General features: G+C 45.6%; 3 protein-coding genes across 3 annotated transcripts in view; 2 read left to right on the top strand and 1 right to left on the bottom strand.

Moving 5' to 3' along the window:
* The window catches only part of LOC143805975 (galectin-4-like), a 25,201-nt gene extending 4,789 nt beyond the window's left edge, over positions 1–20,412 (top strand). Inside the window, exons 3-10 of the mRNA XM_077285767.1 lie at positions 14,396–14,591; positions 16,298–16,417; positions 16,819–16,854; positions 16,953–16,991; positions 17,084–17,110; positions 17,992–18,080; positions 19,842–20,004; positions 20,113–20,412. Of these exons, the coding sequence (XP_077141882.1) occupies positions 14,396–14,591; positions 16,298–16,417; positions 16,819–16,854; positions 16,953–16,991; positions 17,084–17,110; positions 17,992–18,080; positions 19,842–20,004; positions 20,113–20,259 (817 nt within the window). The 3' untranslated portion in view covers positions 20,260–20,412. The remainder of the gene's footprint in view (positions 1–14,395; positions 14,592–16,297; positions 16,418–16,818; positions 16,855–16,952; positions 16,992–17,083; positions 17,111–17,991; positions 18,081–19,841; positions 20,005–20,112) is intronic.
* A 22,972-nt stretch (positions 20,413–43,384) lies between these two features.
* On the top strand, positions 43,385–57,906 carry LOC143805973 (galectin-4-like). The gene is made up of 10 exons (XM_077285766.1): positions 43,385–43,514; positions 44,351–44,439; positions 47,133–47,328; positions 47,658–47,786; positions 48,569–48,604; positions 48,685–48,723; positions 48,817–48,843; positions 50,045–50,133; positions 57,388–57,550; positions 57,684–57,906. The coding sequence occupies exons 1-10, from the start codon at positions 43,470–43,472 to the stop codon at positions 57,828–57,830; spliced, it is 960 nt and encodes a 319-aa protein (XP_077141881.1). The 5' UTR covers positions 43,385–43,469; the 3' UTR covers positions 57,831–57,906.
* Positions 57,907–60,168: 2,262 nt separating this feature from the next.
* Positions 60,169–71,184, bottom strand: LOC143805972 (nesprin-2-like). The gene is made up of 11 exons (XM_077285765.1): positions 70,571–71,184; positions 70,146–70,296; positions 69,886–70,071; positions 69,664–69,801; positions 67,611–67,805; positions 67,031–67,253; positions 66,736–66,941; positions 66,067–66,130; positions 62,954–63,150; positions 61,636–61,694; positions 60,169–61,284 (listed from the first exon to the last, which is right to left on the bottom strand). Exons 1-11 carry the CDS (start codon positions 70,753–70,755, stop codon positions 61,074–61,076), a joined length of 1,815 nt encoding a protein of 604 aa, XP_077141880.1. The 5' UTR covers positions 70,756–71,184; the 3' UTR covers positions 60,169–61,073.
* Positions 71,185–72,089: the final 905 nt, after the last annotated feature.

The following is a 72,089-nucleotide window of genomic DNA, read 5'->3' as shown; positions in this document are numbered from 1 at the left end:
GTATATATTTTTTATATTCTGGGGGCACAGTATATATTTTTTATATTCTGGGGGCACAGTATATATTTTTTATATTCTGGGGGCACAGTATATATTTTTTATATTCTGGGGGCACAGTATATATTTATATATTTTTTATATTCTGGGAGCACAGTATATATTTTTTATATTCTGGGGGCACAGTATATATTTATATATTTTTTATATTCTGGGAGCACAGTATATATTTTTTATATTCTGGGCACAGTATATATTTTTTTAAATTCTGGGGGCACAGTATATATTTTTTATATTCTGGGGGCACATTATATATATTTTTTATATTCTGGGGGCACAGTATATATATTTTTTATATTCTGGGAGCACAGTATATATTTTTTATATTCTGGGCAAAGTATATATTTTTTATATTCTGGGGGAACAGTATATATTTGTTATATTCTGGGGGCACAGTATATATTTTTTATATTCTGGGGGCACAGTATATATTTTTTTTATATTCTGGGGCACAGTATATATTTTTTATATTCTGGGCACAGTATATATTTTTTTATATTCTGGGGCACAGTATATATTTCTTATATTCTGGGCACAGTATATATTTTTTTATATTCTGGGGGCACATTATATATTTTTTATATTCTGGGGGCACAGTATATATTTATATATTTTTTATATTCTGGGGCACAGTATATATTTTTTATATTCTGGGGGCACAGTATATATTTATATATTTTTTATATTCTGGGGGCACAGTATATATTTTTTATATTCTGGGGCACAGTATATATTTATATTTTTTATATTCTGGGGCACAGTATATATTTATATATTTTTTATATTCTGGGGGCACAGTATATATTTTTTATATTCTGGGGCACAGTATATAGTTTTTATATTCTGGGGCACAGTATATATTTATATTTTTTATATTCTGGGGCACAGTATATATATATATTATATTCTGGGCACAGTATATATTTTTTATATTCTGGGGGCACAGTTTAAATTTTTTATATTCTGGGGGCACAGTATATATTTTTTATATTCTGGGGGCACAGTATATATTTTTTATAATCTGGGAGCACAGTATATATTTTTTATATTCTGGGGGCACAGTTTACATTTTTTATATTCTGGGGGCACAGTATATATTTTTTATATTCTGGGGGCACAGTATATATTTTTTATAATCTGGGAGCACAGTATACATTTTTTATATTCTGGGGGCACCGTATATATTTTTTTATATTCTGGGGGCACAGTATATATTTCTTATATTCTGGGCACAGTATATATTTTTTTATATTCTGGGGGCACATTATATATTTTTTATATTCTGGGGGCACAGTATATATTTATATATTTTTTATATTCTGGGGGCACGGTATATATTTTTTATATTCTTGGACCACAGTATATATTTTTTATATTCTGGGAGCACAGTATATATTTTTTATATTCTGGGAGCACAGTATATATTTTTTATATTCTGGGAGCACAGTATATATTTTTTATATTCTGGGGGCACAGTATATATTTTTTTTATATTCTGGGGCACAGTATATATTTTTTATATTCTGGGCAAAGTATATATTTTTTATATTCTGGGGGAACAGTATATATTTGTTATATTCTGGGGGCACAGTATATATTTTTTATATTCTGGGGGCACAGTATATATTTTTTTATATTCTGGGGCACAGTATATATTTTTTATATTCTGGGCACAGTATATATTTTTTTATATTCTGGGGCACAGTATATATTTCTTATATTCTGGGCACAGTATATATTTTTTTATATTCTGGGGGCACATTATATATTTTTTATATTCTGGGGGCACAGTATATATTTATATATTTTTTATATTCTGGGGCACAGTATATATTTTTTATATTCTGGGGGCACAGTATATATTTATATATTTTTTATATTCTGGGGGCACAGTATATATTTTTTATATTCTGGGGCACAGTATATATTTATATTTTTTTATATTCTGGGGCACAGTATCTATTTATATATTTTTTTATATTCTGGGGGCACAGTATATATTTTTTATATTCTGGGGCACAGTATATAGTTTTTATATTCTGGGGCACAGTATATATTTATATTTTTTATATTCTGGGGCACAGTATATATATATATTATATTCTGGGCACAGTATATATTTTTTATATTCTGGGGGCACAGTTTAAATTTTTTATATTCTGGGGGCACAGTATATATTTTTTATATTCTGGGGGCACAGTATATATTTTTTATAATCTGGGAGCACAGTATATATTTTTTATATTCTGGGGGCACAGTTTACATTTTTTATATTCTGGGGGCACAGTATATATTTTTTATATTCTGGGGGCACAGTATATATTTTTTATAATCTGGGAGCACAGTATACATTTTTTATATTCTGGGGGCACCGTATATATTTTTTTATATTCTGGGGGCACAGTATATATTTCTTATATTCTGGGCACAGTATATATTTTTTTATATTCTGGGGGCACATTATATATTTTTTATATTCTGGGGGCACAGTATATATTTATATATTTTTTATATTCTGGGGGCACGGTATATATTTTTTATATTCTTGGACCACAGTATATATTTTTTATATTCTGGGAGCACAGTATATATTTTTTATATTCTGGGAGCACAGTATATATTTTTTATATTCTGGGAGCACAGTATATATTTTTTATATTCTGGGGGCACAGTATATATTTTTTATATTCTGGGAGCACAGTATATATTTTTTATATTCTGGGTACACAGTATATATTTTTTATATTCTGGGGGCACAGTATATATTTTTTATATTCTGGGGCACAGTATATATATTTTTTATATTCTGGGGCACAGTATATATTTTTTATATTCTGGGCACAGTATATATTTTTTTATATTCTGGGGGCACAGTATATATATTTTATATTCTGCGGCACAGTATATATTTTTTAAATTCTGGGAGCACAGTATATATTTTTTATATTCTGGGGGCACAGTATATATTTTATATATTCTGGGGGCACAGTATATATTCTTTATATTCTGGGAGCACAGTATATATTTTTTATATTCTGGGGGCACAGTATATATTCTTTATATTCTGGGAGCACAGTATATATTTTATATTTTCTGGGGGCACAGTATATATTTTATATATTCTGGGGGCACAGTATATATTTTTTGGTTTCGGGGGCACAGTATATATTCTTTAGATTCTGGGAGCACAGTATATATTTTTTATATTCTGGGGGCACAGTATATATTTTATATATTCTGGGGGCACAGTATATATTCTTTATATTCTGGGAGCACAGTATATATTTTTTATATTCTGGGGGCACAGTATATATTTTATATATTCTGGGGGCACAGTATATATTTTATATATTCTGGGGGCACAGTATATATTTTATATATTCTGGGGGCACAGTATATATTTTTTGGTTTCGGGGGCACAGTATATATTCTTTAGATTCTGGGGGGCACAGTATATATTTAGATTATGGGGGGCACAGTATATATTTATATTCTGGGGGCACAGTATATATATTTAGAGTATTGTGCGAATATGAACCTACTCTAAAGGCAGAAACCAACAATTTTGAAATTATTAGTTTAGAATTATTTGGCTGCAGGTCTCTATACACAACATAGAAGAAGGCTGCAGTGTAAAGCATGAGGGATGGACAGAGGAGCTACCTCTGAGAGGAGAGCAGTGGCATTTCACACTACATACAAGGCATCTTGGGTGTAGTCCCTGACAATGTGTCCTAATGGATCATCCACTACTGGAAAAAAAAAGCGAGCAGCATTTTATTGTCAATTTGTGGCAGTGAATGGTTTCTGACCTTTGGACCAGCAGAACGGGCCTTGGCTGGATACTGGGTGTGTTCTGGATGGTATATGTGAGCCAGTGATTAACTTACAGGGTTTTTTCAGACTGTAAGATAATATATTGATAGGCTCCTCTCCTGCATTGTGAGAGACCCCGGGATCAGACCTACCGTAATCTAATCACACATCGATGATCGCCAGGGTTTCCAGATCTTCATAGAACAAATCTGGATGAATTACCAAGATTTTATTCCAGAACATCCCTTTAAGGACCTGTTTATTACTGTTCAGACCAGAAATGTTTACAACCATGGAAAATAAAGGAGTCAAAGGATCAAGAATGGGCAATGAGATGTGGTTCTTTGTTGACTAAACTCTTCCTATCAGTCATTGTATAGGAGGAGGTGAGCTGCGATACCCTATTGTGAATGGTGGATCCTGTGTTATCTACTGTATATAGAGGTGTTATCAGTCATTGTACAGGAGGAGGAGGTGAGCTGCGATACCCTATTGTGAATGGTGGATCCTGTGTTATCTACTGTATATAGAGGTGTTATCAGTCATTGTACAGGAGAAGGAGGTGAGCTGTGACATCACCTATTGTGAATGGTGGATCCTGTGTTATCTACTGTATATAGAGGTGTTATCAGTCATTGTACAGGAGGAGGGGGTGAGCTGTTGTAGCGCCCCCACTGCCGCAGGGCCGAGGGGTACCCGGTACCGGGCCTCTGAGTCTCTGCTCTGGGATTGTCACGGTGGCTAGACCCGGTCCGTGACCCTGCTGAGGGGCGCTCAATAATAGGTGTAGATGGTGGTGGTAGTGCGGTGCAGTGCTGGTCACAGTAAATAACGAGGACACCAGGTTGCGGTCTCTTTACCTCTTTTTACTAAAGGTTTGGAGGTACCCAATCCAGAGCACTGTTAACAGGGCTGGCTGAGACCGGCCGGTCCGACGGCACATCCGGAGCTCCCTTTTCAGGTGGGAATCAGTGTCTACCTTCTAGCGCCTGTGTGTTGTAGTCCTTCCCTGCTGAGCACCCCAGGATAGTCCTCACAACTTATTCTGTCTGTCTCTGATGTTCGTTCTCTCTCCGTCCCCCAGATGATATGGTAGGACGCACCCCTATGACGGGGTAGGCCTGGAGTTCTTCCGGGACCCTAGAGTCGCCCCTCTCCCACAGCTGCCTCCATTGTCTGCTTAGGTGTTTTGGTGAGACAGCCAACCTATAATTGGCTGCCCTGCCGTGGTTTGAAGTAATAATTAAAGTCTCTTACTTTCTCGGCGTTCCGGCCACCGACTGTTTGCGCCTCAGAAGGATGTTGCCTCTATCTTGCAGCACGACTCCCTCTGGTCCTATCGCCTCTTTGCTGTATTCCTGTTTTTTCCTCACTTTTTGTCCTCTCCTGGGAATCTGTCAGGATCCCATCCCTGACAGGTCCTCTCTCTAGCTCTTCCCAGTTACTTCTCCCTGTCTTCCTGTCCAACCCCCAGTTTTACCAGAGTGTGAGGAGTGGCCTACTAGATAGAACCACCCCCCCTGGTGGCCGGAGTGTGAAGTGTAGTGTAAGTGTTACCTGATCAGGTGAACTCCTTTAGTGCAGTCAGACGTAACATCAACTCCCCCTTAGTGGCAGAGCGACATTACTGCAACGACCAGGACTCTGGGGCGCTGCACTGTGACATCATCTATTGTGAATGGTGGATCCGGTGTTATCTACTGTATATAGAGGGTTATCAGTCATTGTACAGGAGGAGGTGAGCTGTGATATCACCTATTGTGAATGGTGGATCCTGTGTTATCTACTGTATATAGAGGTGTTATCAGTCATTGTACAGGAGGAGGTGAGCTGTGACATCACCTATTGTGTATGGTGGATCCTGTGTTATCTACTGTATATAGAGGTGTCATCAGTTATTGTACAGGAGGAGGGGGTGAGCTGTGATATCGCCTATTGTAAATGGTGGATCCTGTGTTATCTGCTGTATATATAGGCGTTATCAGTCAGGACTCTGGGGCGCTGCACTCCCACCCGGTTAAATCCAGTACTCCCGGACTGGGAAAACAAGAACAACAATACATGTTAACAGGAAACACACAACAATTTGAAATATCATAAACAATTAAACATAACAGTGAGTGCTTCCCTTTATGGGAGGTGAGGACTTCTTGAACGTTGCGAAAGTTAGGTCATGCACAGTTTATGACTCTCAGTTCAGTGGTTGAAACAGCGGGGACCCCGGGTAAACAAAGGGGTCCCCTTTTAGAAGTTTTTGGAGCAATTCACTGTCCATTACTCCGTTGTCCATTTTAAAACCTGCAACAAAAGATATGCACACAGACAATTGTTGACTAAATAGCAGCCCTCACTAATACCTCCAAGTTTTGTAGCGGAGGGGAGTTTGATTCTGAGTGCTGCGCGTAGACCTTCGCAGCGCAGGGGTTGCTACTGGCCTAACAGGGCCCAATGTGCTTGCTACCGCTGGTGTAGTGCACTGCCTTCTAGCTACACTTCTAGTGAGTCTGGGTAGCACTGGCATGCTGGAGCTCTCAGGGCTGCTGCCAGCAACAGTGGGTACGGCAGGCTCGCCGATAGCAGAGGGAGGATTCGCCAGTTCAACGGTCGGCACGGCATCTTCAGGTAGGGCTTGTTGAGGCTGCGGGGCCGAATGATCTGGTACCACCATTGTTTCTGGTGGGTTCGGCTGGTGGAACGTTAGAACAGGTACCACGATGGCCTGATTTATCTGAGTCCAGGACTGGGGAAAGTCACCAAGAACAGTGTGTATCATCTTCTCCTCCTCCACAGGCGGGGAGACTCCTGGAGCCGTTTCTCTCTCTCTCAACTTTTCAGGGCAGACCTTAAGGTGGTCCCTGGATATCACTGTCGAGGTCTCCCCTCCGTCCTTGCTGATGAGACAGACCTTCGTGTTGTCGAAATCGGATGGCAGGATGGTATACAGTTCCGCTTCCCATTGGTCATCGAGCTTGTGTAGTCTCCTCTTTCGTTTGAGTACTTGCTCACCAGGTGACAGGGGAATCGCAGGAGCGTGCTGGTTGTAGTCCCTTTCTTGTTTTTGCCTAGCCTGGGCGAGACTTCTTTCCACGCACTCCTGTACTTTGCGGTACCTTTGCTGCCTTTCTGTATCCCAATCTGCATCCGGCGAGGTATCTTCGGGGACTAGGACCCCCATGTCCAGATCAACGGGTAACTGGCTAGACCTTCCTCGCATCAGGTACGCTGGGGTGCAGTTGGTGGAGTTTACTGGGATGTGATTGTATATATCCACCAAGTCAGGCAACTTTGTCAGCCACAGGTTCCGTTCCTCTACGGGCAAGGTCTTCAATAAGTCGATCACTACTTGGTTTATCTTTTCGCACATCCCATTGGTTTGAGGATGGTACGGTGTAGTTCTGATCTTCTTACACCCGTACAGTTGGCAGAACTCCTGGAACACTTCCGCCTCGAATGCTGGTCCCTGATCGGTCAGTACCTTCTCCGGGTAGCCATGGGGCCTACAAAAGTACTGCTGGAAGGCCTTGGCGGCAGTCTTGGCCGTTAGATCCTTGACAGGTACAACCACCAAAAATCTGGAGTAGTGATCTACGATGGTGAGAGCGTAGGTATAGCCTGACCGGCTAGGTGTCAGCTTCACATGATCCAGCGCGACCAGTTCGAGCGGCCATTTGGTGATGATAGGCCGCAGGGGAGCCCGTTGGCTGCCACGGTCCCTCCTGCGTAGGCTACATGGACCGCACTCTCGACACCACTTCTCAATGGCTCTCTTCATGCCAATCCAATAGAACCTCCCTCGGAGTAGCCTCTCCAGCTTCTTCCATCCGAAGTGTCCGGCTCCATCGTGGTAGGCTCCCAGAACCATGGGCGCATCTCGCCTTGGCACTACTATCTGCCATACTAATTCGTGAGTACGTGGGTCGATGCTTCTTCGGCACAGCTTGCCATCATGGATAAACAGTTTGCTTCTCCCCTTCCACAGCTGTTGGGTCTCCTGTGGATCATCTGGGCCGGGGTGCAACCCTGCCTGCGTCAAGAGCTCTTTCACCCGACAGACCGCGGGGTCACCATCCTGGGTTTCCGCCCATCCGTGATGGGGCAGGGGATTCAGCGTGGCATCCGGTTGGTTCTCGTGCCTGTCCTTCACATGATGGGAGTTCTGAGTGGCTTTGGGGCGATGGAATGCAGGCAGCTCCACCTCTTCAAGTGCCTCCGGGTCTTCCCCCGTTTCTGGCAAATTGGGCATTCGGGACAAGGCATTGGCATTTGCATTCTTGCGTCCTGCCCGGTATTTGATGGTGAAGTCGTAGTTGGACAGCCGGGCCATCCACCGCTGTTCCAAGGCCCCGAGTTTGGCGGTATCCAGATGCGTTAGCGGGTTGTTATCCGTGAAGACGGTGAATTTCGCTGAGGCCAGGTAGTGTTTGAACCTCTCTGTCACTGCCCAGACGATGGCAAGGAATTCCAGCTTAAAGGAACTGTAGTTGTCAGGGTTCCTTTCCGTGGGACGAAGTTTCCTGCTGGTGTAAGCGATTACCCTCTCCTTGCCTTTCTGAACCTGGGACAGCACGGCTCCCAATCCTACATTGCTGGCGTCCGTGTACAGCACAAACGGTTGGTCGTATTCGGGGTAGGCCAGTACCTCTTCTCCCGTCAGTGCCGACTTTAAGCAAGTGAAGGATCCCTCCAGCCCCTCGTTCCAATCAAATGGGATGTTCCTCCCCTTGGTCTTCTTGGACTGGCCCACCAACAGGTTTTGCAAGGGCGCGGCCTTCTTGGTGAAGTCCTTAATGAATCTCCGGTAATAGCCTACCAGCCTGAGGAACTGCCGGACTTCGTGGAGGTTGCTGGGCTTTGCCCAGTCCTGGATCACTGTGACCTTGTCGGGGTCTGGGGCCACTCCTTCGGCGCTCACCACATGGCCCAGGTACTGCACTTTTGGTTTCAGCAGATGACATTTGGACGGTTTCACCTTTAAGCCAAAGTTGGACAGGGCTTCAAACACCTCAGCCAGGTGCTTCAGATGGTCTTCGTAGGTCTTGGAGAAGACAATAACATCATCCAAATACAGCAGTACGGTTTCAAAGTTCTTGTGCCCCAGGCAGCACTCCATCATCCTCTGGAACGTCCCCGGGGCATTGCACAATCCGAAGGGCATGTAGTTAAATTCGCAGAGACCCATCGGTGTCGTGAAGGCCGTCTTCTCTTTGTCCGCCTCCGCCACGGGAACCTGCCAGTACCCACTGGTGAGATCTAAGGTAGAGAAGTAGTTAGCAGATTTTAAGGCAGCCAGAGACTCCTCTATCCTGGGTAGTGGGTATGCGTCCTTATGTGTAATGCGATTCAACTGCCTGTAATCAACACACATCCTCATTGTACCATCTTTTTTTTTTAACAAGGACTAATGGAGCTGCCCAGGGGCTACAACTGTCTCTCACCACCCCAGCCTCCTTCATTTCTCGCAACATGTCCTTGGCACACTGGTAATGAGCTGGGGGTACAGGGCGATATCTCTTCTTTATGGGTCGGTGATCTCCCGTGGGGATATGATGTTGGATCCCTTTCACCTGTCCAAAATCTAAAGGGTGTTTGCTGAATACCTGCTCGTACTCGTGAACCACCCTGTAGGCCCCCTGTTTCTGATGGGATGGGGGTAGAGTCAGTGCCCACATGCAATTCCTGACACCAATCTTTCGAGTGCCCTGCAGAACCGTTGGCCTCCGCCACGTTTGATGGGACCAAGGGTTCAGGTGTCTGTATCACACTATTATTGACAGCGAACAGTTTGGCGAGCATGGCATACTTGGTGAGGTGAACCTCTTCCTCCCCACAATTGAGGACACGTACGGGCACCCTCCCCTGGCGGACGTCGACCACCCCCCGGGCCGTCAGAATAGTAGGCCTATTGTCTGAATATACGGGTTCTACCAAGGCCTGGTAGTCCTTACCCCTGAGGCCTATGGCTGCCCGACACCATATTAACATTTCACTCCTGGGGGGTATCGCGATGGGATTTGAATCACTCACAGTTACACGACCAATCTCACCACCAGTCAGCTCTACCTGCTGTCTCTGCATCAGAGCTCTGATTTCTTTTTGCAGGGCGCGTTGTTCACTGTGGCCAGCGGTTTCTGCTACCTGTTGCAACAAAACAATAACTTCTGCAAGACAATTTTCTATAACATTAGTACCGATAGTCATCATGGGATTACATTCTCGGCGATCAATATCAACAATCACAATCCCTTGGGCTTTCAATTCCACCCGCCCCACCTTGATGGTGACCTCTTTATACCCCACTTGTGGCAACGGCTGACCATTACTGGCTATTATGGTGAAATCGTCATCAGGGCCACGAGTAATATCGGTGTCCTCCCAATACCGTTTATAAAGCACGTAAGGCATAGTCGTCACCTGGGAACCGGTGTCCAGCAAAGCGTTCATGGGGATACCGTCAACCACTACAGGAAGAACTGGTCGCCCTCCAATGTATTTGGCTCTCCAATGCTGCGGGCCTGACCGTCCTACTCCTGGGGGTTGGCCCTTTGCCCCAGGGGTTGCTCGTTTAAAGGACAGTACCTTGCAAGGTGGCCCACCTGGTGACAGCGGCGGCAGATGGGTCGTCCGTCCTGATGGAAGCGATCGCTGTCCCGGCCTCTGGTCGGTGGAGTCCTCCTCTGTCGCATCCAGGGGACATCTTCTGGTCTGGAGGCCAGCTGGATCTTTTCCTTGGGGGCCTCCTGTAGGGACTGCACCGTCCGGGCTAGGGCAGCAACGCTCTTGGTCAGCTCCTGCATCTGAAGGCGGAGTCCTGCAGGGGAGTCGTCCTCTAGGCTCTGGGCATCCGACGCCACCTCCTGGTGGTATGTGAGAGCGGGACGCCTGGGAGGCGCTGCACGGCTGGGCTGTCGCTCCTGCAATGCCTGGATAGCTTTATCCTTGAATTGCGCAAAAGTCAAGTCTGGATTTTGCATGGCCAGGAAGTGCAATTGGCCCCGTTGGTGACTGCACAGGAGCCCCTCAATGAACCGCTCCTTCAGGAGTTTATCCTCATCCTGCATGCTGTCGGGGTCACTCTGCTTAATGGCCCGCAGTGCCTCCTGGAGATTAAGGGCATAGTCCCGTAAGCTATCCTGCGGTCTCTGTTTGCACCCATAGAAAGTCAGTTTAATCTCTGTAGCAGTGCGGGTATCGAAGGTGGCTTTAAGCTTTGCAAAAACCTGCTGTGCAGTTCCCTTATCCGCGGCGGGCCAGGACTTCACTTCTCTCAGAGCCGTCCCGAAGAGGTGGCCGATTATCATATGAACCTTCTGAGGCTCTGTCAGGGGATAGAACTCGAGCAAGCTGCAGATTCCTTCTTTAAAATCAGTTAATGTGTGCGACTCCCCGGAGTATCGCAGGAGCCAGGCCGCTCCGGGCAGGTACGGCATAGAGAAGGGCATTATGGCCTTTGTATTAGCGGCAGTGTCCGACTGGCTGATGGGGGCAGCGGGCTCTGCGGCCACCGGTGGTGGTATTAGGGCCGCGGCTACGTCCGCTACGGGGACCGGAGCTGCCTCTGCGTTCACGGCTGCGACCGCCGCCTCCGCTTCCCCTGACTCAGACATGGCTGGCCCTTCCTCCCACTAACCTGCTGGAGGTTGGAGTTTCCCTTCCGGGGATGGCACTTTACCGCGCTTTCTCGTTCCGCGCTTCTTTTTGGCCGGTTCCACCCACGAAGCTAAGGCTCCTCCCTCCGTGCGCGATGGCGAATTGTGGCGGGAACTCTTGGCGCAATAATAATACACAGTCCTTGCAACAAGTCACAGCCCAAGCACAATAAATCACAGTTCCAAGGCACACATGACCCGATTCTTCAGGCTTAAGTAGATCCTGTTCGTGACGCCAAGTTGTAGTGCCCCCACTGCCGCAGGGCCGAGGGGTACCCGGTACCGAGCCTCTGAGTCTCTGCTCTGGGATTGTCACGGTGGCTAGACCCGGTCCGTGACCCTGCTGAGGGGCGCTCAATAATAGGTGTAGATGGTGGTGGTAGTGCGGTGCAGTGCTGGTCACAGTAAATAACGAGGACACCAGGTTGCGGTCTCTTTACCTCTTTTTACTAAAGGAGGTACCCAATCCAGAGCACTGTTAACAGGGCTGGCTGAGACCGGCCGGTCCGACGGCACATCCGGAGCTCCCTTTTCAGGTGGGAATCAGTGTCTACCTTCTAGCGCCTGTGTGTTGTAGTCCTTCCCTGCTGAGCACCCCAGGATAGTCCTCACAACTTATTCTGTCTGTCTCTGATCTTCGTTCTCTCCGTCCCCCAGATGATATGGCTAGGACGCACCCCTATGACGGGGTAGGCCTGGAGTTCTTCCGGGACTCTAGAGTCGCCCCTCTCCCACAGCTGCCTCCGTTGTCTGCTTAGGTGTTTTGGTGAGACAGCCAACCTATAATTGGCTGCCCTGCCGTGGTTTGAAGTAATAATTAAAGTCTCTTACTTTCTCGGCGTTCCGGCCACCGACTGTTTGCGCCTCAGAAGGATGTTGCCTAGATCTTGCAGCACGACTCCCTCTGGTCCTATCGCCTCTTTGCTGTATTCCTGTTTTTTCCTCACTTTTTGTCCTCTCCTGGGAATCTGTCAGGATCCCATCCCTGACAGGTCCTCTCTCTAGCTCTTCCCAGTTACTTCTCCCTGTCTTCCTGTCCAACCCCCAGTTTTACCAGAGTGTGAGGAGTGGCCTACTAGATAGAACCACCCCCCCTGGTGGCCGGAGTGTGAAGTGTAGTGTAAGTGTTACCTGATCAGGTGAACTCCTTTAGTGCAGTCAGACGTAACATCACTCCCCCTTAGTGGCAGAGCGACATTACTGCAACGACCAGGACTCTGGGGCGCTGCACTGTGACATCATCTATTGTGAATGGTGGATCCAGTGTTATCTACTGTATATAGAGGCGTTATCAGTCATTGTACAGGAGGAGGTGAGCTGTGATATCACCTATTGTGAATGGTGGATCCTGTGTTATCTACTGTATATAGAGGTGTTATCAGTCATTGTACAGGAGGAGGAGGTGAGCTGTGACATCACCTATTGTGTATGGTGGATCCTGTGTTATCTACTGTATATAGAGGTGTCATCAGTTATTGTACAGGAGGATGAGGTGAGCTGTGACATCACGTATTGTGAATGGTGGATTCTGTGTTATCTACTGTATATAGAGGTATTATCAGTCATTGTACAGGAGGAGGAGGTGAGCTGTGATATCGCCTATTGTAAATGGTGGATCCTGTGTTATCTGCTGTATATATAGGCGTTATCAGTCATTGTACAGGAGGAGGTGAGCTGTGATATCACCTATTGTGAATGGTGGATCCTGTGTTATCTACTGTATATAGAAGCGTTATCAGACATTGTACAGGATGAGGAGTAGGTGAGCTGTGACATCACCTATTGTGAATGGTCGATTCTGTGTTATCTACTGTATATAGAAGAGTTATCAGTCATTGTACAGGAGGAGGAGGTGAGCTGTGACATGGCCTATTGTGAATGGTGGATCCTGTGATACCTACTGTATATAGAGGTGCTATCAGTCATTGTACAGGAGGAGGAGGAGGTGAGCTGGGACATCACCTATTGTGAATAGTGGATCCTGTGTTATCTACTGTATATAGAGGTGTTATCAGTCATTGTACAGGAGAGGGAGGAGGTGAGCTGTGATATCACCTATTGTTAATGGTGGATCCTGTGTTATCTACTGTATATAGAGGTGTTATCAGTCATTATACAGGAGGGGGGAGGTGAGCTGTACCATCACATATTGTGAATGGTGGATCCTGTGTTATCTACTGTATATAGAGGTGTTGTCAGTCATTATACAGGAGGGGGGAGGTGAGCTGTGATATCACCTATTGTGAAGTACCTTGGTGAGGCCACCTTTACCAAAGAGCAGCTGAGCTAAGTGACCATCTTGTTCATTACCTGTAGAATGAACTCTTAAACAGGGTGTCCAGCCACTAAAAAGACAAAGTAAAACAATTTTCAAACTGGTGTTAAATGATATAGTAATACTTGCCTTACTGATCCCCTGCCTCTCATCATATGTCACTTCTTCAGTCTCCTTCAGATCTCTTTATTTTCTGCTCTGTGACCACTGCAGCCAATCAGTGGCTGTAGCGTTGATGAGCTAGTCACCACTGTGGCCAGTGATTGGCTGCGCCCTCACATGTGTGATCACATATAGCAGGAAGTTCAGAGACCGGTAGGGAACACAGGAAGCTCCGTAATGGGGGATCAGTTAGGTGAGTATTCCTCCTTTCGATATTTTACACAATTCTGAGTGTTCTTAAAACCTTTCATGTAGGTGGACAACCCCGCTAATGAATTCACCAATACATAATCCCCAATATTGGCAATTTCAGGACACTTTAGTCCCCCTCCCAGTCTCTCCCAAGAACAACTCAGTTCCTTCCAAAAAACGCCCTCTTAAAGGCAAGGTTTGTGTAAAGAAGAAAGATGCGACTTTGATGTCCTTGACTTCTCCATAGGTTCCATGTGAATTTTTCGTGTGGGGGAGACGTTGCCTTCCACTTTAATCCTCGATTTGATGGGAAGGACAGGGTGGTGTGCAACACTTCACAATCCGGCCATTGGGGAAGTGAAGAAATAAAGAAAGATGGATTCCCCTTTCACAAAGGAAAGCCCTTCGAATTGGTGTTTATGGTCAATGCTGGAGGCTTCCAGGTAAGGAACCAAAGGTACAGGGTTGTTCCCGTCTAAGCCCCTAAATGTAACACAATAATGACTTTTTTTTCTTACAACCAAGTATGAAAGCTTTTAATGTCGATGAATTAAAGGGAAAGTGTCATCAAAAATGCATCTATTGTTTAAATCAGGTTTTTATATAAAACACATTTTGATTTTTTTAATTAAATCTTTGACAAGGTTTTTTTAATTTATTATTTATCCAATTTACTTTCAGGCACATGCAAATTAGCAGCAATAAACTAAATCAGACCTTACTTGTGTAAAAGCGTTATCTGAGCATGCTCTAATTTGGGCAAAAGTTATTATAAAGGAAGAAAGAGGAGGTGAGCTGTGATATCACCTATTGTGAATGGTGGATTCTGTGTTATCTACTGTATATAGCGGTGTTATCAGTCATTGTACAGGAGGAGGAGGTGAGCTGTGATATCTCCTATTGTGAATGGTGGATCCTGTGTTATCTACTGTATATAGAGGTGTTATCAGTCATTGTACAGGAGGAGGAGGAGTTGAGCTGTGATATCACCTATTGTGAATGGTGGATCCTGTGTTATCTACTGTATATAGAGGTGTTATCAGTCATTGTACAGGAGGAGGAGGAGTTGAGCTGTGATATCACCTATTGTGAATGGTGGATCCTGTGTTATCTGCTGTATATAGAGGTGTTATCAGTCATTGTACAGGAGGAGGGGGAGGTGAGCTGTGACATCACATATTGTGAATGGTAGATCCTGTGTTATCTACTTTATATAGAGGTGTGATCAGTCATTGTACAGGACGAAGAGTTGAGCTGTGACATCACCTATTGTGAATGGTGGATTCTGTGTTATATACTGTATATAGAGGCATTATCAGTCATTGTACAGGAGGAGGAGGTGAACTGTGATATCACCTATTGTGAATTGTGGATCCTGTGTTATCTACTGTATATAGAGGTGTTATCAGTCATTGTACAGGGGGAGGAGGTGAGCTGTGACCTCACCTATTGTGAATGGTGGATCCTGTGTTATCTACTGTATATAGAGGTGTTATCAGTCATTGTACAGGAGGAGGGGGAGGTGAGCTGTGACATCACCTATTGTGAATGGTGGATCCTGTGTTATCTACTGTATATAGAGGTGTTATCAGTCATTGTACAGGAGGAGGAGGTGAGCTGTGATATCACCTATTGTGAATGGTGGATTCTGTTATTTACTGTATATAGAGGTGTTATCAGTCATTGTACAGGAGGAGGAGAAGGTGAGCTGTGACATCCCCTATTGTGAATGGTGGATCCTGTGTTATCTACTGTATATAGAGGTGTTATCAGTCATTGTACAGGAGGAGGTGAGCTGTGACATCACATATTGTATATGGTGGATCCTGTGTTATATACTGTATATAGAGGTGTTACCTGTTAGTGTAAACCTGTCTGTGATGACAGTGGGACCGCTTAAAAGTTATATGTACATGATAGTAAGTATGAGTCTAGTATTACGCCTGGTCGACAGCCAAAGTTACTAGATTCTGTTTTTTTTCTAACATTGATATCAAAAAGTCACAAAAAATAATTACCAAAATGTTAAAAAAATACATTAAACATGAAAACCTGATGTAAGCCACAGGTCATTTTTAATGACAAAATCCTTTTGACCTCGACTCATCCTTCATTGACAATAACGAGTCTCCGTTCCATTTTTGTCCAGGTGAATGTAAATGGTTCTGCCTTCTACCATTACAAGCACAGGATCGCGGTGGAAAGAGTGGACAGTATTCAGGTGGAAGGAGACGTGACTGTCCAGTCTCTGAGCATTGTCGGTGGAGGGGTGAGTCAAAATTTGGTTGCAAAGGAAGAAGCCGTCACCTCTGCTGACTTATTTTATTGCCTATTACATAATGATGGGGAAACATTTTTTTTTCTTAGAATATTGCATTGGGATGTTCCTCCTGTTATTCCTCCTGGAAAAACGATGAACAAACTGACAACTGGGTGTTACCATCAATAATGCTAACTATGACATCGTCATTACTGATTGGACACCGAGCGTGTGGGGACAACCCCCATTAATATGGGGAATGGTCAGTTAGCCCCAAAATTGGTGACTAGGCAGAAAATTGGGGGGAACACGTAGGGGTTGCGATTGTAGTAATTGGTAGAAGTATAGGGACAAGAGTCAGAAGAAACAAGAGCCGAGCTTCTATTTTATCACATACATTTTTGTTGTAGGGCCCGATGGTGACTCCTGCCTTCCCCTCAGGTGGGGTAAGTATCATGGGATGGAGACACTACATAATCTGTTGCTGCATCGGGCACCTGGCTGTGTGGCCAATGTAATGTATCTTCTCTGTTAATCTCTTAAGGTGATGCCACAGCCCGGATATCCACCCATGAACCTGCCGGTGAGTTCTGGTGCACCGGTTACTCTGTCTGTGCCATACCATACAATACCATATAACTTCCATCATCTTAATTTGTTTTTCCTCTTTCTCAGGCAATGGGAGGACCCAGCTATAACCCGGTCAGTATACATCGCTCCTGGGTAACTCGCATTACAATGCTCTAATGGTGGTAAAATAGGACGGCCCAAGATATGGCTGGACGGCACTAAACCACACTGCAAATCATTCTCCACCCACTTAGCCTGATTGACAGCTCCTCAGTGTCCCTCCTCCCTGGTGATGCTGAATCTCCTCTCACCTAGCCTGATTGACAGCTCCTCAGTGTCCCCCCTCCCTGGTGATGCTGAATCTCCTCCCACCTAGACTGATTGACAGCTCCTCAGGGTCCTTCCTTTCTAGTGCTGCTGAACCTCCTCCCATCTAGCCTGATTGACAGCTCCTTAGTGTCCCTCCTCCCTGGTGATGCTGAATCTCCTCCCATTTGGCCTGACTGACAGCTCCTCTGTGTCCCGCCTCCCTGGTGCTGCAGAATCTCCCCCCATTTAGTCTAATTGACAGCTCCTCAGTGTCTCCCCTCCCTGGTACTGCTGAATCTCCTCCCATTTAACCTGATTGACAGCTCCTCAGTGTCTCCCCTCCCTGGTACTGTTGAATCTCCTCCCATTTAGCCTGATTGACAGCTCCTCGATATCTCACGTTCCTATTCCTATTAAGCCCTGTTTTGATATACTACTAACCACTTAGCTGCCACAGTGGCTACTGATTGTAGCATCTGAGGGGTTTATTGTGTTGCATCAGTTATCTTTGATGCCAAGTGGCAGCTGTCAATCACAATGCTGATAGTAACGATACAACTACTGTCATTTCTAGCGTCTATCTCTGTGATTTGTGGTGGATGAAGCCAAGACGTATTTGACCACCAGCACGGAGGAACAATGCCGTAGTCTATCATTTGGCCATGCTTTTGTCCACTTACATCTCGTGTGTTGCCTCCTTCCAGCCAGTTCCTTACCGTGCAAACATCCCTGGAGGAGTGACACCGAAGAGGACCTTTGTGATCAGAGGATTCATGCCAATGGGAAGCCAAAGGTGAGGGCGTAGCGGTACCATTAGGTGCCTGATCACATTTTGCCACCATACTAAGTAATTTGGCTCAGTGTAAATATTAATCTCTTCTAATAACCAGCTATTTTCTCCCTAGAGCCAACTTACTACCCTCGCTGATTAATAATAACATCATTTGGTACAGAAGATGATAGAGTTTCGGCCTCTTACTGCAACTGCTGTGAGGGTGAACGCAGCTTTCATATCACTTTGCAAATTTGTCAGGAAAGGAGAAAAAAATGGAGCAAAAGTTTGCTATATACAGTGAATGTGGGCCATAGCACCACTAGGGGGAGCTAATAAATCTGTATGCAGTAAGCTCTTAAACTCCCTCTAGTGGTGGCTGGAGGTACCAAACATTTCCTCTTTTATTGGGACCAGTTGTATTTTTAAATGGCGCCATTTGGAGGTAGATATATAGTATTGAAGAGCTTTAATATTTTGGGGGGAGTGGTGTTATGAATAGAACAGCATTTCTATCATTGTTTTTTGGGGATTTCTTTTGCACCTTTACCATTTAGAAAACAAAACATGTTGTAGTATTTCTAGACCTATAACATGCTTGTCTTATTTGATGGGAAGAGTTGGAGTTTTTATCGCTATTGTTTTGGGGGGTACAAACAACATTTTGACTAGTCAGAACACAATTAATTCAGACCCCGCAAAAAAAAAAGACACAAACCTAAGACCAACCAAAATAAATGCAGAAACCAAATTAGACTCCAAAATTAATTTGGGCCTGAGACTTCCTGGAAGAAGGTTTGAGCGCCGAAACGCGCGTAGGGGTCCCCTGGTACCACACTCCTGCTTAGGTAATACTACTCTCGCAGTATCACAAATATATACCTTGCATCTATGAGCCTTGACAGGGCGTTTATTTCATTACTATATAGGATATTGATTATACAGATTACTATATAAATATCGTACCAATATAAATATGGTCTAATAGACGGCATTATATAGTTACCATCCTCTGGATGTTTATTGGATCTATTTATATCAAATGTACTATATATGAACAATGTGTTTCCTTTATTATTACTTTGCCTGCATGTGGTGCCATATTTTTTTCTGATTTGATGTGGTTAGTTATTCTACACTGCTTTTTTTTTCATATCAACCCTTTTTGTTTTTGAAGTGTAGAAATGCTGTGGTGTCATAGTGCTATAATGTCATGGTGCCATAGTGCCATAATGCCACGGTACGATAGTGCCATAATGCCATGGTGCTATAATGCCATGGTGCCATAGTGCCATAATGCCATGGTGTCATAGTGCCATAATGCCATAGTGTGATAATGCCATGGTACGATAGTGCCATGGTACGATAGTGCCATAATGCCATAATGCCATGGTGCCATAATGCTATGGTGTCTTAGTGCCATAATGCCATGTGCCTTAATGCCATAATTCCACGGTGTCATAGTGCCATGTGTCATATTGCCATAGTGCCATAGTGTCATGTGCCACAATGCTATGGTGCCAGAGTTCCATAATGCCAGTGTCATAGTGCTATAATGCTATGGTGTCTTAGTGCCATAATGCCATGGTGTCATAGTGCCATAATAAAATGGTGTCATAGTGTCTTAATATCATAGTGCCTTAATGCCATAGTTCTATAATGCCATGGTGCAATAGTGACGTAGTGCCATGGTGTCATATAGAATGGCGTGACAGTGCCATAATGCCATGGTGCCATAGCCCATACCTATCACTGTGGTCTCATTATCGCTCTCTCTTTCAGGTTCCATATCAATTTCAAAACAGTTAATGGTGAAGTCGCTTTTCACTTCAACGTTCGCCTTAATGAACGTACGGTGGTGCGGAACAGCAAGCTCGGGGGCTCCTGGGGCTCTGAAGAGAGGGGCGTAACAAACAACCCCTTTGTGCCAGGACAGTATTTTGATGTGAGTATCTGCAGATGGCGGAAGGGTTCACAGGCGACAGAGGAGCGCCCGCCCATGGTTTTACCTCGGTGACTGATCTGACATATTATGAATATTCTGTTCCTTCAGATCTCCATCCGCAGCGGCACTGGCCGATACAAGGTGTATGTGAACGGGCAGCCCTTCTGTGAGTTCGGCCACCGCTTCCAAGCCCTGCAGATGATTAACACCCTGGAGGTGGAAGGAGATGTGGTGCTGTCACTCGTACAGTTTTAAGGAATCCTCAAATGTGAAGAGCGAGAGACAGAAGACGTCCGGTCTCTGGATTAGCTGAAAAAAAAAAGTTTAAGTGACAGATATTAAGGTCAAAGATTTCCATACTCCGTACTTGTGATTGGTATTAATAAAATACTGTTCATTTACAAATAATTCTGTCATATTTTAATTAAAATCTGTTCTGAATGGGCCTAGATATACTCAGCGGAGCGGCCGCGGTTGGCTTGACAGGCAGAATCGAGCAATTTATAATGGTCACCGTCGTTTCCACAAACTTTGCATAAATCAATAGTAAAAGGAAATCTAAAAACGTTGAATACAGTATATCAGAAAATATACTTCTTTATCCACTTATGAACCACTTCTCTCCCCCCTCCTCACCCACCTCCTGAATTGATTACACTGGTCAACAGCATTTTTGGTGCCAAAGATATTTCATCGAATTTGGGGTATTTTTGGGGTGCTGATTCTGAATATGTCATCAGTTTTGCCAGATTGGCTCAAGTTTTTGAGATTTTTGGTATCTTATTTATAGCACTTGTTGGTAAATGCGACGCATCATCTCATTAATTTCTTTGGATTAGTACTTGAACTGAGCAGTTCTCAATATAGTTTTGTGTAATTAGTGTTCTAAAAGTTTGTTCATAGCTTGATTTTTGCACTAACTTTATGTTGTTGTCTGTTTTCCAGTGAAAAGCATGAACTCATCAAGAAGAAGTTGTCTTAACGATCCAGACTCATTCTGTTACATTTGTGGTGAATACACACTGCCAAAACATAGAAGAAACATAACAGACTTCGTAAAAAAAGTGTATTTTGCCTATTTTGGGGTTATGCTTGGGGACCAAGACAAGTTTTGGGCACCACACATAGTGTGCAAAGCATGTATCGAATTATTACGAAAATGGAGCAAAGGACAAAGAAAAAGCTTCAAATTTGGTGTTCCAATGGTGTGGAGAGAGCCAAAAAATCATCATGATGACTGTTATTTATGGTAAACACAGGTACAGGCACATCTTCACAATGAGGGACAGGCCTTCTTGCAGATTCCATGTTACTCCCATTTTCATTTCTTATGCTTATTGAATCCTTGCACTTGCACTGCACAGAAATAACAGTCATCATGATGATTTTTTGGCTCTCTCCACACCATTGGAACACCAAATTTGAAGCTTTTTCTTTGTCCTTTGCTCCATTTTCGTAATAATTCGATACATGCTTTGCACACTATGTGTGGTGCCCAAAACTTGTCTTGGTCCCCAAGCATAACCCCAAAATAGGCAAAATACACTTTTTTTACGAAGTCTGTTATGTTTCTTCTATGTTTTGGCAGTGTGTATTCACCACAAATGTAACAGAATGAGTCTGGATTGTTAAGACAACTTCTTCTTGATGAGTTCATGCTTTTCACTGGAAAACAGACAACAACATAAAGTTAGTGCAAAAATCAAGCTATGAACAAACTTTTAGAACACTAATTAACACAAAACTATATTGAGAACTGCTCAGTTCAAGTACTAATCCAAAGAAATTAATGAGATGATGCGTCGCATTTACCAACAAGTGCTATAAATAAGATACCAAAAATGTCAAAAACTTGAGCCAATCTGGCAAAACTGATAGCATATTCAGAATCAGCACCCCAAAAATACCCCAAATTCATTAAAATATTTTGGACACCAGAAAAAAATTTTTTTTTTGTTGACCTGTGTTATCCACTATGAAAAACTACTCCTTGCTCAAGAAAATACAGCTCACTGAGGTATCAGATTATAGCTGCCTATAGAAGTCTATAGAGAGGGAAGAAGGGAGAAGAGTGAAAGAGAAAGGCAGAGAGATAGGCCATGTTCACACTTTGCGGCGTCCCTCTGCGGGTTCTCCCGCAGCGGAATTGATAAATCTGCAGGGCAAAACCGCTGCGGTTATCCCTGCAGATTTATCGCGGTTTGTTTTGCGATTTCCGCTGCGGGATTACTCCTATACTATTGATGCTGCATATGCAGCAATATGCAGCATCAATAGTAATGTTAAAAATAATAAAAATTGGTTATACTCACCCTCCGATGTCCGGATCTCCTCGGCGCTGCACGCGGCGGTCCGGTTCCAAAGATGCTGTGCCGAGAAGGACCTTCGTGACGTCATGGTCATGTGACCCGGGCGTCATCACGGTCATGTGACCGCGACGTCACCGCAGGTCCTGTTCTCACAGCAACTCTGACCGGCCGGCCGCGTGCAGCGCTGAGAGGTGAGTATAACATGATTTTTTATTTTTATTCTTTTTTTTACCCCAAATATGGTTCCCCGGGCCTGGAGGAGAGTCTCCTCTCCTCCACCCCGGGTACCACCCGCACATTAACCGCTTACTTCCCGCAACGTGGGCACAGCCCCATGCGGGAAGTAAGCGGTTCAATGCATTCCTATGGGTGCAGAATCGCAGCGATTCTGCACAAAGAAGTGACATGCTGCGGGTTTTAAACCGCTGCGTTTCTGCACGGTTTTTCCCGGAGCATGTGCACAGCGGTTTGCGGTTTCCATAGGGTTTACATGTAAATGGAAACGCTATGGAAACTGCTGCGGACCCGCAGCATCAAAATCGCCGCGGTTCCGCGGTAAAAACGCAAAGTGTGAACATGGCCTTATAAAGAAACAGTGCTGATGCTTTTTAGTTTTTTTTTTATTTTAAGCATTTTATCTCACTTTGGTGAAGGATTCACAGCTACACTGCTCAGTACTGCTGTATAATGTCCTCCGTGATGTTGCTCCTTTGATACATGCACGACAGACACATGAGAGCAGGAATTCCTCGTGTCTTGTGTGTGCAGTATATGGGAAGCATCACGGCAGCTAGTCTACACCTACTAGCTCAGTGACAACTGAAAATTAGAAATAGAGCCCCCAGAGGAACAAAATGATAGGAAATGCAGGATACAAGTCAAATAATGACTACAAATAGTGTTATTCTTCATGTACATGTACAAAAATTACCGCTTATTCACCTGATATGACAGGTACGCTTTGTAGCCCAATGGCCAGCGCCCCTGCATGCCAACTTACCGCCCCGGCCCCGCGACGTGGCTCCCTGGCGTGCTCCTGCTTCCTGTGGTGTGCACGCCATAGTTCCTGTCAGTGTGCCTAGTGCACGTGTACATGCGCTAGTGTAATGTATTGTACACAGTCTATTTAGAGTTTTGTGCTTGGGTGCGAGGAAGACACAGTAGACAGAGGTTTAGTTATAACTTGCTTGTATTACTGCATACAAGTATGCCACAGGGAAAAAGTCTTTACACAATTGCAGGTACACAAGCAGGTGACACGGCAGGTCAGAGTAAACATTAAGTTCAACATTAAGCACAAACTGGTTCAGAGTCTCTCTCTCTGTTACTTCCCTTGCAAATGTAGATTAGCACGCAGCAGAGTTCCAGTGTCCACAAGTGTCCCAGAGATCCTCAGTAGGAGACGGAAGGAATACTAAGTCCAAGACTTCCAGGAGCAGGTCACAGGCTGACTGCAGACATGATTCAGAAGCACTGATTGAACAGCTGAGGCTGCTTAAAAGGCAAGAGGCAGAGAACAGGGCAGAAACATAGAAGCTAGAAACTCCATACTGACTCAGGGCAAAGTACCTGCAGCAGGACAAAGCAAAATGGCCGACGGAAAAACTAGGTTACAATAACACAAAATCACAGCAGATATAGCAAAGAGACTGAGAACCTTACAGCTAGTGTGGCGCCCCAGGGTCCTGGTCGTCACAGTGGCATTGCTTTTCTCATGGGGAGAGGGATGTCACGCTTGGAGGCAAAGAAGGATAACTTTCACCAGGTAAACACATGCATGCAATATGTTCACACTCCAGGCCACAAGGGGGAGCTTTTGATCCTATTCCTAGGTGACTCCCCTTTATATATTGTGGTTTGGAGGGAAAGTCAGGGAGTTCCTGTCAGACAGAGAGGAAGGAAGCAGAAGGGCCGTGCAGCCACAAGAAAGTGCTGCAGCTCCTGGACAGAGATAACACCGAAAGAAGAACAGATTGTAGTGAGCGTGTAGGAGAGAGAGGCACGGGCCAGTGACACCTGGGGAGGACAGCAGTGATTAGACTATCTCCCTGGCAAAGCGCAGACACCGGTAGCCGGAAGACCGAGGCTTTTGTGGGACTCTAAGACACATATCAGAAACCGGCAGGACAGCCGAACTACAAGTTACCTGTCCGCCTCAATACCCAGGAGGCACAGTGACACATAGAGCCCGGGTCATGATAGAGACCCTGTAAAAAGGCTCGAGTCACCTGTCATATGGGTTTGTGTCCTATCCTATACGGGGGATAGAGAGAACTGTGAGGACCTTATCAGAAGCCATAGGCAGTAAGGGACTACAACACCACCGCGCTAGAAGGAAGGCTTTAATCTCCACCTGGAAAAGGGGACTCCCAACTTGCCTCCAAGCCGGCCGGTCCCTGCCTGCCCTGTGATCTGGTGCCCTGGACTGCGGCTGCCTGAAGCTACAGTAAACCAGGTAAAGAGACTGCAAACCTGTGTCCTCGTTCTTCACTGCACCATTCACCATCTTCTCCTATGCACCGGGAGCCCTGGGGACCTACTTCACCTGTGGGAAGTTATACCATCTAGCTGCCAAACTATCACCCCAGAGGACCCCTTTAAGCAGCATTGGTCCCTACTGACCGAATACCACAGGTGGCGTCACGAACATAAACTTTAATCAATATCCCATTTTCATAGGCAGCCAGGGCCATGGACCGGGTCACCGCCGTGACACGTCCCCTTAAGTACTGCACAGGGTACCGAGTACCCCACGGCCCTGGCGGGCGACTCATCTTGGTGTAACGAACAGGATGGACCGACCCGAAAAATCGGGTCATGTGCGCCTAAGAGACTGTGTTGTGCTGAGAGACTGTTAACTGTAACATTATTGCGCCACGAGGAGCGCAGGAGAAGAAGGGCGTACCATCGTGGGCGGGCCCAGCAGAACAGCGCGAAGAACATGCCCGCCCCCTGCCAGCACTGTTAACCCCTTTCTGACATTAGACGTACTATCCCGTCGGGGTGGGGTGGGCCCGTATGACCACCGACGGGATAGTACGTCATATGCGATCGGCCGCGCTCACGGGGGGAGCGCGGCTGATCGCGGCCGGGTGTCAGCTGCGATAGTCAGGACCGCCCCCGGCACATTAACCCCCGGCACACTGCGATCAAACATGATCGCAGTGTTCCGGCGGTATAGTAAAGCATCGCACAGGGAGGGGGCTCCCTGCGTGCTTCCCTGAGACCACCGGAGCAACGCGATGTGATCGCGTTGCTCCGAGGGTCTCTTACCGCCTCCTCGCTGCAGCAGGCCCGGATCCAAAATGGCCGCGGCATCCGGGTCCTGCAGGGAGGTGGCTTCAAAGCGTCTGCTCAGAGCAGGCGCCGGGAAGCCAGGAGCTGTGCATGTCAGATCGCCGATCTGACACAGTGCACAGCAAAGTGTCAGATCAGCGATCTTACACTATAACATGATGTCCTTCCCCCCCGGGGCAATGTTATAGTATAAAAAAAAAAATATTCACATGTGAAAAAAAAATTCAAAAAATATATATATATTGTTCCTATAAATACATTTCTTTATCTAAATTTAAAAAAAAAACAATAAAAGTACACATATTTAGTATCACCGCGTAACGACCCGACCTATAAAACTGTCCCACTAGTCAACCCCTTCAGTGAACAACGTACAAAAAAAAAAAAAAAAAACCGAGGCAAAAAACAACGCTTTATTATCATACTGCCAAACAAAAAGTGGAATAACACGCGATCAAAAAGACTGATATAAATAACCATGGTACCGATGAAAATATCATCTTGTCCCGCAAGAAACGAGCCACAATACAGCGTCATCAAAGAAAAAATAAAAAAGTTATAGTCCTCAGAATAAAGCGATGCAAAAATAATTATTTTTTATATAAAATAGTTTTTATCGTATAAAAGCGCCAAAACATAAAAAAATGATATAAATGAGGTATCGCTGTAATCGTACTGACCCGAAGAATAAAACTGCTTTATCCATTTTACCAAACGCGGAACGGTATAAACGCCTCCCCCAAAATAAATTCATGAATAGCTGGTTTTTGGTCATTCTGCCTCACAAAAATCGGAATAAAAAGAGATCAAAAAATGTCACGTGCCCGAAAATGTTACCAATAAAAATATCAACTCGTCCCGCAAAAAACAAGACCTCACATGACTCTGTGAACCAAAATATGGAAAAATTATAGCTCTCAAAATGTGGTAACACAAAAAATATTTTTTGCAATAAATAGCATCTTTCAGTGTGTGACGGCTGCCAATCATAAAAATCCGCTAAAAAACCCGCTATTAAAGTAAATCAAACCCCCCTTCATCACCCCCTTAGTTAGCGAAAAAATAAAAAAAATGTAGTTATTTCCATTTTCCCATTAGGGTTAGGGCTAGGGTTAAGGCTACAGTTAGGGTTGGGGCTAAAGTTAGGGTTACGGTTGGGGCTAAAGTTAGGGTTAGGGTTTGGATTACATTTACGGTTGGGAATAGGGTTGGGATTAGGGTTAGGGGTGTGTCAGGGTTAGGGGTGTGGTTAGGGTTACCATTGGGATTAGGGTTAGGGATGTGTTTGGATTAGGGTTAGGGGTGTGTTTGGGATAGGGTTTCAGTTATAATTGGGGTGTTTCCACTGTTTAGGCACATCAGGGGCTCTCCAAACGCGACATGGCGTCCGATCTCAATTCCAGCCAATTCTGCGTTGAAAAAGTAAAACAGTGCTCCTTCCCTTCCGAGCTCTCCCGTGCGCCCAAACAGGGGTTTACCCCAATATATGGGGTATCAGCATACTCAGGACACATTGGACAATAACTTTTGGGGTCCAATTTCTCATGTTATCCTTGGGAAAATACAAAACTGGGGGCTGAAAAATAATTTTTGTGGAAAAAAAAGGATTTTTTATTTTCACGGCTCTGCGTTATAAACTGTAGTGAAACACTTGGGGGTTCAAAGTTCTCACAACACATCTAGATAAGTTCCTTGGGGGGTCTAGTTTCCAATATGGGGTCACTTGTGGGGGGTTTCTACTGTTTAGGTACATTAGGGGCTCTGCAAACGCAATGTGACGCCTGCAGACCAATCCATCTAAGTCTGCATTCCAAATGACGCTCCTTCCCTTCCGAGCTCTGCCATGTGCTCAAACGGTGGTTCCCCCCCATATATGGGGTATCAGCGTACTCAGGACAAATTGGACAACAACTTTTGGGGTCCAATTTCAACTGTTACCCTTGGAAAAATACAAAACTGGGGGCTAAAAAATAATTTTTGTGAGAAAAAAAAGGATTTTTTATTTTCACGGCTCTGCATTATAAAATGTAATGAAACACTTGGGGGTTCAAAGTTCTCACAACACATCTAGATAAGTTCCTTGGGGGGGGGTCTAGTTTCCAATATGGGGTCACTTGTGGGGGGTTTCAATGTTTAGGCACATCAGTGGCTCTCCAAACGCAACATGGCGTCCCATCTCAATTCCTGTCAATTTTGCACTGAAAAGTCAAACGGCGCTCCTTCCCTTCCGAGCTCTCCCATGTGCCCAAACAGTGGTTTACCCCCACATATGGCGGTATCTGCGTACTCAGGACAAATTGTACAACTTTTGGGGTCCAATTTCTTCTCTTACCCTTGGGAAAATAAAAAATTGGGGGTGAAAAGATCATTTTTGTGAAAAAAATATGATTTTTTATTTTTACGGCTCTGCATTATAAACTTCTGTGAATCACGTAATAGGTCAAAGTGCTAACCACACATCTAGATAAGTTCCTTAGGGCGTCTACTTTCCAAAATGGTGTCACTTGTGGGGGGTTTCAATGTTTAGGCACATCAGGGGCTCTCCAAACGCAACATGGCGTCCCATATCAATTCCAGTCAATTTTGCATTGAAAAGTCAAATAGCACTCCTTCGCTTCCGAGTTCTGCCATGCGCCCACACAGTGGTTTACCCCCACATATGGGGTATCGGCGTACTCAGGACAAATTGTAAAACAACTTTTGGGGTCCATTTTCTCCTGTTACCCTTGGTAAAATAAAACAAATTGGAGCTGAAGTAAATTTTTTGTGAAAAAAAGTTAAATGTTCATTTTTATTTAAACATTCCAAAAATTCCTGTGAAACACCGGAAGGGTTAATAAACTTCTTGAATGTGGTTTGGAACACCTTGAGGGGTGCAGTTTTTAGATTGGTGTCACAGTTGGTTATTTTCTATCATATAGACCCCTCAAAATGACTTCAAATGAGATGTGGTCCCTAAAAAAAATGGTGTTGTAAACATGAGAAATTGCTGGTCAACTTTTAACCCTTATAACTCCCTAACAAAAAAAATTTTTAGTTCCAAAATTGTGCTGATGTAAAGTAGACATGTGGGAAATGTTACATATTAAGTATTTTGTGTGACATATGCAGCGCCCCAGAGTCCTGGTCGTTGCAGTACTGTCGCTCCGCCGCTAAGGGGAGTGATGGTATGTCTGATGGCACTAAAGGAGTTCACCTGACCAGGTATCACAGACACACATTACACTTCACACTCCGGCCACCAGGGGGAGTGGTTCTATCTAGTAGGCCGCTCCTCACACTCTGGTAAAACTGGGGGTTGGATAGGAAGTTAGAGAGAAGCTGACTGGGTTTTGCCAAGGCAACATCCTGTGAGAGAGGGAGTTCCTGGGAAGATTCAGGGGGTCTCTGTCAGGGGTGCGATCCTGACAGTGGCCTAGCGAAAAGGACAGATCGTTACGGAGCAGCGCCTGCACCCGTTGCGGCAGCATCCTAAGAAAGGACACGAAGCGAGGTTTATTGTGGAGAAGTGAGAAACGAGATCACAGCACAAAGGAGAATAGAACCAGTAGGAGTCGTGCCCTAAGACCGTGGCAACATCCTACTGAGGCGCGTAGCCGGTGGCCGGAACGCCGAGAAAGTAAGAGACTCCACGCATTACTTTAGACTACGGCCGGGCAGTTAACTATAGGTTGGCTGTCTCACCATTACACCTAACGAAGACAATGGAGGCAAACTGTGGGAGAGGGGGGTCCCTATAAAATAGCTCCAGGCCTACCCCGTCATACGGGTGTGTCCTAGCCATATCATCTGGGGGACGGAGAGAGAGAGAAAGAACAGAAATATACACGACAGTTGTGAGGACTATCCCGTGGTACTCAGCAGGGAAGTACTACAACACACAGGCGCTAGAAGGTAGACACTGATTTCCACCTGCAAAGGGAACTCTGGATGTGCCTTCGGACCGGCCGGTCTCAGCCAGCCCTGTTAGCAGTGCTCTGGATAGCGGATGCCAAAGCCTTCAGTAAAGAGGTAAAGAGACTGCAACCCTGTGTCCTCGTTATTCATCGCGACCTGCACCACGCACCACCATCACATCTTTCATTGGACGCCCCTTAGCAGGGTCACGGACCGGGTCTAGCCACCGTGACAACCCCAGAACTGAGACAGAGAGGCCCGGTACCGAGTACCCCGCGGCCCTGCGTCTGGGGCGCTCCAAACTTGGTGTCACAAACAGTATTTACTTAAGCCTGACGAATCAAGTCATGTGTGCCTTAGAGCTGTGATTGAACTGTGATTTATTGCAAAGACTGTGTGCTGCTATTTGCCGCCAAAATCCGCCATCACCGCGCACGAAGGGAGGAGCCTTAGCTTCGTGGGCGGAGCCGGTCAAAAAAAAGAGCGCGGAACCAGAAGACGCGGTAAAGCGACGATCCCGGAAGAGGGACACCAACTTCCAGCAGGTTAGCAGGGGGAAGGAGCGGCCATGTCGGAGTCGGGGGGAGCAGAGGCGGCGGTCGCAGCCGTAGACCCAGAGGCACCTTCGGTCCCCGCAGTAGACGCAGCCGCGGGCCTTGTACCACAGCCGGTTGCCGCAGAGCTCGCCGCCCCTATCCGCCAGCTGGAGGCTGCCGCGGCTACAACAGCCATCATGCCCTTCTCCATGCCGTACCCACCTGGAGCAGCCTGGCTCCCGCGATACTCTGGAGAGTCACATACATTAACTGACTTTAAAGAGGGGATCTGCAGCCTGCTCGAGTTCTATCCCTTGACAGAGCCTCAGAAAGGTCATATGATAACAGGCCAACTCTTTGGGGCGGCTCTGAGAGAAGTGAAGTCCTGGCCCGCCGCAGATAAGGGAACTGCACAGCAGGTCTTTGCAAAGCTTAAAGCCACCTTTGACACCCGCACCGCTACAGAAATTAAGTTGACTTTCTATGGGTGCAAACAGAGGCCGCAGGATAGCTTACAGGACTATGCCCTTAACCTCCAGGAGGCGCTGCGGGCCATCAAGCAGAGTGACCCCGGCAGCATGCAAGATGAAGATAAACTCCTGAAGGAGCGATTCATTGAGGGGCTCCTGTGCAGCCACCAAAGGGGTTAATTGCACTTCCTGGCCATGCAGAATCCAGACCTGACTTTTGTGCAATTCAAGGATTAAGCCATCCAGGCGCTACAAGAGTGACAGCCGTGCAGTGCCTCCCAGGCGTCAAGCTCTCACATACCACTAGGAGGTGGCGTCAGATGCCCCAGTTGCCGCCGAGGCCGATGCCCAGATCCTAGAGGACGACTCCCCCACAGGACTCCGCCTCCAGATGCAGGAGCTGACCAAGAGCGTTGCTGCCCTAGCCCGGACCATGCAGTCCCTACAGGAGGCCCCCAAGGAGAAGGTCCAGCTGGCCTCCAGACCAGAGGATGTCCCCTGGATGCGACAGAGGAGGACTCCGCCGACCAGAGGCAGGGACGACGATCGCTTCCATCGGGACGGACGACCTATCTGCCACCGCTGCCACCAGGTGGGCCACCTTGCAAGGTACTGTCATTTAAACGAGCAACCCCTGGGGCAGAGGGCCAACCCCAAGGAGTAGGACGATCAGGCCCGCAGCATTGGAGAGCTAAATACATTGGAGGGCGACCAGTTCTTCCTATTGTGATCGACGGTATCCCCATGAACGCTTTGCTGGACACCGGTTCTCAGGTGACGTCTATGCCTTACGTGCTTTATAAACGGTATTGGGAGGACACCGATATTACTCGTTGCCCCGATGACGATTTCACCATGATAGCCAGTAATGGTCAGCCATTGCCACAAGTGGGGTATAAAGAGGTCACCATCAAAGTGGGGCGGGTGGAATTGAAGGCCCAAGGGATTGTAATTGTTGATATTGACCGCCGTGAGTGTAATCCCATGATGACCATTGGTACTAATGTTATAGAAAATTGTCTTGCAGAAGTTATTGTCCTATTACAACAGGTAGCAGAAACAGCTGGCTACAGTGAACAACGTGCCCTGCAAAAAGAAATCAGGGCCCTAATGCAAAGACAGCAGGTGGAGCTGACTGGTGGTGAAATTGGCCGTGTCACAGTGAGTGATTCAAACCCCATTGCGATACCCCCCGGGAGTGAAATGTTAATATTGTGTCGGGCAGCCATAGGCCTCAGGGATAAAGACTATCAGGCCCTGGTAGAACCCGTATATTCGGATAATAGGCCTACCCTCCTGACAGCCAGAGGGGTGGTTGACGTCCGCAAGGGGAGGGTGCCAGTACGTGTTCTCAATTGCGGGGAGGAAGAGGTCCAGCTAGCCAAATATGCCACACTTGCCAAACTGTTTACTGTTAATAGTAGTGTGATACAGGCACCTGGGCCCTTGGTCCCGTCCAACCCGGCGGAGAACAACGGTTCTGCAGGGCAACCGAAAGATTGGTGTCGGGAATTACACGTGGGCACTGATTCTACCCCACCTCACCAGAAACAGGGGGCCTACAGGGTGGTTCATGAGTACGAGCGGGTCTTTAGCAAACACCCCCTAGATTTTGGGCAGGTAAAAGGGATCCAACATCATATCCCCACAGTGGATCATCGACCCATAAAAGAGAGATACCGTCCTGTACCCCCAGCTCATTATCAGTGTGCCAAGGACATGTTGCGTGAGATGAAGGAGGCTGGGGTAGTGAGGGACAGTTGTAGCCCCTGGGCAGCTCCATTAGTCCTCGTTAAGAAGAAAGATGGCACAATGAGAATGTGTGTGGATTATAGGCAGTTAAATCGCATAACACATAAAGATGCATACCCACTGCCCAGGATAGAGGAGTCCCTGGCTGCTTTAAAATCTGCTAACTACTTCTCTACATTGGATCTCACCAGTGGGTACTGGCAGGTTCCCGTGGCGGAGGCGGACAAGGAGAAGACGGCCTTCACGACGCCGATGGGTCTCTGTGAATTCAACTACATGCCCTTCGGATTGTGCAATGCCCCGGGGACGTTCCAGAGGATGATGGAGTGCTGTCTGGGGCACAAGAACTTTGAAACCGTACTGCTGTATCTGGACGATGTCATTGTCTTCTCTAAGACCTATGAAGACCATCTGAAGCACCTGGCCGAGGTGTTTGAAGCCCTGTCCAACTTTGGCTTAAAGGTGAAACCATCTAAATGCCACCTGCTGAAACCCAAAGTGCAGTATCTCGGCCATGTGGTGAGTGCTGAAGGAGTGGCCCCAGACCCCGACAAGGTTACGGTGATTAAAGACTGGCCGAAACCCAGCAACCTCCATGAAGTCCGGCAGTTCCTCGGGTTAGTAGGCTATTACAGGAGGTTCATCAAGGACTTCACCAAGAAGGCCGCGCCATTGCAAGATCTGTTGGTGGGCCAATCCAAGAAGACCAAGGGGAAGAATACCTCATTTGATTGGAACGAAGGACTGGAAGGATCATTCACTTGCTTGAAGATGGCACTGACGGGAGAAGAGGTACTGGCCTACCCTGAGTATGATCAACCGTTTGTACTGTATACGGACGCCAGCAACGTAGGACTGGAAGCTGTGTTGTCCCAGGTCCAGAAAGGCAAGGAGAGGGTAATCGCTTACGCCAGCAGGAAACTTCGTCCCATGGAAAGGAACCCTGACAACTACAGTTCCTTCAAGCTGGAATTCCTCACCATCGTTTGGGCAGTGACGGAGAGGTTCAAGCACTACCTGGCTTCAGCAAAATTCACCGTCTTCACGGATAACAATCCACTAACGCACTTGGACACGGCAAAACTCGGGGCCTTGGAACAGCTGTGGATGGCCCGGGTGTCCAATTACGACTTCACCATCAAGTACCGGGCAGGACGCAAGAATGCGAATGCTGATGCCTTGTCCCGGATGCTCAATTTGCCAGAAACGGGGGAGGACCCGGAGGCACTTGAAGAAGTAGAGCTGCCCGCTTTCCATCGCCCCAAAGCCACTCAGTGCTCCCATCATGTGAAGAACAGGCACAGAAACAACCAGGATGCCACGCTGAATCCCCTGCCCCATCACGGGTGGGCAGAGACCCAGGATGGTGACCCTGCGGTCCGTCGGGTGAAAGAGCTCCTGACACAGGCAGGTTTGCATCCCGGCCCGGATGATCCACAAGAAACCCAACAGCTGTGGAAGGGGAGAAGCAAATTGTTTATTCACGATGGTAAGCTGTGCCGAAGAAGTATCGACCCCCGCACTCATGAATTGGTATGGCAGATAGTGGTTCCAAGGCAAGATGCGCCAATGGTTCTGGGAGCGTACCACGATGGGGCTGGACACTTCGTGTGGAGGAAGTTGGAGAGACTACTCCGAGGGAGATTCTATTGGATTGGCAGGAAAAGAGCCATCGAGAAGTGGTGTCGGGAGTGTGGCCCGTGCAGCCTACGCAGGAAGGACCGTGACAGCCAACGGGCTCCTTTGCAGCCCATCATCACCAAACGGCCGCTAGAACTGGTCGCGCTAGACCACGTGAAGCTGACGCCTAGCCGGTCGGGCTATATTTATGCTCTCACCATCGTGGATCACTACTCCAGGTTCCTGGTGGTTGTACCTGTCAAGGATCTAACGGCCAGGACGGCCGCCAAAACCTTCCAGCAGTACTTCTGTAGGCCCCATGGGTATCCGGAGAAGGTACTGACCGATCAGGGACCAGCGTTTGAGGCAGAGGTGTTCCAGGAGTTCTGCAATCTGTACGGGTGTAAGAAGGTCAGAACCACACCGTACCATCCCCAAACCAACGGGATGTGTGAAAAGATGAACCAAGTGGTGATCGACTTACTGAAGACCTTGCCTGTAGAAGAACGGAACTTGTGGCCAACAAAATTGCCCGACCTGGTAGACATGTACAACCACATCCCAGTGAATTCTACCATCTGCACTCCGGCGTACCTGATGCGAGGAAGGTCTAGCAAGTTGCCCGTTGATCTGGACATGGGGGTTCTAACCCCCGAAGATACCTCGCCGGATGCCGATTGGGATAAAGAGAGGCGGCAAAGGTACCGCAAGGTACAGGAATGCGTGGAAAGAAGTCTCGCTCAGGCCAGGCAAAAACAGGAAAGGGACTACAACTAGCATGCTCCTGCGATTCCCTTGCCACCTGGTGAGCAAGTACTCAAGCGGAAGAGAAGGCTACACAAGCTTGACGACCAATGGGAAGCGGAACCGTATACCATCCTGCCGTCCGATTTCGACAATATTAAAGTCTGTCTCATCAGCAAAGATGGGGGGGAAATCTCAACGGCAATATCCAGAGACCACCTTAAGGTATGCCCTGATAAGTTGAGGGAGAAGGAAACAGATTCAAGAGCTTCTCCACCTGTAGAAGAGGAGAAGATGATACACACCGTTCTTGGCGATTTTCCCCAGTCTTGGACTCAAATAAATCAGGCCATCGTGGTACCTGTCTTAACGTTTCGTCAACCGAACCCGGCTGAACTAAACGTGGTGCCAGATCCCCCGGACCCGCCATCACCACAGACCCCGCCGGATGATGCTATGCCCACCGTCGGACCGGCGGACCCTCCCTCTGCTATCGGCGAATCTGCCATGCCCACTGTTGGTAGCAGCAGCTCTGAGAGATCCAGCATGCCAGTGCTACCCAGACTCACTAGAAGCGTAGCTAGAAGGCAGTGCACTACACCAGTGGTAGCAAGCATAGCGAGCCCTGCTAGGCCAATAGCAACCCCTGCACTACGGAGGTCTACACAAAGCACCAAGAATCAAACTCCCCTTCACTACAAAACTTGGAGGTATTAACAAAAGTTGCTAATTGTGTTTGTGTAAATATCTTTGTTACAGGTTTAAAAATGGACAACGGAGCAATGGACAGTGAATTGCTCCAAAACTTTCAAAAGGGACCCCTTTGTTTACCCGGGGTCCCTGCTGTTTTAAAGTTACAACCACTGAACTGAGAGTCATAAACTGTGCATGACCAAACTTTCGCAACGTTCAAGTGTTCTCACCTCCCGTAAAGGGAAGCACTGTTAAGTTTACTTGTTTATTGCATTTTAAAAAGTTTGTATGTTTGTTGTTAACATGTATTGTTGTTTTTCTTTTCCCAGTCCGGGAGTACTGGATTTAACCGGGGGGGGGGAGTGCAGCGCCCCAGAGTCCTGGTTGTTGCAGTACTGTCGCTCCGCGGCTAAGGGGAGTGATGGTATGTCTGATGGCACTAAAGGAGTTCACCTGACCAGGTATCACAGACACACATTAGACTTCACACTCCGGCCACCAGGGGGAGTGGTTCTATCTAGTAGGCCGCTCCTCACACTCAGGTAAAACTGGGGGTTGGATAGGAAGTTAGGCAGAAAGTAGCTGGGAAGAGCTGGAGAGAGGACCTGTCAGGGGTGGGATCATGGCAGAGTCCTAGAAAGGGACAGATCGTTACGGAGTCGTGCCTGTGCCTTACAGCGGCAGACTCCTAAGAAAGGACAAGAAGCGAGGTTTATTGTGGAGAAGTGAAAAACGGGATCACAGCAAAAAGGAGATAATACCAGAAGGAGTCGTGCCTCAAGAACAGCAACATCCTTCTGAGGCACGTAGCCGGTGGCCGGAACGCCGAGAAAGTAAGAGACTCCACGCATTACTTTAAACTACGGCCGGGCAGTTAACTATAGGTTGGCTGTCTCACCATTACACCTAACGAAGACAACGGAGGCAAACTGTGGGAGAGGAGCGTCCCTAGGGTCCCTATAAAATAGCTCCAGGCCTACCCCGTCATACGGGTGCGTCCTAGTCATATCATCTGGGGGATGGAGAGAGAGAGAGAGAGAGAAAGAACAGAAATATACACGACAGTTGTGAGGACTATCCCGTGGTGCTCAGCAGGGAAGTACTACAACACACAGGCGCTAGAAGATAGACACTGATTTCCACCTGCAAAGGGAACTCTGGATGTGCCAAATTTCTGTTTTTTTTCACAAATAAATGCAGGTAATATCAAAGAAATTTTACCACTATCATGAAGTACAATATATCACGAGAAAACAATGTCAGAATCACCAGGAACCGTTGAAGCGTTCCAGAGTTATAGCCTCATAAAGGGACAGTGGTCAGAATTGTAAAAATTGGCCTGGTCATTAACGTGCAAACCACCCTTGGGGGTAAAGGGGTTAAGGAGTACCGCCCCCGGGAGAAGCGCATGGAGCGGCGTGCAGGGGGACGAGCTGCAAACATGACAGCGAAGGACTCAGGGAACACTTCAGAGCACGGAGGATGCAGGGCGCCGGAGCGCGGGGTGGAAGCAGCAGGCTCCCCCGGCTTGGGGAGCAAGAACCCTGATCCGCTACTGACGGCGAGCCCGGAGCTGCTTGAGCATGAGGTGGCAGAGGCAGAACCGGAGATCAACATGGCGGAGGGAGGTGAGTGGACACCGGTGCGTGGGATCGAGCAACAGGACTCTCCCAGCCGGTACCTGCAAGAACTGCACCCGTCACCGATGATGAGCCCGGACATCCTGCAGAAGGAAGAAGAGGAAGAACTCACCTGGCAGCTCGTGCGACTGGAGCCGGAAGCTGTGGTCGGGTGGAAGAAGGCCATCATCGCGAGCCTTACCAGACGTCCATCGGCAGCCTCATCTGGTCTGGAGCAGGAAAGAAGATCCAGCACTCCGGAGCCAGAAAGAGCGGCACTGCTGAAAAAGATGGCGGCGCCGACTAAAGACCTGCAGCTCGTACCTTCTTTGACCCCAGCAGAGCCGGAAAGTGAGACGCTGCTGAGGAAGATGACAACACTGCGGCCTGTCCAGCGACCAGCGACTGCAGCTTCAGCAGCGGAGCAGACCGGCACCGGAGGGACCACATCTGAAGCAGGTATGACGACCGACCCCGCTCCAGCGACAGCTCCTGCCCCAGCTACTGACCCCGCTCCAGTGACCAATCTTACCGCAACCACCTCTGAGCCAGATGACATCCTGGTGGACCCCATCGATGCTGAGACCCGCAGAGGAGTACCTGATCGCGCTCCAGGGGGAGACCCCCATGATAACTTGGAGGGAGCATTGCAGACGTCGGGAGGAGCAGGAAAGACAGCAATTTCTGGCCCGGCAAGCATAAGAGCAAATAGAGAATTTCTGAATGTTAAAGTGACTGAATAGTTAAAAGTTGAAAGTTAACCTGCTGAAAGAGTTAAAAGACTGCTGAAGTTTAGGAGTTTGATAGACCTGACCAGATTTCCATTTAAAGGGATCATTTGTTTGAAAAGACATTGAGGCCATGGACAGTGAGTGGTTCACAGACTGTACTGTAAATAGTTGGCACTTCTTGAGTTGCTTTCTACTGGTTTTAGAAAGAACTCTTAAAGGGACTGTTCCAATGTTGCCTTAAAGTTCATATTTCGATACAGAGACCTGAAGAAAAACCCGTTGGCGTGGCAGAACATCGAGTCTGGATCTGGATACACGGCTTGTAGCCTGCCCAAGACCTACGTTGAGGGTTGATAACAGGTTCCTCGCATCGTTGCTGCTGTTAAAGAGTTATTGACTTGAATGATAATTGCACCTTTAAATATGCTACCTCACTAAAGAAAGTTAAATGTGTTGCACTTTAGGGTACCAAAAATGTTTAATCTAGTTAGAAGAAGTGAAGGAAAATGTTGAGAGACTTGAAAAATGTTTGCACCCTTGAAGGGAATGTTGATTTGTTGCACTGTATTAAAGGGATAGTGTTGTGATATTGTAAGAAGAGTTAGTCAGAGTAATGGTTTAAATGTCAGATAGTTAACATATGCAGATAACATTGAATATTGAAGTGAGAATTTCAGATAGTATTAAATATCATAGCGAAGAGTTAGTGAATGAAAATAAAGATGTTTGTTTTGCACTTTGAAGACTTAAAGATAGTATAGCCATAAAGGGTAGTCGCCGTTTATAGCCTATTTCTGAAAAGTTATTCATATTTTGTAAATATGTTCTTGTAATGTTCAAGCATCAATTCCTCCCATAATGGGAAGTCATTTTGTTTGCTTACAGCATTTAAAAATTTGTATGTCTTTTTTTCAATTTATATTGTTGTTCTTCTTCTCCCAGTCCGGGAGTACTGGATTTAACCGGGGGGAGGGGTGGGGGTGGCGCCCCAGGGTCCTGGTTGACTCAGTGGCATTGCTTCTCTTACAGGGAGAGGGATGTCACGCTTGGAGGCAAAGAAGGATAACTTTCACCAGGTGAACACAAGCATGCAACATGTTCACATTCCAGGCCACAAGGGGGAGCTTTTGATCCTATTCCTATGTGACTCCCCTATATATACATTGTGGTTTGGAGGGAAAGTCAGGGAGTTCCTGTCAGACAGAGGGGAAGGGAAGGAAGCAGAAGGGCCGTGCAGCCACAAAAAAGTGCTGCAGCTCCTGGACAGAGATAACACCGAAAGAAGAACAGATTGTAGTGAGCGTGTAGCAGAGAGAGGCACAGGCCAGTGACACCTGGGGAGGACAGCAGTGACCTGGCAAAGCGCAGACACCGGTAGCCGGAAGACCGAGGCTTTTGTGGGACTCTAAGACACATAGCAGAAACTGGCAGGACAGCTGAACTGCAAGTTACCTGTCCACCTCAATACCCAGAAAGGAATAGTGACACATAAAGCCCGGGTCGTGATAGAGACCCTGTAAAAAGGCTCGAGTCACCTGTTATACGGGTTTGTGTCCTAACCTATATGGGGGACAGAGAGAAGAACTGGGAGGATGTTATCAGACGCCATAGGCAGTAAGGGACTACAACACCACAGTGCTAGAAGGAAGGCTTTTATCTCCACCTGGAACTTGCCTCCAAGCACGCCGGACCCTGCCTGCCCTGTGATCTGGTGCCCTGGACTGCGGTTGCCTGAAGCTACAGTAAACCAGGTAAAGAGGCTGCAAACCTGTGTCCTCGTTCTTCACTGCGCCACTCACCATCTTCACCTATGCACCAGGAGCCCTGGGGACCTACTTCACCTGTGGGAAGTTATACCATCTAGCTGCCATAACATCACCCCAGAGGACCCCTTTAAGCAGAGTCGGTCCCTAATGACTGAATACCACAGGTGGCGTCACTCACGAACATAAACTTTAATCAATATCCCTTTTACATGGGCGCCCAGGGCCACAGACCGGGTCGCAGCCATGACACGTCCACTTAAGTACTGGACCCGGTACTGAGTACCCCACGGCCCTGGCGGGCGACTCACTTGCCTGCTCTTAAAGGGGCAGCACACACATATAATAAATGCCCTCAGCCTGTAGCTGCGAGGCATTTAGTATAATCAGTACACCTGCAAGATGGCTCCCAGCCAATTGCTAGGACTCATCCTGAATAAAAGACTTGAACTTCCTTAGGCCGGTTTCACACGTCAGTGGCTCCGGTACGTGAGGTGACAGTTTCCTCACGTACCGGAGACACTGACACACGTAGACCCATAAAAATCAATGCATCTGTTCAGATGTCATTGATTTTTTGCGGACCGTGTCTCCGTGTGCCAAACACGGAGACATGTCAGTGTTCGTGGGAGCGCACGTATTACACGGACCCATTAAAGTCAATGGGTCCGTGTAAAACACTGACCTCACACGGACGTTCTCCGTCTGGGGTCCGTGTGCGTGCAGGAGACAGCACTACAGTAAGCGCTGTCCCCCCCACATGGTGCTGAAGCCGCGATTCATATGTTCCCTGCAGCAGCAGGAATAATAGTGTTTAAAATAAAGATCTATGTGTCCGCCGCCCTCCCACCCCCTGTGCGCCCCCCCGCTGTTCAGAAAATACTCACCCACTCCCACGTTGGCTGTCACTCCTTCCTCTCTGCCCCGCGCCTTCTACTGTATGCGGTCACGTGGGGCCAATCATTTACAATCATAAATAGTCGGCTCCGCCCCTATGGGAGGTGGAGCCACATATTCATGACTGTAAATGATCGGCCACACGTGACCGCATACAGGACAAGATGGGGCCAGACCAGGAAGCCGCGACAGCCAACGTGGGAGCGGGTATTTTCAGAACAGCGGGGGGGCGCACAGGGGGTGGGGGGGCGGCGGACACATAGATCTTTATTTTAAACACTATTATTCATATTTTCTCTGCAGCAAACGCTGCTGCAGGGAACATGAATTGCGGCTTCAGCACGATGCAGGGTACCAGACGCGTGGGTACCACACGCTCCGTGTGGTACCCACTCGCCATACGGGCGGCACACGTGTGCCGCACGTATGGCCTACGTGAGTTCCCAGGCACATGGACACGGATAACTCCGTTACCGATTTATTCCGGTACCGGAATTATCTGGACGTGTGGGACAGCCCTTAGGGAGTTGCCAAGTAACGAGCTTAGTCATTAGGCAGTGTGGTGTTCTACCAGTGCAGTTGTAAAGTCCCCTGGTCGCAGCGCGGCCAGTGTACTGAACCCGAATTCCCTGATCCCCGTGTGGCCAGGTTCCTGAACCCGAATCCCTGGTCACGGAGCTGCCAGTGCCCTGAATCCGAATAACTGGTCCCAGTGCAGCCTGAGCCTAAATATTGTCTCCTGGTCCCTTTGTGGCCAGTCCTGTTCCCGATGTCCCCTGGTCCCAGTGCGGCCAGTGCTCTAGACTGGTATGTCTGAATGTAGTGTCAGTAAACCTCAGCAGCTGCAGTCCCGGCCGGGATCTTCCCAGGAATGGTACCTGGTGGTTATCTGCAGCCCAGTCTGTCTGCTCCATCAGGAGTGCCAGTGAGCACCAGGTAGCTGCTTAGTTAGTCCCGATCCTGTGGCACAGTGCGTACACAAATCCACATGCGCCACCGTTGAAAGTAACACACTTCAACTCCTTGGGGACTGTCGCCGTACATGTACGGCGGCCGTGTGCCATCATTATATGGAGCATGCTCAGGAGCGTAGCCCAGGTACATTTCCGGCTCAGCCATAAAGAGGTAGGTCACAAACCTGCATCCTATGGCCGCAGGGTTGATATGCACAAAGCTAAAAAAAAAAAATACTTTACTGAGTTCAGGTGCTTATTAGCACGAACAGAGCCGCGCGGCAGAGGAAAATGATCACTTTTATGGGGATTCAGAGACGATACTTGTAAACGGCACCTATGAGAAGTGCTATAGGGATGTATACAGCTCGGGCCATTGCATGTTTACTGTACGAGATTTTCCAGCCCCTCCTGACTGATAAGATTGATTAATAATCTCTGCCCAGCCCCATATAACACACATCACTTTGTAATAATTGCTTTGTGCCCAAAGGGAAGGGAAATGTGTCACCTGTGCTCCATAGGAAATCTCAATGTGAGGATTAACATGAGGGCGATGTGTGAAACGTGCAGGAGGGTGGAGAATTAAACGCGTTTCTAGCAAATAACAATTGTCAAAGACCAACCGTTCGGGTGTCACGTTACACAACCCTCAAAATGTGTCAGCGTCCCCCACCCCAGGTCTGGACGGAGGCGTAACGTCAAGCTTCAGGACCATAATGCGAAATTAGTGACAGGTCCCCCAACAATACCGGTGTAGTGGACGGATGTTAGGGCCCGGGAGCGGCTGCTACTTCTGCCTCACATATCGCTAAAAAAAAAATAAGACAATTGCTTTGGCCACTATTTTGTAAGAAGACAATTCTTGCTCTATTGATTTGTACCATGGTCCAGAATCAAAAGACTACTTAAATGGACGCTGTGTTTTTAGCAAAGTTTTCATAAACCAATAGTACAAGCCAATATAAGACATTTTGTAATATACTTTTTCTATAAGAAGCTGAAATCTATTTTTTCTCCATGTATGAGACATTTCTTTTTCTCCCTCCTGCCTGCTAAACACCATATTTATTCTTGGGGAAAAAAGAAAAGTTAAATACTGTTGACTCACTGACTGTGTAATATTATCGCTGCCTATTGAAGTCTATGGCGAGGAAGAAGGAGAGAGAGGCATACACACAGCCACAAAGAGTGCTGCTGCTGCTCTTTTGTCACACTGAATAAGAAAGGGGGGCCTCAAACTGTCCCTGGAACTGTCCGTGTCCCAGGGTCCTCTTGAAGGTAGAGAGGCCTGAGTCTCCGCCCTTACTATGATCCTGTTAAGCCCTCATCTGTCCTCTCCACTACCCCATGAGGAATGGGACAGAAATGTAAGGTAAACAAGACACAAAGACAAAACAGGGATAACAGAAAACCTCAATCAGAAAAAAGCACTAACCAACAATAGGGAGGAGGATAGGGACAGGGAGGAATAAACTAAATGGAAGCAGGGACCAGGAGATATACAGACACATACTACAGTAAACCACAGAATACTACTACAACAACTCCACTCCGACTACTTAGTTTTAGCACAGGAAGAAAAATCTTTCACCAGCAGGGTCAAGAAGGTATGACCAGTTTATATAGGGAGAGGTAATGACCAGATCAGAAGCAGCTGAAAAGGAGCTGCGGGTTTCTGGCCAGCATGGAAAGCGTTATTAACCTCTTCAGCACTACAGGAAACTAAATCCATTTAATATGGGACACAAATCACAATCTCTAAAGAAGACCCGCGATTCATTACCTGACGTGACCGTCTAACCCCAGGTCTTGCAGGGGGACATGACACTCTTGTGACATCTTTCCAGTAAGTGTTTATCTCACCTCATTTCTGGATGCTCAGCTACACCGCTCAATATTGAGCTGTATAATGTCCCCCATGCTGCTGCTGCATCTGAACACATGCTGCATAGAGACAGGAGAGCAGGAATCCCTACTTTTAGAAGACTATGATTGGATTTTTGCTTCCATGAAGTACATCACTATAAGTCGACCAAAGGTTTTTCCTATCAGAACATTGGGGCAGTGAGCCAGGAACAAAGGCTGAATGAATAAGACGGAGACCGTGCCCAGATTTCAGGTGTGTATATAAGGAACCTGCTCTGTGCACACAGCACTTATACTAGGTGGACAACATCAGACATGGCGTTTGTTTCAGCACTTGGCTACCAGCCGGTTTACAACCCGGTAAGTAACGGCTTAGTTCTTCTTATATTTTTCTAAAAAATTGTTTTAAAAAATGTAGGTAAAAATGTTCTAAATTTTTCCAAAACTGAACAGTGATTTTCATTATCTATTGTGTATAAATGTAAATATGGATAATTTAGACCAAACCCCTGTAAATACAATGTGTAAAGTTGCAGGGGGGGGGGGGGGGGGGGGGGGAGTTGCGGAATATTGGCAATTACAAAAAAAAACCAAAAGATTCTCTATGAGGTTCTGCACAGGCACCATAAATATTACAAAGTTTATAAATTGCTTGATTAGTATAAATTGTGCTTTAGCCTATATGTTATTGCATAAATGATACAAAACTTTTTTTTATTGCATTCAATGCATTTTGTTTTTTTTTATTTTTTTTAAAGTCTCAACAATTTTGTGTCCACAGCTCCTATGCAAAGCTATGTGTCTCCATGGTTACAGAGTACAAACAAAACTTTGAAACTTTTGTGTAGTCTGATCTATCAGCAATTTGTTTGCTTCCAGCAGGTAAACTGATTCCCCTTAACCCTATACAGGCTCAACTAAACCGAGCATGCACGAGTGTGGAGAGGGATAGGAGGAACAGCAGTCGGTTAAACACTTGATTAACTGACAGCTGCCCGATGTGCATGGCCACCTAGACTGGAGAAATACTAAAAAAAATAATAAAAAACACCACATAGGTCTGCCGGAGAGCTGTAGACCAAAAACCTCATCATTTTTAAATCAACTGCTGCTATTTGCAAAAGTATACACACCCTTTAATATGTCGTTTTATGGGTATTCTCAGACTCATTTTTTTTTTGTCCATCTTTGTTTAGTCTATTCCTTTTATGAACCCAATTTATGGCGGTCTGCAGGCCGGCATGTCAGTTTACATCCAGGGCACGATCCCTCATCACGCTAACAGGTAACCCATCATGGACGGCTCTGACCTCTTTGCTTAGTAAATGGCCTCATCCATTTATATGACTTTGGGTTGACTGGAGTAGGATCTGTACAGTTGGGATCTCAGGCGCGATTTTATTGCAGATATTAAAATACAATCGTTATCTCATTGTGCTCCCGTAAGGAGAAGTGCACACCCTGTGAGTCAGAGCCTTATCGAAAATGACTGAATTTGGCAAATGTTGAGTCCAAAGCTTATGACACTTGGTTCCAAAGACTTTTCAGGGTGCGATACCTTTATTGGATGTATCTGCTGATAACTCTTAAAGTAGTGTTCCAATTTAAATGGACACTTTTTTTTTACTTAGATGCTTGTATTTGGGGCTAAAATTTATTTTTTCACTTTGGTTGCATTCGAAATATTGCACCGTTTTACTTTTACAGGTTCTTTTTGTTTCCCCGCACATTCAGTGTTGATGTGATCTGTGGCCATAAATCAGCTGACAGGCGCTGAAATAAGACAGATAAAAGAGATACAAATTCGGTCACAATGAACTCACTGACAGTTTCTCCGTTAGCTCATTCTGCAGACAGCAATAGACAGTGCGATGCAAAGGCTATAGAAGGCAAAAAATATCAGCTTTATCCCAATGCAAAACCGCTGACTTCAGCAGTGTCAGACTTTGAATGGTGAGGTAGAGTGCATGAGCAATAAGTACATACAGGTGATTCTCACAAAATTAGAATATCATCAAAAAGTTACATTTATTTCAGTTCTTCAATACAAAAAGTGAAACTCATATATTATATAGAGTCATTAGAGAGTGATCTATTTCATGTGTTTATTTCTGTTAATATTGATGATTATGGCTTACAGCCAATGAAAAGCCAAAAGTCATTATCTCAGTAAATTAGAATAATTAACCAAAAACACCTGTAAAGGCTTCCTAAGTGTTTAGAAAGGTCTCTTAGGCTACTTTCACACTAGCGCTAACTGCAATCCGTCACAATGCGTCGTTTTGCAGAAAAAACGCATCCTGCAAAAGTGCTTGCAGGATGCGTTTTTTCTCCATTGACTTTCATTAGCGACGCATTGCGACGGATTGCCACACGTCGCATCTGTCGTGCGACGGATGTGTCGTGTTGTGGCTGACCGTCGGGAGCAAAAAACGTTGCTTGCAACGTTTTTTGCTCCGTCGGAAACGTCTTTTCCGACCGCGCATGCACGGCCGGAACTCCGCCCCCACCTCCCCGCACCTCACAATGGGGCAGTGGATGCGCTGAAAATCTGCATCCGCTGCACCCGTTGTGCAGCGCTAACAACGCTAGCGTCGGTACGTCGAGTACGACGCTAGTGTGAAAGTGGCCTTAGTCTGTTTCTGTAGCTCCACAATCATGGGGAAGACTGCTGACCTGACAGATGTCTAGAAGGCAGTCACTGACACACTCCACAAGGAGGGTAAATTTTACATTTCATTTGGAAATCAAGGTCCCAGAGTCTGGAGGTGCTGTTGTGGCAGGGCCTCTCCTGACATCCTCTGTGCTGCTGTGGCTGGCTCTCCTGACATCCTCTGCGCTGCTGTGGCTGCCTCTCCTGACATCCTCTGTGCTGCTGTGGCTGCCTCTCCTGACATCCTCTGCTCTGCTGTGGCTGCCTCTCCTGACATCCTCTGCGCTGCTGTGGCTGCCTCTCCTGACATCCTCTGCGCTGCTGTGGCTGCCTCTCCTGACATCCTCTGCGCTGCTGTGGCTGCCTCTCCTGACATCCTCTGCGCTGCTGTGGCTGCCTCTCCTGACATCCTCTGTGCTGCTGTGGCTGCCTCTCCTGACATCCTCTGTGCTGCTGTGGCTGCCTCTCCTGACATCCTCTGTGCTGCTGTGGCTGCCTCTCCTGACATCCTCTGTGCTGCTGTGGCTGCCTCTCCTGACATCCTCTGTGCTGTTGTGGCAGGGCCTCTCCTGACATCCTATGTGCTGCTGTGGCTGGCTCTCCTGACATCCTCTGCGCTGCTGTGGCTGCCTCTCCTGACATCCTCTGCGCTGCTGTGGCTGCCTCTCCTGACATCCTCTGTGCTGCTGTGGCTGCCTCTCCTGACATCCTCTGTGCTGCTGTGGCTGCCTCTCCTGACATCCTCTGTGCTGCTGTGGCAGGGTTTTTGGAGGGTGCTATGCACATATAATTGGTAGTTTTAGATGAGGGAGAGGTCACAAATAATTCCTGGCTTCAGTGCACATGGTTCAGATTCTAATGAGCATATTACAGGGACCAGAGCCTGCTTTTCTCTTTCTCTCTCTTTCGACAGTAGGGAGAGGAGGAAGTTTTACACAAATCTGAAGTAGAGGGGAGAAAGTGCCTAAAGTCTCATGAATGGCAGAGAAAACTGGTTGTAGATATGGAACAAGCACATGAAGAGGAAATGGATGCAGGATAGAAGCTGTGCTGATATATGAGCAGTGGAGACAGAATACACACATCCAGCCTATATTACTGAGAGAGTCATTCCCACAGTAGAAGAATATCTAAAACTTGGGTCAGACTGCAAACTGCATATCAGGGGGTATGAAGATGACATACTAAAGTGTAGTGCAATTTTACTACCAAATGTAACCACTAACATATGTAAAAATCAACTTTCCATGTAAATGGTGTCCATAAAGAAACCAGAAGAGTTTTGAGAAACAGCTGTAATGTTGTGGTCTTTGTCCTGTTCACAGGTTCCATGTGAATTTTTCGTGTGGGGGAGACATTGCCTTCCACTTTAATCCTCGCTTTGATGGGAAGGACAGGGTGGTGTTCAACACGTGCCAGTCTGGGTCATGGGGAAGTGAAGAAATAAGGAAGGATGGATTCCCTTTTCACAAGGGGAAGCACTTCGAATTAGTGTTTTTTGTTAATCCTGGAGGCTACCAGGTAAGGAACTAAATGGATTTCGTCTAGTTCTACTAAACCACATTCTCTGATCCAAAATATATAGTATATTTCCTGCGCATGAATGTTAAACTGGAAGTCCGGGTTTAGAAAAATATGGTTGTTGTATCCTGCAAAGGACGCCGTGACGGTCCATGGACACAATTTATTATTGTGGCTCAGTTACACTAAAGTGAATTCAGCTGCAATTCCACCCAACCTGAGGACAGGGGTGGCACTTTTTTTTTTTATATTTTTTTTTTAATAAGCAATCATGGTTTTTCTAACACTAGACATAGATAAAAATGACCATCTCTTTTCTTTCTATCCAGGTGAATGTGAATAGTTCCCCCTTTTACGAGTACCGTCATAGGATTCCCCTGGAGAGAGTGGACTGTGTTCAAGTGGAAGGAGACGTGACCATCCAATCTCTGAGCATTGTCGGAGGAGGAGGTGGTGGGGTGAGTAATGTATTGGTGGTACTGATTGGAAAGACATGCGCAAAACAGAAACAATCGAGTGAGGAACATGTGGGGGAAGAAAGAAGATAGGAGAGGAATAGATGAAGCTCCAGGGACAATAGACAACTGTCGGGGAATGATGGTTTGGCCAACCATTCATCTGACTACTATCTATCCTGACTCCTCTGCCAAACGCTCCTGGGTTCTCTACGAGAGCCAATGCCAGACTCCTACAAAAGAACCGATAGTCCAAGATTGGGCTTGCCATTCCTTATCTCGGTTGAAATCATCTGTCCGAGAGGAGTTGGAAAGCCACCATACAAATTGGACCTTCAGCCGAGACCCGAAGAGGTTAGGCATCTTGAATTTTCCAATCCTTTGTTTTTGAAGGACATATGTGACTTATTCTACACTCCTTGAAAATACATGAGCGCTCGGTCAAACTTTCCAAAACTTTATGGAGAAATTGCCGTCGGCCAATGAGCATTGTGCTGACACCTACCAAAAAGGTTTGGTCAGCCTTAGGAGGAACGTACCGAATCTGAACAAGCCCATACACATTAGATAAGTGGTGGGGATAACACACTGAATTTGGAGAGACCCACTGAGCATGGAGTGTGAATGGAGGAACCCAATCCTCTCGAAATGGTAGACGTCCAGGAAAGAGGGATCAGGCATAATGTCAATATGACTTACTCTATCTCCGAGAGAGATCATCCCCCTCAAAGGAGTCTGGAGGAATAGATAAAAGATATTACAATATATGTGATCTTTTCTTGTAGGGTCCGATGATGACTCCGTCCTTCCCGTCAGCTGGGGTAAGTGTTTAGCGTAGAGACATGAACGTTTCGTCCAGGAGAGCGCAGTTGTAATGTGTCTCCTCTGTTTATCTCTCAAGATGATGCTACAGCCCGGGTATCCATCCATGACGCTGCCGGTGAGTGTGGCTTCACCATGGACTATTGGCCGTGCCATGAAATAATGTAACTTCTGTGTCACTAATGTTTTTTTTCTCCTCTTATGTTCTCAGGCAATGGGAGGACCCACCTATAACCCAGTCAGTATACGGGGTCTTGGGCACATCGCTTTCTCTGAGTTTGTCCACGACTTGTCTTTCTGCCCTCTAGTTCAGTGACTTACATCCCCCCCAACAGGAAGTTATCATCAGAACATCACATATTGTGTAATCAGGTTTTTGTGTTACATCAATTAATATATTGTTGGCGTTGTTTGGTTTTCACAATATGATCTTTATTAAAAAATAGAATTGGTAATATTGCTATGTTCACACCGGCCACTGTGGCTATTTTATACTTATACTTCCTGTTTTATCAGGAAGAGTTTTCAGCAGGCTCCTTATCATCAGAGTCAGGATTACAATGACTGATGACAACATATATACAACTGATAACACAGGATTCACCAATCACAATAGGTGATATCACAGCTCACCTCCTTCTCCTGTACAATGACTGACAACAGCTCTATATACAGTAGATAACACAGTATCTACCATTCACAATAGGTGATGTCACAGCTCACCTCCTCCTCCTCCTGTACAATGACTGATAACACCTCTATATACAGTAGGGAACACAGGATCCATCATTCACAATAGGTGATGTCACAGCTCACCTCCACCTCCTGTACAATGACTGATAACACCTCTATATACAGTAGATAACACAGGATCCACCATTCACAATAGGTGATGTCACAGCTCACCTCCTCCTCCTGTACAATGACTGATAACACCTCTATATACAGTAGATAACACAGGATCCACCATTCACAATAGGTGATGTCACAGCTCACCTCCTCCCCTTCCCATTTACCTTTGCACATGCTTATTACATACTCCAATACAAAAGATATGGTCAAGATCCAACTGTTGCAGCTAATGTACATGTGGTGTTTCTTGAAGCAACAGGAAATTAGAATCTAAAAAGCCCCAGTGGCCGGTGTGAGAACTGCAAGAGTTATATATGTTTTATTTTTAATACAGCTTGTGACATCTTAAAAAAAAAATTGCCCCCAAATGTAAAAAAAATATATTTATCACAGAAACTTTATTTAAATGTTTGGTCATTTTCTGATGATTACATTGAAGGATTTCTTATGTATGGCACTGACTTGATGGTAAATCCCATGTGCAGTCTAATCCACCCCACGTTACCTGTATGAGGACCTCGAGCCTCGGAGCTGCAGATTAATGCCGGAATCTATCATTTGGCCATGTTTTTGTCCTCTTCTTCCAGCCAGTTCCTTACCGTGCAAACATCCCTGGAGGAGTGACACCGAAGAGGACCTTTGTGATCAGGGGATTCATGCCAATGGGAAGCCAAAGGTGAGGGCGTAGCGGTACTATTAGGTGCCTGATCATTGAGCATTATCTGCCTACATAATAAGCCATAATGATTAATGGGATACAGCAATAACATGATTTTTTTTGTTATCCGGTGACCATTGATTGACGCTATGGTGTAAAAAAAAAATCCCAAAATGATGTTACTTATAAGAAAAGAAAATCAATATTAAAATTACTGATAACACATATTACAGATAAAATAATTTAAAAAACTACAATCCCCGCCCCATCATTTATGTAGTGACTGGCCACAATGCAGTGACCCCCAAACTATTGAAGCATATAATGAGTGTGTGCGGAGGTCATTGTACAGGAGGAGGAGGTGAGCTGTGACATCATCTTTTGTGAATGCTGGATCCTGTGTTATCTACTGTATATAGAGGTGTTATCAGTTATTGTACAGGAGGAGGAGGAAGTGAGCTGTGACATCACCTATTGTGAATGGTGGATCCTGTGTTATCTACTGTATATAGAGGAGTTATCAGTCATTGTACAGGAGGAGGAGGTGAGCTGTGACATCACCTATTGTGAATGGTGGATCCTGTGTTATCTACTGTATATAGAGGTGTTATCCGTCATTGTACAGGAGGAGGATGTGAGCTGTGACATCACCTATTGTGAATGGTGGATCCTGTGTTATCTACTGTATATGGAGGTGCAGCGCCCCAGAGTCCTGGTCGTTGCAGTGATGTCGCTCTGCCACTAAGGGGAGTGATGTCACGTCTGATTGCACTAAAGGAGTTCACCTGACCAGGTATCACAGTCACACATTACACTTCACACTCTGGCCACCAGGGGGAGCAAAGGGTTCTATGTATTAGGCCACTCCTCACACTCTGGTAAAACTGGGGGTTGGATAGGAAGTTAGAGAGAAGCTGACTGGGTTTTGCCCAGGCAACATCCTGTGAGAGAGGGAGTTCCTGGGAAGATTCAGGGGGGGGGGCTCTGTCAGGGGTGGGATCCTGACAGTGGCCTAGCGAAAAGGAAAGATCGTTACGGAGCCGCGCCTGCACCCGTTGCGGCGGCATCCTAAGAAAGGACACGAAGCGAGGTTTATTGTGGAGAAGTGAGAAACGAGATCGCAGCAAAAAGGAGATAGAACCAGTAGGAGTCGTGCCCTAAGACCATGGCAACATCCTACTGAGGCGTGTAGCCGGTGGCCGGAACGCCGAGGAAGTATTGGGCTCCAAGCATTACTTCAAACAGCGGCAGGACAGTTAACTCTAGGTTGGCTGTCTCACCTAAGCAGACAACGGAGGCAATTGTGGGAGAGGGGCGTCTCTAGGGTCCCAGAATAACTCCAGGCCTACCCCGTCATACGGGTGCGTCCTAGCCATATCATCTGGGGGACGGAGAGAGAAAGAACATCAGAAACAGACACAACAGTTGTGAGGACTATCCCGTGGTGCTCAGCAGTGAAGTACTACAACACACAGGCGCTAGAAGGTAGGCACTGATTTCCACCTGCAAAGGGAACTCTGGATGTGCCTTCGGACCGGCCGGTCTCCGCTGGCCCTGTTAGCAGTGCTCTGGATTGCGGATCCCGAAGCCTTCAGTAAAGAGACTGCAACCCTGTGTCCTCGTTATTCATCGCACCGCGCACCATCATCACACCTTTCATTGGACGCCCCTTAGCAGGGTCACGGACCAGGTCTAGCCACCGTGACAACCCCAGGACCGAGACAGAAGAGGTCCGGTACCGAGTACCCCACGGCCCTGCATCTGGGGGCGCTCCAGAGGTGTTATCAGTCATTGTACAGGGGGAGGAGGTGAGCTGTGACATCACCTATTGTGAATGATGGATCCTGTGTTATCTACTGTATATAGAGGTGTTATCAGTCATTGTACAGGAGGGGGAGGAGGTGAGCTTTTACATCACTTGTCATGATTGGTGGAGCCTGTGTTATTATCTGGGTATTGAGAACTTGAGTCGCCCGCCAGGGCCGTGGGGTACCCGGTACCGGGTCCTGAGTTCACAAGGGGATGTCACGGAGGTGACCCGGTCCATGGCCCTGGGCGCTCATGTAAAAGGGGAAATTGAATAAAGTTTGTTTGTGACGCCACCTGTGGTATTCGGTCAGTGGGGACCGACGCTGCTTTAAGGGGTCCGCTGGGGTGATGTTATGGCAGCCAGATGGTATAACTTCCTGTGATGAGGGAACAGCCGCCATCTTGGACGGGCATACTAACAGAGATTGGCGTGACTCCATTTTGTCTCCTGGTCACAGGTCTGCAGAAAGGAGTGCTCCTGGCCCCCACCTTTTCTAATGAATAAAGTTCCATTTAGTATGGTAATGGGCTGAGTACCATGTAGCAGGCATTTGGCATTTCAAAGCCTGAGTGAGGAAGCCACACCAGCAGGGGACATAGAGGTGCCTGAGGGGCTTAATTAAAGTACGCGTGTCAAGTGGCCACAGGATACACATCTATTATGGCCGTCCAGTCGAACCGTCTCCAACATGGAATCCGAGGTACCGGCTCATAAAAAATATTCCCCTCGCCCTAAAGAAATTGCGCATCTGACAGTGCGACTCCCGGGCCCGTGGGAGCTCTGAAACCCGAGATATAGAGATCAGCCTCCCACAGCGACCGAATGGGTCCATGTTTGATCCCTGTACGACCGGCAGAACAAACCACATGCGCTGGTACTGCCCGTGTACTGATCCGATCATCCTGAGAGAAGTTATCCCATGTATTAGATATTGGAATAAATCTTGCAGGGAGGCAGAGGGGTGGAGATTGCTAAGCCCACCCAGCTACAGGGGGAGGGACACAGCAGGGTTAAGAGCTGGGACACTTGGAGAGTGGGGGAGAACAGAGGAAGATGACTAACTAAGGAACAGGGCATATGCGAGCCAGAGGGGAGCAAGCACACGCTTTCTGGGGGCTGCCCGGCAACTAAGTCTTGGACCTGCGGAACGCTGAGCCCCCCGGCTTCCACAAGCGACCTTCAACCTGGTAAATTGACCTCCAGCTTTATACCTCTAAGCCTTGTCTTATGATATTATATTTTACTCTGACTGTAACTCTTGATATATTTTGACTGTATATTTCTTGTAATTACCTAGTGCGCCCTTAAGGCAATTAAATTATAAATTAATTTTGGGCTGATCTTTTTACTCTGATTGCGAATCTTAGAATACCCAGCGTGGGTAACAGGGCAGTCTCCCCGGCGGCCATTTGCTCTAGGTGCAGTTCCCTTACTGACCTGAGAGACAAAGGGGGCGCCGGAGAGCTGTGCCTGTGTAGTGACGTCACGGATTGGTGACGTGGGAGGAACTGGGCTTCCTTCACACTTCCCACAGGTGAAGTAGGTCCCCAGGGCTCCCGATGCATAGGTGAAGATGGTGAGAGGTGCAGTGAAGAACGAGGACACAGGGCTCCCGATGTGTAGATGGAAGATGGTGAATGGCGCAGTAAGGAAAGAGGACACAGGTTTGCAGTCTCTTTACCTGGTTTACTGAAGACTTCAGGCAGCCACAGTCCAGGGCACCAGATCACAGGGCAGGCAGGGTCCGGCCGGCTTGGGAGCGAATCCAGAGTCCCCCTTTACCAGGTGGGAGTTAAAAGCCTTCCTCAAAGCGTGGTGGTGTTGTAGTCCCTTACTGCCTATGGCTTCAGATAAGGTTCTCACAGTTCTTCTCTCTCTGTCCTTCATATAGGATAGGACATGACCCGTATGACTGGTGGCTTGAACCTTTTTACAGGGACTCTAGCACACCCCGAGCTCTATAGGTGTCACTGTGTCTCCTGGGTTTTAAGGCGGACAGGTTACTTGCAGTCAGGCCCGGACTGGCCATCTGGCAATTCTGGCAAATGCCAGAAGGGCCTGTCTGGTCGTGGGCCGCCTTGCTAAGTAGTTAACAGAGTCGGTGTTATCAAGACACCCATACTGTTAATACTGCTAAGTATTGTCACAGAGCACAAAGTCGCTGACTCCGTCTCTTACCCCAGCAGGCCACAGTTATTATTATTATTATTATTAGAATCGTTGGTCTTGGTGTAAATCTTGCTTTCCTCCATCCAGTGTAACATGAGTAATATATCCCATGTGGTGCTCGGGGAAGGGGACAGCATGGGCCTCTGTGATTTTAAATGCCAGGGCTGAAATTCAGCCCCAGTCCGAACATGCTTGCAGTTCAGCTGTCCAGCCGGTTTCTGATGTAAGTCGTAGAGTCCTTACCTCAGTGGTCCGGCTACCGGTTATCTGCGCCTCAGAGGGAGGCAGCCTGCTCTTAGCTGGTCTCCCCTGGTATTCCCTCACCTGTGCTTCGCTCTTCTGCACGCTCACTCAACCATGTTCGGCTTTCTGTGTGTCTCTTTCCAGGAGCTGCAGTACTTCAGACTACACGGCCCCTCCAGACGTTCTGACCCTCTAGGTCCGTCTGCTCTCTTCTGTCTCTCTGGCACTCTGACTCTGTTTCCCTCCAAACCACAATGTATATAGGGGAGTCACCTAGTAAATAGGATCAAAAGCTCCTCCTTGTGGCCTGGAGTGTGAACATGTTGTGTGTATGGTGATTACCTGATGAGTTATCCTTCATCACTTCCAAACGTAACATCACTCTCCCCGTGAGGAAAGCAATGCTACTGTGACGACTAGGACCCTGGGGCGCCACAATCTTTCCAGCCATTATAATCCTAACTCTGGTTAAGGAAACAGCTGAAAACTCTCCTTGAAATGACAGTAGGAATAAGACTTAAAAAGTCCTAGTGGCCAATGTGAACATTGCAAGATTACTATTTTTTTTTATATAGATTGTGATATTTAAAAAATTGCATTTTTTCCCCATAAACTACATATAATATAAAATCCTGATTTAATCAATAGATAATTTTTTAATTAAAGCTTCCCTTTAAAGAAACAAATGATATTTGGTCAAAAAATGATTTATATGTTACATCAAATGTCACAAAATTAAAAAAAAAAAAAAAAAAACTGTTTCAGAGCACATTAATGGCTAACTATTGTTTGTCATGATCAGACCTTTTTTTTTTCGTTTTCTTTTTTTATAGCTCTATATCCTCATCAACAAAACATAACCTTGAGGTTTTCTGTAGACACCACTAGGGGAAGCTGACTTATAATGACTAGTGTTGAGCATTCCGATACCACAAGTATTGGGTATCGGCCGATACTTGCGGTATCGGAATTCCGATACCTGTGTTCCGATACTTTTGTGATTTCGGGAATCGGTATCGGAACCATATTCATGTGTAAAATAAAGAATTAAAATAAAAAATATGGATATACTCACCTCTCCGGCGGCCCCTTAATCTTACCGCTGTAACCGGCAGCCTCCGTTCCTAAGAATGAGCACGTGAAGGGCCTTCGATGACGTCGTGGCTTCTGATTGGTCGCGTGAGCGCTCATGTGACCGCTCACGCGACCAATCACAAGCCGCGACGTCATCGCAGGTCCTTCACGCGCTCATTCTTAGGAACGGAGGCTCCCGGTTACATCGGTAAGGTCCAGGGGCCGCCAGAGAGGTGAGTATATGGATATATAGATAGATATATATATATAGATATACATGGATATACTCACCTCTCCGGCGGCCCCTGGACCTTACCGCCGTAACCGGGAGCCTCCGTTCCTAAGAATGAGCGCGTGAAGGACCTGCGATGACGTCGCGGCTTGTGATTGGTCGCGTGAGCGGTCACATGAGCGCTCACGCGACCAATCAGAAGCCGTGACGTCATCGAAGGCCCTTCACGCGCTCATTCTTAGGAACGGAGGCTCCCGGTTACATCGGTAAAGTCCAGGAGCCGCCGGAGAGGTGAGTATATCCATATTTTTTATTTTAATTCTTTATTTTACACATGAATATGGATCCCAGGGCCTGAAGGAGAGTTTCCTCTCCTTCAGACCCTGGGAACCATTCCGATACTTTGCGTCCCATTGAAATGCATTGGTATCGGGTATCGGTATCGGCGAGATCCGATATTTTGCCGGTATCGGCCGATACTATCCGATACCGATACCAATGCATATCGGAAGGTATCGCTCAACACTAATAATGACTATAGATTAAAATCAATAATAGCATAGTATGCACTATGTTCCCCCTGGTGGTGGCTGGAGGTAGTTACAATGTTTTACATCTAGAAGATCTATCTATATAATCGTCTAAGGGTCACTTCCGTCGGTTTGTCTGTCACGGAAATCCTGCGTTAATGATTGGTCGCGGCCGGCCGCAACCAATCGGCAACGGGCACAGTCCAGCTGCGAATTCGCCCTTCCCTACTCCCCTCCAGTTAGTGCACCCTCCCTACTCCCCTCCAGTCAATGCCCTCATAGCGTTTTAGCAGTCCGTTAAACGGACTGCGTTACACCGCGGCATAACGCTGCATCAATAGTAAAAAGATCTAATGTTAAAAATAATTAAAAAAATAAGAAATCATTATATTCTCACCTTCCGGTGCCTTTCCCGCTCCTCGCGACACTCCGGTCCCAAGAATGCATTGTGGCAACGACCCGTGGTCTTGTGAGATGATCATCATCACGTGTTATTGCCGCAATGCATTCTTGGGACCGGAGCGTCGCAAGGAGCATCGCTAAACGCCTGGGCTGGATCCGGGGGCCGCCGGAAGGTGAGTATATAACTGTTTTTTATTTTAATTCTTTTTTTTAACAGGGATATGGTGCCCACATTGCTATTTACTACGTGGGCTGTTATATACTACTTGGGCTGTGTTATATACTGTGTGGGCTGTTATATACTACGTCGCTGTGCAATATACTACGTGGCTCTGTTATATACTACGTGGCTCTGTTATATACTACGTGGCTCTGTTATATACTACGTGGTCTGTTATATACTACGTGAGCTGTGTTATATACTGCGTGGGCTGTTATATACTACGTGAGCTGTGTTATATATTGCGTGGGCTGTGTTATATACGTGGGCTGTTACATACTACGTGGGCTGTGTTATATACTATGTGGGCTGTGTTATATACTACGTGAGCTGTGTTATATACTACGTGAGCTGTGTTATATACTGCGTGGGCTGTGCTATATACTACGTGGGCTGTTATATACTACGTGGGCTCTGTTATATACTGCATGGGCTGTGCTACATACTACGTGGCTCTGTTATTTACTACGTGGGCTGTGCTATATACTGCGTGGACTGTGCTATATACTACTATACATATTCTAGAATACCCGATGCGTTAGAATTGGGCCACCCATCTAGTATTTAATAAATTGGTCTCTTTTTGTTTCAGGTTTCACATTAATTTTAAGACAGTAAATGGTGATATCGCTTTACATTTCAACGTTCGCCTTAATGAGTTTACAGTGGTGCGGAACAGCAAACTTGGGGGCTCCTGGGGCAGAGAGGAGAGGGAGATGGCCGGCAACCCCTTTGTGCCGGGGCAGTATTTTGATGTGAGTATCTGAAGACAATGAATGGAGCTTGGGTTTGCAGATAGAAATGCATATATGGTCCTTGGTATAACATTGTTTTTGGATGATTTGCTGAATAATGAAGTGTCTCATACAGACTATTCTGTTCCTACAGATCTCCGTCCGCACCGGTAATGGCCGCTACAAGGTGTATGTGAACGGACAACCCTTCTGTGAATATGTTCATAGATTCGCAGCGCTGCAGATGATCGACACCCTAGAGATCGAAGGAGATGTGGTGTTGTCACTCGTACAGTTTTAAGGCACCTCCAAATGTGGAGGGTGAGACAGAAGACGCTTGGTCTCATGATTACTATTAATAAAATGCTGATATTTAGAAAGAATTAAGTCATTCGTTAACTAAAGTCAATGGTTCAGACACCAAGGGGATCGGCAATGCGGCATGCTGGAACATGGGTAAAGCTGGAAAACATAGTTTAGGGTTAGACTTTGAGCTAGGGTTAGGGATTGATTTAAGGTTAGGTGTAGGGATAGGGCTAGCGTAATAAAAACAAATTACCAGAAAAACCCACATAAAAAATGTTATTTACAAAAAAAAAATAAAACATTATATAGCTTTTTACGTTTTAGCAGAAACCCCTCAAAACTAGGGGGTCAAAACACAAATTATATTCAGTATTTTTCTTAAATTACAATACATGTGCTCGGTGGATAAGGGGACTGGTGGAAGGCACACAGGGAGTGCTAATGATTCATGGGTTTAGGGGCTCAAAATACTTGCTTAACCCCTGGTGTTACTCACTGATCCATCTTGAGATAAGAAAAGGAGGAGTTTCCATTACTGTTCCCATAGGTCCTGCGTCAGGGTAGAAGAGTTACCCCATTATTAAGAAATCAAAGAAGCCACACAAAATAGTAAGGGGCCTTTTCCAGGTGGACATCAATTGCCAGTAATGATAATCGATGATGATTTAATAACTTGATCATCGCACCAAGTAAAATGTTCCTTAACATACTCGAGTCCGACAGATATAGTGAAGTGTATTTTTTTTTTTCCAGCATAGGAAGGTGTGAGTTTTTTTTTTTTTGCCCAATTTATTTCCCTGCCTGTATCTGCATTAATTTGAGACTGTACTCGTGTGGAGTACAGATGATGGCAGTGATGGGTCAACACATGTCTCTTCCTCTGAGCTGACCCATCACTGCCATCATCTGTACTCCACACATTCTCAAATCAATGCAGGAAAATAGACTGAGGAAAAGCAGGGAACGGAAACCCCTTGCAGTTTTTTTGTTATAGGAATGAAGCGAGATCCCCTAATAAAGTGATTTGCAAATTTCCTAAATTTTTCATTCTGGACAAAAATATATAAAAAAATTAAAAATAAATAAAAGTATAGTTACTCTTTAAGTGACAGCAGCTCTGAAGCACAAACTGCTGCTCTAAGGCCGGCCTCACACTTGGCGTAAGACAATACGCCACGTATTATACGTCCGTACTACGGCCGTAATACGGAGAAATGTTCCCAAAATATTGATCCGTAGTCAGGGTGTGTCAGCGTATTTTGCGCATGGCATCCTCTGTATGTAATCCGTATGGCATCCGTACTGCGAGATTTTCGCGCAGGCTTGCAAAACCGACATCTAATGGATTTATGTGCTCAAATGTTCAGGAAAACATATATACAATATATATATATATATTCTGTGCTTAGATTTCATTCAGCGCGATATCTGTGAACAGCCGGTAATTCAATTGCCGGCTTTTCATTTCTCCTGCACAAACCCGACAGGATATGAGACATGGTTTACATACAGTAAACCATCTCATATCCCCTTTTTTTTGCATATTATTAATCTGGCTTAATGTCACCTTACAATAGGAAGGTGGCATTAACACTTCATTACCCCATATCCCACCGCTACAGGGAGTGGGAAGAGAGTGGCCAAGTGCCAGAATAGGCGCATCTTCCAGATGTGCCTTTTCTGGGGTGGCTGGGGGCAGATGTTTTTAGCCACGGGGGGGCCAATAACCATGGACCCTCTCCTGGCTATTAATATCTGCCGTCAGTCACTGGCTTTACCACTCTGACGGAGAAAATTGCGCGGGAGCCCACGCCAATTTTTTCCGCCATTTAACCCTTTATTTTAGCAGCTACAGCGCTGAAATTTTGCACATACACACTACTAACATTAGTAGTGTGGAATATGCAAAAAAAAGGGGATATGAGATGGTTTACTGTATGAAAACCATGTCTCATATCCTGTCGGGTTTGTGCAGGAGAAATGAAAAGCCGGCAATTGAATTACCGACTTTTCACTAACAGCGCTGCGTATTTCTCGCAAGTCACACTGCAGGTCCGTGTGGAATCCGTATTTTTCGCGCCCCCATAGACTTTCATTAGCGATTTTTTTGCGCAATACGCTGACAAACGCAGCATGCTGCGATTTTGTACGGCCGTAGAAAGCCGTATAATACTGAACCGTAATATACGGCTGATAGGAGCAGCCCCATTGAGAATAATTGTGCCGTATGTAATGCGAGTTTTACGGACGTAGTTTCTGCGCTCTTACGTCCGTAAAACTCGCCAGTGTGAGGCCGGCCTAACAGGTAATCCACTGTGGTGATGAAGAAGGAGATCCACGGATGTATCACGTTTTACATTTTGGAGCAAAGATCGGCTTTATTTCAAGTTTATTTTTTATATATTATATCATGAAAAGGAAATCCTGGGAAGAGGTAGAAACGAGATGTCGTCTATAAAAGCTATATACACAGCATAAAGCGCTAATAGGCAGTCACGAGGACATTAATAAATATACTTTACACACCTGCGGTATATACAATACATCCAGACATACTATTCATCACAACCTTCCTCTCTGAGCCAGTCTTAATAAGCTAAGGCCTGGACTAAAGTGGGCAGACTTAAAAGGATTGTCCATTTTATTTTTTTTTTAGATACCTTCCAGACCTGGGATTTAAGGAGTCATTTCTCCTGGTCCATGAAATCGTTGACCAGAAAGGTCCTTATCTTGATGATCTGATATGGTTCCAGCTGCCCGCACCCATGACTTTTATTACATTGATGGGTCGTCAAGTATCTTAAGACAATTTTTTTTTTTTTTTTTTTTTTTAGAGCCGTCTGTAGGTTCCATATCCTAAAATGATGCTCTATAAAAGTCTGACATCTTCTTTTGGTCAATGGCATGGCCTCCAGCTTCTGGGACCACTAGTAATTAGCTGTAATCTGGAGAAAAACCTGGAAGCAGCTGATTGTAATACTTCACTTCTCCTGTGGGGGCAGTGTAGGAAAAACAAGGGCCTATTATAAATTAGATCCTCCTGATAGAGAGACGCTCATTGTAGCTGTGGATGTCCCAATGTAGTCTTCTGTTTACAGTTTTTTCTGAAGTAATCTGATTTTTTAAGAGGGTCACAGCCAATTGTACCTATATTACACTACATATACTGCAATATACATACTACAACAAATCTGTAGATTCCTCAGAAAGTTCTTCCGTTGTCCCCCAAGTCTTGTTTTTACGTCGGTGGAGGTCCGTTCACATATGATAGCATCAGAGACCAGGTGAAACGTTTGGAAGGGCAGGTTTGATGACCCCACGGAAACAGAAGAGAAGTAACCAATATCAGGATCAAGACTGAAGCAAAGGCCAGACGCTTAATCCAGAAGGAAAGAGAACATGAAGGCCTGTAGGAAGTTTTGTGCAGGTCCAGACGGGACAAGTCATCCCTGAAAAAAGATTTTGGAAATTAGTGACTGAATACAAAGCTAACAGCAATACTTTTTACTGCCACTGGGGGGCGCTCATAGCACACTGATTCCAGGCGTTATATTGCTAACCTATTTCCAATATAGGTCATCAATATCAGATAGGGTCGGACCCGCACCGATCAAATCCTCACTTTTGCAAAAATAACCCCCAACAACTCCAGGACTGAGCTTCTATACCACAAACAAACTGTGGACAAGAGTGGCGCTGTTTACTAAATAAAGCAGCCATGGCTTTCAAATCCTGTACAACCCTATTAAATACAGCTCTCATAATTGTTACAGTATGAAACTAGAATCAGAGATTTATACCCGTTCTCCATGAGAATAGACACGTCCAGCTTTGTAGGCTTGAGAGTCCCCTTGGTGCCCTACAACATAAAAAAGCACATATGAAAGAAAGATCTAGGAAAAAAAAAAATAGATCGAGGTTGTGATGTCAGATTTTTTTTTTTTGCAGCTTATTATGTAAGTGAAAACTATGACATCACAGAGATAGTTTATGACTTGGTGATGTCACTGGCCTCCACCAACGTTTGGTTATCAGTGCCTCCTAGTGGAAACGTAAGGAAGTTTTCCATAAGGCTACGAATACATGGAAACAATGCAATACAAGGTCGTAGAATGGCTAAAGAAATACCCAATTGTACATTGCAATAAATATGTATTTTTTTTACCTGGTGTAAATGCTGCTGTTCTCCTGAATCCGGCGATGTTTTTCTTTTGTTTCTGCGCCTCTCTGTTCCTGAGATATGGCCTCTTCTTCCCTGTATAGCAATCTAGGCGTGGTCAGCAAGAAGACAAAGTGAAAAGAATTGATGACCACTCCCCCTTTGATAACAAGTCTCATTTTACACACAGGGACGAGGAGGCCATATCTCAGGAATAGAGAGGCGCAGGAACAAAAGAAAAACAATGCCGGATTCAGGAGAACAGCGGCATTTACACAAGATAAAGAAATGACATATTTATGACAAGTGACAGGTTTCCTTTAAGGACTGAAATGTTAAAAAAAATGTTGAATTACCTCCATAGTCCACCTCTGTTCCTACCTCCACTATCAGAGGTCAGAAATTACATATCACCCAGTTATCATGAGTCATGAAACTGTGACTATTCCGGCTGTAAGAGATGGGTACAGTAAGAGGACATCTGTAAAGTAGGAGGGTTCTCTTATTGCAGGTGGGTAGGACAAAGCAGGGGACTATCCACATATGGTAGAACATGCCTCCTGCTGCTAGGGAATAATGTCAGATGAACTGAAGTTACTTCTCGAGCTAATATATTAGCCCTATATGCAATCAGCCACAGGAAAGTTATAACTCATTGGTTCACCTTATCCACACGATAGCTGATAAATCTATGATATCTTTGGTTTCCAACACTTGGACCCTCACTGATCATGAGAATGGTTGTCCGATGTCTACTGTATGAATGGAATGATAGTGCACTTTTTTGACCACTGGTCCATTATAACTACTCCCATAGATGTAAACAGACCCTTCAGACCAGGGTTGGTGGTGGTCCCAGCATTTGGACTTCCATTGATAAATGTTACTTGTGAGATATCCCCTTAAATATCTGAAATATGTTATATGAATATGATAACATTCCATGACTGGTATCCTACCGGATTACACGTCACTTGCTTCTTCTTTCTCTGACGTCTCCTTTGTCCAGAGAAGTTTGTTTGTAACTGGCTGTCAATCACCTTGGCATGGGAAGTCAATGGGATCCCTGGATCAGGGTTTTTTCTTGAAAATCCAAGAGAAGCAAAATGATTGTTCATCCTACCCCCAGCATCTGGCTGATCTCCAGGCGAGGAAACTGAGACCAAAGACAAAAGTGAAATAACTCTACAAGTGGCTGCAATGTTGCTTAGAAGTGTTAATGAAAATTAAGTATTTCTCCCAGAAATGTATTGCAAATACAACGTTTTGTTATACACGTTTGTTTCCTTTGTGTGTATTGGAACAACACAAAAAACACAGAGAAAAACGGCAAATTGGACATAAATTCACACTAAACCCCAAAAATTGTTGGCACCCCCAACTTAATATTTGGTTGCACACCCTTTGGAATAAATAACTGCAATCAATCGTTTCCTATAACCATCAATAAGCTTCTTATACCTCTCAACTGGAATTTTGGATGACTCTTTGCAAACTGCGCCAGGTCTCTCATATTTGAAGGCGTCTTCTCCCAATAGTAATTTTAAGATCTCCAAACATGTATTAAATGGGATTTAGATCTTGACCCATTGCTGGTCATTCTAGAACTCTCAAGCACTTTGTTTCCATACATTTCTGGATGCTTCTTGAAGTATGTTTGGGGTCATTGTCCTTCTGGAAGACCCATGACCTAGGACGCAAACCTTTCTGACATTGGACACTACATAGTAACCCAAAATACTTTGGTAATTTTCAGATTTCATGATAACTTGCATACAGTCAAGGTACCCAGTGCGAGATGCAACAAAACCCCCAAACATCTTTGAACCTCCAAAATGTTTCACTGTAGGTACTGTGTTCTTTTCTTTGTAGGCTTCATTACTTTTACGGAAAAAAGTAGAATGATGTGCTTTACCAAAAAGCTCTATCTTGGTCTCATCTGTCCACAAGATGCTTTTCCAGACGGATTTTGGCTTACATACATTTTGGCAAACTGCAGACTGGCTTTTTTATGTCTCTGTGTCAGCAGCAGGGTCCTCCTGGGTCTCCTGCCACAGTGTTTCACTTCATTCAAACGTCGATCGATAGTTCGTGCACCCTGAGCTTGCAGGACAACTTGAATTTCTTTGGACCTTGATTCGGGCTGCTTATCCACCATCGGGACTATCCTGTGTTGCAACTTTTCATCAATTTTTCTCTGCTGTCCACGTCAAGGGAGATTGGATTCAGACAGTTCTCTTCTCCTCTTTCTGTTCTCCATGCTTAGTGTGGCACACACAAACACAGAATGCAAAGATTGAGTCAACTTCTCAATTTTTTATCTGGTCTCAGTTGTGATTTCCATATTGCCCACATCTGTTCCTTGCCACAGGTAAGTTTGAACGAGCTTCATATTCTTGAAACAAAATTGTTTATCCACAATTTTGAAAAGGTGCTAACACTTTTGTCCAGACCATTTTTGGAGTTTTGTGTGAAATTATGTCCAATTTGCCTCTATTTTCTCTGTTTTTTTTTGTGTTGTTCCAATGTGTTACAAAGCGAAAACACATGTGTATATTAAAACATATCTAATTGGAATAACTTTCTGGGAGAAATACTTCATTTTCAGGAACAATTTCAAGGATGTCAACACTTTTGGCCAGGACTGTATATACAGCTCTGGTAAAAATTCAGAGACCACTGCAAAATGTTCAGTTTGTCAGATTTTTCTCTTTATAGGTATATTTATGAGTAAAATGTAAATTGTTCTTTTATTCTATAAACTACTGACAATATGTCTCCGAAGTTCCAAGCAATAAATTTTGTATTTATTTTCTGAAAATGAGAAATGGTCAAAATAACAAAAAAAAAACAGAGCTTGGCAGACATCAAATAATGCAATAAAACAAGTTCATAATCATTTAGAAACAACAATACTAATGTTTTAACTCAGGAAGAGTTCAGAGATCAATATTTTATGGAATAACCATGATTTTTAATCCCAGCTTTCATGCGTCTTGGCATGCTTGCCACCAGTCTTTCACACTGCTTTTGGGTGACCTTATGCCATATCTGGTGCAAAAATGTAAGCGATTCTTCTTTGTTTGATGGCTTGTGACTATCCATCTTCCTCTTGATTACATTCCACAGGTTTTCAATGGGGTTCAGGTCTGGAGATTGGGCTGGCCATGATCACCTGGTCGTCTAATGGTTAGACGGAGACCTGGAGAGGCATACAAGTGTCTTGCACCAACTGTGAAATTTGCTGGAGGATCGGTGATGATCTGGGGATGCTTCTGCAAGGCTGGAATTGGGCAGGTTGTTCTTTGCGAAGGACGTATGAATCAAGCCGCATACAAGGTTATCCTGGAAAAACAGTTGATTCCTTCTGCTCAGGCAATGTTCACCAACTATGAGGACTGTTTTTTCCAGCAGGACAATGCGCCATGCCACACTGCTAGGTCAATCAATGTGCGGATGAAGGACCAACACATCAAATCCCTGTCATGGCCAGCCCAATCTCCAAACCTGAACCCTATTGAAAACCTCTGGAATGTAATCAAGAGGAAGATGGATAGTCACAAGCCTTCAAACAAGAACTGCTTACATTTTTGTACCAGGAGTGGCATAAGGTCACCCAAAAGCAGTGTGAAAGACTGGTGGCAAGCATGCCAAGACGCATGAAAGCTGTGATTAAAAATTATGGTTATTCCACAAAATATTGATTTCTGAACTCTTCCTGAGTTAAAACATTAGTATTGTTGTTTCTAAATGATTATGAACTTGCTTTTTTTTTGCATTATTTGAGTTTTTTTTGTTTTTTTGACCATTTCTCATTTTCAGAAAATAAATACAAAATTTATCGCTTGGAACTTCGGAGACAAGTTGTCAGTAGTTTATAGAATAAAAGAACAATTTACATTTTACTCAAAAATATACCTACAAAGAGAAAAATCAGACAAACTGAACATTTTGCAGTGGTCTCTTAATTTTTGCCAGAGCTGTAATGCTATAAACATCAGGAGAAGCTACTGCTTGGTGGATAAACCTCATGAGGTCAGACCACAGATCTTCGTGCTTGTAGGACACTCACCAGAACATGGGATCACGTCTTGCCCTGTGCCCGTCTCCAGCGGCAGCAGAGAGCTGTGCCACACCTATAGGGATAGAATGGTGCACACTATATTTCAGGATTTGTACAAGGTAAGCCATCTGGAAAGCTATGTCCTACAACCGACTGAGATAGAGGAACCATGTGCTGAGCAGTAGATTCTGAAGATCTGGACATCAGGAAAGAACATGTCCCTCTAGCAATTAAGTGGGAAGGCAACAACATGGCATAAATGAACTATAACATATGTCTCGATGAAGGCATAATGTGTAAAAAGCTATTTTGGGGAGAAGAAAAATTTAAAGATGGGGCGTTGGTTTGCTCTCCAAACAACAAAGGGGCATGGATTTACAATGTAGGCGCTCTTGAAGGAAAGCTACGAATTGGGAGGCTTGGAAGTAACCATGTCTGAACCACCATTGGAAGACAGACACATTCGGCAGCAGCTTATCGCCCCTAAGAACAAAAGGATTGGATGATGAATTTCCACCCGCCAGACCCTTCTTTTACCCATCATTTATTGGGGGAAATTAATGAGGTCTGTATATATATTAGATGGTTCCAGCAAAATTGACATAAGTCTAATGTGTTCACATTAAGGCCCATTGAGGTCCTAAGAATATGCCAATAAAGAGACACGATGGTACTTACTGATGCATTTTCAATCTGTACTTGGCCTTGAATCTGTTCTTGACTCCACTCGAAATGACAAGTGTCCCGGAGTGAAGGATGGTCGTTGTTGATATCTTCCAAAGTTTCCTTCGCTTCTTGTCTTCTCATGTTGGAATACGTAATACCGGAGTATGAGCTGAGACTGCTCCGAGATCCCTCACTCCTCTGGGGAAGCTTCCAGGGTGCTGGGATAGGAATGGCACTAAAATTGTTAATCTGAATCATAGATAAAAGGGCTATCAGACTAGACGAGTTCATATAAATGTTTGCATACCGGAGGTGGCCGTGTGGAAAGACTCTTGGCCATCATGAGAACTAGATCTTCCAACATCACCTAATGGGTCCCACTCCAGGTCAACAGGCAATGCTGCATTGGTTACAGGAACATTAACTGAAACAAATATGTCTCCATCTTCTATGTCCAGATCTAAAAACACATCTGAAGAGCCCGATGATAAATGTTCTATGGCTCCATCCAAGAAGTCATCTTCAAATACCTTCAAGAGAAAATTAAGAATTCTGCTGACACCGTCTGCTGCAATGCTCTGTACATCTGCCACATCTCTGTCTACCATCTTACCCATGGACTATATTCTAACTACGATCTAACTTTAGCACCTTTCATAATCTTAACCTCTCATTTTTCAGTCTTGGATATTTCTCTTGTGCTGCATCATTTCTCTGGAATGCACTATCCCAGACAGTCAGGTTAATTCCCAACATTCACATTTCAGAGGCATAAAAAATGCATTTTTCCTTTGAACCTGATCCTTTCATTCAGTGCTATCCCTCATACTTCTTGTTCCGACATCTGCACTCCATCTTCACTTACGGTATATTGGATGCCCACATACCAGTTTTGTGCTCACAAGTCTCTTCTGCAACCGAGAGAGGCGAATATAGATCTGTTGGCAATACGAGCCTAGTTCTGTCATTTCCACCTCTAGGTCCGCAGCATCCAGAGGATCACTATTATCTATTAACTGGTCTCCTCGCTCTAGAAGACCTTCCACCCTCTTCATGTTGTTCCAAACATCCTCCTGGAAAGCCTAGAAATGATTTATTGATTCAAGCTGCAATATTTATACTGGCATATGCCTGATATAAGGCACTGTTGAAATTACATGTTATTATAGGATCGATCAATAGTATAGATATTATTAAAAAAACTGAACATGTTTTAGGCTAAAACCAGTAAATAGTGTGAAATTAATTGTTTTATATAACATTTTTACAACAGTTACGATCTGGCAGAAAATACTTTATTCATTAGATTTAGGGGATGGCCATGGAATCAACACTGGTGCCATTTTATGTTACCTGAGTTGCAGGGGCTATATGTAAAGATGAGCAAATTAATTCACAAGACTCTGATCCAGCAGTCAGGTCAGTATTCAGGGAGCCCTGAGAACCGCTTCCTACCTGCCGGCATATTCACCTCGTCTTTGACCCACACACACACACAACATCACCAGCCAGCTAATTACAAAAGGAGCCGAGGGTGCCAATAGGCAACAGCAATGCAATATAGACCTGAGTCCTGACAATCGATTTGCTCATCTCTAGTGATATGAGAATAGCAAAAAAAGAATTAGCTTTTTTGTTAGTGCTGTTGTGATCCAGCTACCCAAACTGCTCTTTTTGATCCTCTATTACTCCAAAACATAATCCTGTTTGGCCTCAATTTTCCGACCCTTGACTTGTTTTAATACACATTTATGGCTTTTAGGTTTCTGCACCCTGACTCTGCCAGATCTGTTACCGGACACTTGCCATAAATCACCATGGTCCCATCACTTTCCCAGTAGAACACTTGATTCCACCCGATCTCCATTACCAACCACTGCCAGATTAATTACAATCGATCCTTATTAGTGATGAGCGAATATACTCGTTACTCGAGATTTCTCGAGCACGCTTGGGTGACCTCCGAGTATTTTTTAGGGCTCGGAGATTTAGTTGTTTTCACAGCAACTGGGTGATTTACAGCCACTACCCAGCATAAGTACATGTGGAGGTTGCCTGGTTGCTAGGGAATCCCACATGTAATCAAGCTGGCTAGTAGCTGTAAATCATCCAGCTGCGGCAAAAAAAACTAAATCTCCGAGCACTAAAAAATACTCGGAGGACACCCGAGCATGCTCGAGAAATCTCGAGTAACGAGTATATTCGCTCATCACTAATCCTTATCATTCAACCCTTCCCGATATGTTTGTGGCGACTTTCCTACTGTCTTGGCCCACAGCAAACAAAGCTCCAACCACTCCGTCTGATGTTATCCAGAAAGTAGGCCACTGCACCAGCTTAGGACACCTAAGTCCTGGGACCAGTTGAACACTCCAACCCTAACCAAAGTCATAGGATAGGTTGTGGACGGTGAACTGTGACAATCAGGTAATTTTTTCCCTGGGCGTGGAGGGATCAGATACCGTCATTTTAATTTTTCTAAATACTTGAAAATACCTAACTGTGTAATATATCCTATCAGAAAAATCGGCTTCTTTCTCCTCATGGACTGATCTTTCACTCTCAATTCTTGGATAAAATCTGTATTCAGTGAAATTATATTTTCAAATTACTGAAATAGGCGATGACAGTTGGTGCTTTTAAAATTCTATGGAGGAGGGAGGAGCTAGAGGCTGCAAGTTCTCCTGAAACGACAGTTACAATTCTCTATAGAACTTTATGAGAACCAGCTGTCATTTCTTATTTCAGTAATGGTAAAATCTGTATTCACCGGGGACACATTTTACTTGTAAATTGAGAATTTTTAGAATAAAGATGTAACTTAGGATGGAAGTTTTTCTCCTTATCACACCATCCATCATTACGATAAGATGGACATATTTGATGCTTTTCTGTAACCTTGAACATTCACTGACATCACCATTGCCTTGCTCTCATTACCTTTAGTTGTTGTATTTTTTCTGTGGAGTTGCCCCCATAGATATACTCCACATTGGATAATTCTAGGTCCATCTCTGTCAAACATAGTTTCATCTCATCCTGGTCAATTTCAAAGTCTTCCCTCTGCTGGACTCTAGTCTATGGGAGAATTATGGAAAATCAGTGGCTGCATCTTCCTGAATTCTTCTGTTGACTTTCTTCCTTGCGAAGATTTTGACCTACCTTCAATGTCCCGTGTAATGTTTCCGCCTCCCCCTGAAGGCTGTGCCAGAGTGTGTTGACTTCCTGCATCCTACTCCGGAGGACACTGGGAAGCAACGTCTGCTGTGGGGTCTGTGTGAGTCTCCAGTACTGTCTGTTTAGAGACTCCAGGTCTAATAATTTCTCCCGTATTTCTGTCATTATAACCTAGGATGAAGAGAATACAAGTTGTAAAATGTTTATTGGGTAACCTATGGACAACCAAATTTGGTGCTCACTACCTCGTACTTCCTCAACGCCAGCTTGGCTTCTTGGTGAAGTGTCTTGTATGGGTTTTCTTGAGATGTAGCCACCTGAACAATCTGCAGCCAGTCCTCAAAACGAGAAAGCGAGTCTAGAAAATGTTCACAAACTTGTCGGTCCTGACCCATGCTAGACAGAACATGGGAATAGAAGATAAATGAAAGAAACCATTGAGATGGAAAATATTGAAATGCCCTCAATTATGGTATCCATCTTTGCCACCCATCACAGACATGCCTGGCACCCACTTTCCATGACTCTGGAACTAATTCCCCACCTTAGAGAGTGAAGTCCTGCATACTGTAGATTCTCAATACTCACACCAAATAGGAAGGGACCACCCTTTGTCCACGGGCCACATTGCCTGTATGATATGGACATCCTTGACCATGGTGTCACTCACCGAACTTTATTTTCCAGTGATGCATTGCAAACGTCACATTCTTGGACTCGATTCTCATCTTCAGATAATGGAAGATACTTGGGTGTTGTTCCAGAAGAGAAGTCATGAAGACACATATGGAGTATTTCGGGATGCTTTTCATGTGAATTGGTGGCTACATCATAGTATGTAGAGTTGGGACACATAGAGTCTTGAGGAGGGGTGTTACAAGAAGGAAAATTCAGAACTTTACTATTGGCCGAAGAGTCAACAGAGTTGGAAAGAGAGCAGCCGCAAGTGGAGTCCTGAGACAAATGATCACTATAATGTCCATTGAGAGGTAGATGGTCAACAATTAGATTATCATTGTTGGAAACCACATCAATCTGAGAAAAAGTCGTAGACTGAAAGCTTTGGATATGACATGGAGTGAGAAGGTCAACATTCGTGTTGTTTTGGTCAATGGAAGTACATTTTCCACATGGGTGGGTTTCAGCGTTCACATGAAGGGAAGTAACACCATTGTTGAGAGTGATGATGATTGACTGATCTAAATAGTTCAGTGATTGCGCAGGATGTGGCCTTTGTTGTGGATTAGAAAAAGGTGCTCCAGAATGATTAAAGGTACCGTCACACTAAACGATATCGCTAGCGATCCGTGACGTTGCAGCGTCCTCGCTAGCGATATCGTTTAATTTGACACGCAGCAGCGATCAGGATCCTGCTGTGATGTCGCTGGTCGCTGAATAAAGTCCAGAACTTTATTTGGTCGTCCGATCGCCGTGTATCGTTGTGTTTGACACCAAAAGCAACGATACCAGCGATGTTTTACACTGGTAACCAGGGTAAACATCGGGTTACCAAGCGCAGGGCCGCGCTTAGTAACCCGATGTTTACCCTGGTTACCAGCGTAAAAGTAAAAAAAACAAACAGTACATACTCACCCAGCGTCATACCTCCCCCAGCGTCTGCTTCCTGACACTGACTGAGCGCCGGCCCTAAAGTGAAAGTGAAAGCCGCTGTGCTGTTAGGGCCGGAGCTCAGTCAGTGTCAGGAAGCAGAAGCTGGGGGACGCTGGGTGAGTATGTACTGTTTGTTTTTTTTACTTTTACGCTGGTAACCAGGGCAAACATCGGGTTACTAAGCGCAGCCCTGCGCTTAGCAACCCGATGTTTACCCTGGTTACCCGGGGACCTCGGCATCGTTGGTCGCTGGAGAGCGGTCTGTGTGACAGCTCTCCAGCGATCAAACAGCGACGCTGCAGCGATCGGCATCGTTGTCGCTATCGCTGCAGCGTCGCTTAATGTGACGGTACCTTAAGAGTCAAATGGTCAACACTAGAAGAAATGAGGTCCTCATTGTTGACTGGAGATATCGGAAGATAAGAATGAAGATAAGGTGAAGAACTCTCATCGGGGTGGAAGTCAGTGGCCAATTCACAAGTGCAGATGCAGGGAACACAAGCAGTTGAAATAGAGGGGTCAGAAGAAGAATCGTTAGACAGGGATTTGGTATGTTGTTCCTGAGTGATTTTGACATG

This window comes from Ranitomeya variabilis, chromosome 2, assembly GCF_051348905.1.
Source record: "Ranitomeya variabilis isolate aRanVar5 chromosome 2, aRanVar5.hap1, whole genome shotgun sequence".
Classification (NCBI taxonomy): domain Eukaryota; kingdom Metazoa; phylum Chordata; class Amphibia; order Anura; family Dendrobatidae; genus Ranitomeya; species Ranitomeya variabilis.
This window is presented reverse-complemented; position numbering and strand designations above follow the sequence as displayed.

What these genes read in the sequence shown, in the direction of transcription:
- LOC143805973 (XM_077285766.1), top strand. Translation starts at nt 43,470, where the DNA reads ATGGCGTTTGTTTCAGCACTTGGCTACCAGCCGGTTTACAACCCG. An exon ending in ATGCCAATGGGAAGCCAAAG is followed by an intron (nt 50,134 to 57,387) that starts GTGAGGGCGTAG and finishes TTTTTGTTTCAG; the next exon opens with GTTTCACATTAATTTTAAGA. An exon ending in TGCCGGGGCAGTATTTTGAT is followed by an intron (nt 57,551 to 57,683) that starts GTGAGTATCTGA and finishes CTGTTCCTACAG; the next exon opens with ATCTCCGTCCGCACCGGTAA.
- LOC143805972 (XM_077285765.1), bottom strand. Translation starts at nt 70,755, where the DNA reads ATGTGTCCCAACTCTACATACTATGATGTAGCCACCAATTCACATGAA. An exon ending in TCACTGGAAAATAAAGTTCG is followed by an intron (nt 70,297 to 70,570) that starts GTGAGTGACACC and finishes TGTTCTGTCTAG; the next exon opens with CATGGGTCAGGACCGACAAG. An exon ending in CATTACACGGGACATTGAAG is followed by an intron (nt 69,802 to 69,885) that starts GTAGGTCAAAAT and finishes ATTCTCCCATAG; the next exon opens with ACTAGAGTCCAGCAGAGGGA.